This window comes from Acinonyx jubatus, chromosome B3, assembly GCF_027475565.1.
Source record: "Acinonyx jubatus isolate Ajub_Pintada_27869175 chromosome B3, VMU_Ajub_asm_v1.0, whole genome shotgun sequence".
Taxonomy (NCBI): Eukaryota; Metazoa; Chordata; class Mammalia; order Carnivora; family Felidae; genus Acinonyx; species Acinonyx jubatus.
In genome coordinates, this window is record NC_069386.1 from 16,459,561 (window position 1) to 16,531,649 (window position 72,089).

The window sequence follows — 72,089 nt, forward strand, 5'->3', positions numbered from 1 at the left end:
AAAAGAATGGTTCTGCTTTTGCCCATCCAGCCTGTTCTTCCTGGAATGAGGACTGAGCCAGCCACTGACCAGACCCCTGCCCACCTTCCTCTCTCACTTTCTGTTCCTGGAGGTTAAGAGCGCTTCCTGCCTTTGCCACAAGAGGCAGCCAGTTCCACGCCAATAGTTCTAAAAGGAAAAATTTTTAAATGGCCAGAGGAAAGGTACTAGTTCCTTCGTGAAGGAGAGATACTGAAAGAGGTAGAGGACCCAGGAGGGGGTACATGTGTACAGGACCTCACTTTTCTGGGCCCCTCAATACTGTTCATACAACCCTCCTTACTAGTGTCTCTCTCTCTCTCCCTGATCTTCTCCAGCACAGGAATGAGGTCTTCTGTTGGAGGTAGGGTTCTCCCAAGAGCAGACCCTGAAACAAGAATTTGGGCATGTGTTTACATGGAAGGTGATCCCAGGAAGTACCGCGAGGGTGTGGGGGAGTGAGACAGAAGGGAGCAGAGTGGATTGCCACCACAGGCAACTGGGGCTCCACCCCCTCTTGGCCACTGGGAGCTGGTGTAGACCCTGCATTGTCTCACTGAGGGCTAAGAAAGCCAGAGTGCTATTCACCAACCTTCATCCCCCACCCGCTGAGGGTGGCTCCTGGGGCACTAGTAGCATGGCACTGTCCTCTGTTCACCAAACCCAGAGAAAGCTCTTAGGCAAAAAGATGCAGAAAGCCACGGTATGAGAAGTCCCTACAGTGGCCACGGGTGCTTCAAGGGCATGCAAAGCACAGGACGTCCTGATGTCAGTTCCATTCCCTGTGTCTTTATAGTGTCCTGCTTTGTTGGGAGCCTGGCACGTAGGAGTGACCAATGTGTTTAGGTTGTGATGAAATGGGGCATAGATGCCACCATGTTTAATCAAAGGAGGTGATACAGTGACATGATGCACAGATCCAGGGACCGGGCGGGGGACACTCAGCAAGGCTGCTAACTCAAGCAGGGTGTTGTGAGCTCTCTTGGATGACAGCAGAAACTACAAAGGACAAAACAAGAGAAAGAGACAGGGGAAGTGGTTGGAGGGGGCAGAGAAAGTAAAGGAAATGTTCTGGAGGCAAAAGAGAAGGGGTTGAGAGATCAATGAGGGCAAGTAGCAGATGAGAAATGAGTAATCAAGCTGTAAGGAAATTTGCGAGCCCTCGCTGCATTGGGTTTGGCTTCTTCTAGCACAGCTGGATGTGAAAGATCTGGGGTGAGAGACCGAATCGGCACCCCACCCCCGTCTCACCCCCTACTCCCCCGAACACGTCTGCCTCCTAACTGCAGAGCCTGTCAACTTGTCAATATGGCGCCTTGCATGGCGAAGGGGCTTTGCAGACGTGATTACAGTTAAGGACCGTGAGATGGGGAGATTATCTGGAATTATCCTGGTGGGTCTTATCCACTCACACAAATCCTTAAAACTGGAGAGTCTTTCCCCGCGCTACGGTTAGAGATGGCAGCATGAGAAGGCGTCAGCGCCCCCTTCCTGGTTCTGAAATGTGGGTTTACATGCAAGGCCCAGAGAGAGGCCTCCAGAAGCTGGAAAACTCCCCCCTGGAGCCTCCGGAAGGGAACACAGCTTCGCTGACACCTTCATTTGAACCCAGGGAGATCTGTGCGGCGCGTCTGAGCTCCAGAGCTGTAAGATAATAGATTCCTGTTTTAAGCCACAAAGTTTGTGGGTAATTTGTTACAGCAGCAGTAGAAACGAATACACCTCAGGGACATCAAAAATGGAAAATTATCAAAAATCACTCTCCGACTCTCTGGTATTCTGCCTGTAATCGGTTTCCCATTTAGGCTGGAATTGTTTTTCCTCTCCGCAGCACAGAGAATGGCTGCTCACAGACTCATTAATATGCAGAAAGGTTGGCATAATTAGTTGCCACAGGTAACCCCTCTCTGGCTGTGTGAACTGAGCTAATGTGCAAATGCGTGCGGCACGGTGCACAGGGCCGTGTGAGTAAAAGTCCCCATTTCATAAAAGGAAATATTTGAATAATATGGAAATGCATTGGATGCTATTAGCAGGATGTCAGGTTTGACAGTCCGTGTTATTGTGAAAATAAATGAGTTTTGACACAAATAACTTAGGTATGCATTGATTTTTTTTTTTTTAAAGCAAATCTTGGAACAAGACGCTGTGTATTGTGCTGTAGATTTGCAAAGATTTTGATGGCTATTAGGAGAAAATCATGGCGAAGGATCGTTTATTAATGCGTTCATTAAGCTGCCCTAAGGTGTAACAATCATTACTTTCCTCCAAAATGTATACTGTTCCTCTTGCATATTTAATTGACTCTGGCAACCCATATTTAAGAGAATGAGGAGAGCTGTCAGCAGCGTGAGGACAAAAAGAAAGAGAAATCAAATTGCCATCATGGGTATCAAAAAATGTCGTGCCGTGTTTCTTAACTCTTGGGAATATTTTCTCTGGATTGCCTTTATCTCTAAGCAATCTACCTAATGAAATTTCTCTGACCCATTTCATTTTCTTTCTTGCCAGCATTTCCCCTTTTGAGTGTTTTGTTTTGTTTTGTTTTGTTTTGTTTTGTTTTGTTTTGTTTTTTCCAGAGGCTCTGGTTGACAGACAGGATCCAGCACCCAGGTCAACACTTCCTGACACTGGTCAGGGCCCTGGGACTCTCCACCCGGACTCTTCTGGCATCTGTTCTTGAGGGGCCAAGGGGAGAGGTGTTCAGGAAGCATCTCCACCTGAAGTCAAACGTCTGCTTGAGAAGCTCCTGTGCCAAGTTCACCAGCTCAGTGGAGGCTGCCAGACGGCCCCATCCATCCCTCATCTCTGGGGGCCTCGGGGGTGCTCGCCTGGCTGAGCCGGTGACCGACTTCCAGGTGTTCTCCGTGCAAAGGGGGATAAGGACCCTGTGAGGCTGAGGTCTGGGACAGTTCCATCCCCACAGGGATAAAGTTTTGTTTGCAGTCAGGCAGCTAGAGGTTTTCAGATGTGGGGCAGACCTTTGGGAGTAGGAGGCAGATAACAAACATCCTGAGGCCCGGATGTAATGGGTTTATGGGTATTTGGCACCCACAGAGCCTGTTCTGCACAAAGGATTTGGATTCCCAGTTCTCCCCCATCCTCTGAGGAAAATGAGAAAATGAGAGGAGGCCCCGGGGGTCCAGATGAAAACAGAGCTTGATCTGGAACCGAGGAGATGAGCTCCTCTTGACTAGCAGAGTTCAGACCATTCAACTGTTCTAGGGCTTAGGGAGAATGAGGCCAGGTAACTTGGAAGTCTCTGGAAGTCTGGAGATGCCCCTGGGAAAGAAATCCCATGTGAGGAGGAATGGCTACAAAAGACCACCAGAGTTGGGTGAATTTCCCCCACAATTTGGACCAGGAATATAGAATCAAACACAACTCTTGCCCTGTGCGAACTAACAGGCTAATAGAGGAGCTGGATATAAAGGAATATAATTAAAGACAATGTGCAAAGGCTAGCTATACACATAAGACTATCAAAGCACACATACACACTCAAACATGGGCCGCTGTGGGTCATCTGACAGCTCACCAAAGATTTCTCGTTATCTCTTTTCAAGGAACATGGCAGTATTCTGTTTCCTTGTCTCTTGAGATTGTGCCGGTCTTCAGACACGCTTTGCACCGAAACATGAACAGAAGTGCCACCTGTCACTCTCAGCAGATGCCGTAAGAGCAGTGGCCACCTCAGTGATCCTGAAGGCACAGAGACGGAGTCCCTGCCATCTAGGCTGAGTGAGGACAACTTACAGCGGAAGCCCCAGCCCACGAGCAATGGATGTGTACTGTAAGCTTCAGCAGAAAAGAAGTCTTGCGTTTTGGAGTCATTGCGATGTTGGGAATGTATGTTGTTACTGCCAACCTGGCCTGTGCTGACTGATACGGGCACTAACTCCAGCCAACGGACTGAGCTGTGAGGCATCAGTGAGCGAAGGCTTTCTGGAGAAGGAGCTCCCGAGCTGAATCTCAGAGGATGAGGAACAGTGATGGCGAATGTTCCAACGAGAGCTTGCAAGGTCAGAGTGTGGACAGGAGAGTCAGCTCCAGAGAAATTCATTCTACATGTGGTGCTTCCTCCACTAGTTATGATCTCTGGACCACTTAGGTGGGTGTTCCAGAATCCCTCCTGCCAGAATCTGGTAGGCCCAGGATGGGTGGTAGAGAAGACAGAAGTTCAGGTGTGAACCCCCACCAAGTGAAGTTTTCTCTGACCTCCTTGCGCTGTCCTTTAATCTTAAAGTTCTCAGACCCTCAGCATCTGCCTCTGTTGAAGCAGTTAAGAAACAACAAATGTAGTCTAGGGAAGTTGGGAAACCTTCCCCACGAGGAAATATTGGAGCCTGAAAAAAATGTGCCGTCCAAGAAGGGCGCAAGGTGCCTGGAAGGGATATAAAATTCCTGTCGTTTTCTTATCTCATTTCATAATCATGCACGGTTATCATTGCCCCATTCCGCCAGCAAGAAAAGTGAACAGGGAAAAGCAAAAGTAACTTTTTCAATATCACACCAATTGTGAGTCTCTTGAGTCGAAACTCAGATTCCTAGCCTAGTATTCCTCAGACTATGCCATAATGCTATATATAAAAGAAACTCATAAGAAGTTTTAAATGATGGTGTAGACAGAAGTCTACAGAGTCTTCCATAGGAATGTTTAGTTTCTTATATATGATATCCCTATTATACGAATTAGAGATTACTTAGGCTAAGCTTATAGGGCTGTCATGAGGATTCAGTGATAAAACATGACATCTGAGCTTAGTAGGACATCACGTGCAAATCACTCCTAAGTGCCGCTGTTAGCATGTGAAGCCCTCGTGTTAACCTTTGGCATTCTCTTTAGCTGATCAGACTCTGAACACACTTCCTGCATTTGGCATGTCTCCTTCCTTATCAGGTAGAGCCCGGGCCCCACCATAGAAGCCCAGAGTGGCCGACACTCACTTTCCCAGGCCCAGGACCTAGGTTCTGTAAGTCATGTGCCCCTCCCCAGGTTTTGCTCAGGAAGGGACAGCCACAGTGGGGGAGACTCGCGCCAACCAACCTGTTGAGATGGCCACAGTGGTGGTAGCTACGTTCAGCTTCTGGAAGCAGCAGCCCCCTTAGTTTCCATGTGGACACATGAGCAGTGCCAGCTGTGGTATCTGAGTCAGGAAGTGGAGGAGGGCCAACTTTGCTGCTGCTTTGGGGCACACTTTCTGGCTCTGCATGATGTCAGAGGAAGAAAGCCAAGCAGACATGGAAGACAGTGTGGTTTTGTGGAAGGCCAAAATCAGCGGTAGGATTCTTCAAAAACTGCATGCGAGGGGGGCTTGGGATCAGACAGGTGTATTAGAGAATTGGTAAGTTGTGTGGTTTCTCTGAGGATAGTCTGTGAACGAGACAGTAATGAGAGATATGAGACAGTAATGAGAGAGAATACCCAAAGAGTGAGCTTGTGCCAAGTCTCAGGGAACCCTGCACTCTCACTTGCTTTCATAGTTGAACACTGAACAGGGTTGAAGCAAGTAACAGCACTTTCTCGAAAATGGTAGACTGGATTTAGTAAGAATGCTCTGGCGATTCCTGCGGTCATCTTGCTTCAGCTTGGTTAATCCTGCAGGAGGTAGAATCTGATCGTGTCTTAAATCTGATCATCTCTTACCCATGGAAGTCATATCACGTACCTTTCCACAGGAAGAAAAACTAAATAGCCAGCACATCCTGACCTTTCTCTCATAGCTAAGAGTCTTTGGAGAAAGTATGGTGGGTGTACCAGACGGCTTTTTAATTTCTCTTCCAACCAGGAAGACTAAATACCCTATAATGAGTCAGCTCGGCACTTTCTTATTAGAATATAAGTTAGGGATTACAGAACTTGATGATGAAGTTTACCCTTCTGAAGGGGACATATGGAGAACTTCAGTGAGACTTTTGCAAAGGTCTAATAGGGAGTCCTATTAACAAGGCCAACGTCAGTTAGGATTGAATAAGGGGTGGGATATGTACCCACCATACTTTCCCCAAAGACCCTTAGCTAGGAGTAAAAGGTCAGAGCCCATGCACTGGGTCATCTCTCCCTCTCTGTCTCATACACACACACCTAGCATGCAGGGCCTCAGGCTGCTGGCTACACATAGGCTGAATCATCTTCCGCATTGTCTCTCAATCTATCAGGCTCTCTGATAGATCCAAACCAACAGGGGCACCTGTTTTTCAATGCTCCTTTTCCATCTTCTTGCTAGTTTGACTAATTTCCCTCATCAAAGAACCACAAATACTTCCAGGAACAGGGTTGCAAAAGCTTAAAAATCCAACTACTATTCTAAAATCCCAATGGATTTCCACTGGAGAATTTGGTACCCCAAATGCATTCAGACAAGGTGGCCTGCTCTTTCCTTCTCTCCCGAATGCATGAAGATGTGTGAAATCACTGTTGTGGCAGCCCATGTAACTGTGTTATGGCCCTTCTGGAAACCATGGCCAAGATTTAGCCTTGAGAGGCATCTGCACACTAGTGATCTGAGTGCTATCCACTGAGGCCACATGGATGCTGTTTCTGGTACGACATGAGCACAATACTCGACTGCTCCATTTGCAAACATTCCTTTCTTTAAAAAAAATTTTTTTAACATTTATTTATTTTTGAGAGACAGAGCATGAACAGGAGAGGGCAGAGAAAGAGGAAGACCCAGAATCAGAAGCAGGCTCCAGGCTCTGAGTTGTGAGCACAGAGCCCAACGCAGGGCTCAAACTCATGAACCACAAGATCATGACATGGGCCAGAGTCAGATGCTTAACCAACTGAGCCACCCAGGAGCCACACAATCATTCTTTCCTACTTTGAAAGCACTGGCATTAAAAATAAAGCAAATGGCTGTGTGAGATGGACACTGGGGTCCTGGATATCTCACTTCTGATCTAATAAGGAAGTTCTGTGCTTTTTCATGAGAATGTTTGCTAACTTATTTGGTAAAAACCACATGGCCGTTAATCAACATGAGAATTAATTCTCCAGCAGTCTACCCATTGGCACATATCAACCAGCTTCTTAGTTGCAAGCCAGACAAACCAATTCCATCTCATTGAAACAAAAAATAAACATATCAAAAGATTTTTGAGTGGCCCAGGGAGTCATTGTAGGAGGCTACATGGCTAGGAGAAATGTGCAGACTCTACTCACAGAACATGACTCATTGAGAATGGCACCTTACCACCAGCACTGAGACACTTCGGGAGTGAGCTCAGGGTCCCACTGATGAAATGGCTACGGCTGCTCCTTCCAGAAATTGCCTAGTTACTACAGCAGCCACCATTCTCACCAAAGAAAATTCCAGGAAGTCTCTGCTTCCTGAGTCAATGTCTGGCATGGGAGTGTCTGCTCGGCAGAGCCAAGATCACATATCCGTGTACTATAACCCCCCCGCGCCCCCCAAGAAAGAAGGGCTGAAAACCAAGTCTAGTATTCTAGTATTTCAGTTTTTATATCTGAGGTAGGTTGCTGCCTCCTATCTTGTCTTATAAAGACTCTCCCAGACGTAAGAAGGACATGAGATGTTGGGTAAACAGATATCCCCTGAAATCCACTTATTTGGCCTCCTTCCATCAATACATACTCCTCTTACCAAACTTAAAATTTCCAAAGGTCAAAAACACTTCCTGCTGAACATAGTGTAATTCTCCAACACACAACTGGAATCACACCCCAAAAGTTAGAAAACCCAAAAGACTCAGTCATGGCGTCCATCTCCAAGGCCAGCATCTGGATAATGAGCATTCATCCCCTAGCTCCTTCGTGGCCAGTCTCAATATTTGATAATTATAAAGTTATAATGATGCACTCTATATAAAATTGTGGAAGAAATGGAGAAAAAAAAAAGAATAAGGTAACAAATAAAATATGCAATACACCAGAGAGAAAACCTGAGCCACTCCTGCAATCCCTGTTTCTACAACTGATTATGTGGCTCTCGTTGAAGTAGTGACTTCACTCCTACTCTATCCACTTACGTTTTTACCAGGTGGTAAAATTCCTGAGAAATTTGATCCTTTCATAGTACTGTCCATTTGGAATCACTATAGTCTTCTCTAATTTTTTACCACTGGATATGGCATCTGTGGTATAATAAAAAAATAAATATTACTTCTTTATCCCCAGTTCCTGACACAGAGCTCATAAAACCCTTGAAATCTCCTGAGCGATAAAAGTGTCTCTTGTATGCTAACGTGATGACTCGCTCCTGGGGGAGGGCAGGAAGAGAAATGCTAGAAATAGCTTCAGCACAGGGACTGGTCACCAGAAAGACCAAGCCATGATTAGAGGGCTGGAATTTTCAGCCCCACTCCCAGATCTTCAGGGAGGAGAGAGGGGCTAGACACTGAGTTCTGTCACAAACACCCAGTGATTTAATCAGTTGTTTTCATGGGCACATTGAAATGCTAGGAGGAGAGGCACTTGGAGAGCGTATGGAAGCCATACATCACCACCCCAAAACCCTGCCCAACGTATTTCTTCCATTTGGCTGTTCCTGAATTGCAACCTTTATAACACTAAACTGGCAAACATAAGTCAAATGTGTTCCTGAGTTCTGTGAGTCATTCTAGCAAATTCTAGAACCTGAGAGAAAGGTTGTGGGAAACTGAATTTATAGCTAGTTGGTCAGAGGTACAGATGGTCCTAGGATTTGCAACTGGTGTCTGAAGTGGGGGCAGTTTTGTGGGACCGACTCCTCAACCTGCGGGGTCTGCACTAACCTCAGGTAGTATCAGAATTGGACAGAATTGCTGGAAACCCAGTTGATGTCAGAGAATTGGAAAATTAATGTGGGGAAACTGCATACATGTGGTGTCAGAAGTAGTGTCCGAAGAAAGATACCAGAGCAACAATCAGAGGCACCCAGGTTATGAGTTGCCTGAATGAACACTCTAACTCCTTCTCTGGACTGTTTCTGCAGTAACAAGAGGAGTCTGAAATAGCTTCCAGCTAAATGGAATCATGACCGCACTTTCAAGTAGAAGCATTTCTGCCTTGGGGGCCAAGGCCTTGAAGCCAGCAGAGCCCTGAGCCTGGAGAGCAGGGAGCAACAATTTTACAAGTATGTTTCCTAGTGAGACATGTCACTTCCACTCTAAATCCTTGATTCCTAGGTATAAGGTGGGTCTGATGCAGTCAACATCTCACCAGGTAGCTGACTGGTCCCTCTTCAGTATGGCGTCATTTTAGATTAATTGTTGCTGCTTGCCAGTTGGGCACACAACAATGATGACACTAACCCAAGTTACCCTTCAGGAAGGTAAAGGCATGTTGTTAGCCCAGGCTTAGTCTCTATCCCCTTGAATTCTACTGACTTCAAGAGATCACTGAGCAAACATTGGATGGCTGGGGAGAGGCTGACTGACAGCTACAAGGGGGATCTCCCTCATAAGTGAAGGACTTCTCTGAAGGGAAAGCCTTTTGGTGAATTCATGTGGGAGGCAAATATTTATCATCCTAAGAGGACCACCCTCATCCCTCTCCTTCAAATTTCCATATCACCAACTGTAATCATGGTTTTTCTCAGACTTGAGCATCCAACCAAACCATTCGCTATTGCCCATGATGAAGATTTTTTTTGAGAGGTAGTGGGGAGAAAGACCAAGGAAGAGAGACAGAGAGAAAGAGGAAGAATCTTAAGCAGGCTTTATGCTCAGTGAGGAACCCAACAAAAGGCTTGATCCCACAACCCTGGGACAATGACCTGATCCAAAATTGAGAGATGGATGCTCAATGGACTGAGCCATCCAAACGCCCCCATAGTGAAGATGTTTAACCCAAACTCTCTCTCCTTCCAGGCAAGTACAAACTGAGATACCACCCACAGTTCTGCCCACTGGAAAACGTATGTCCTGTCTCCCTGTCTTTCAAGGCTCTCTTTATGTAGTAGCCATTATGTAGTAGCCCTCCAACCTGGATGGTGTCAGCATATTGTGCTGGGACATCAGCAATTTAGGAATAAGGTCTTTTTCCTTCCCACTCAACATGAAAATCATGAGGCCATCCACTGGCTTGGGGAAACGATGTCAGCTCCAGCCATAGCACAATGGGAAGCAGACCTATCTCTTCATGCAGCTTTACGTGGCACCTTCAGGCAGTGACTGGGCCCTTTTGGAGTTTCTTTATCCACTCCAAGATGGGGTACTGCTGGGAATTACTGATACACAGACACTAGACACTGGCTCCTGCTATTAGACCCACACCACTAGCCTTGAAAACTGCACCCCTGCCAGTATGAACTCTAGGAAGTCACTATTACCTTATATCACTAGCTCCTACTCAAGTCTGACATGAATGTGTCCGGCTTGTGGGCCAAGTACACATGCCTGCACTCCAGCTGCAAAGGATGCCAAGGAAGTGAGTGGCTGGGATTTTTAGTTTTTACCGTGGGATGTGGGCTCTTCCTCTCAAGATGGAGGGAAATTCCCCTAACAGAAACAGGGTCCAGATGTTAGATGGCCAATAAGATAGATGTGCCCACTAATGGTTAAGAATACAGGCTCCAGGGGCACCTGGGTGGCTCACTCAGTTACGTATCTGACTTTGGCCTGGGTCATGAGCTCATAGTTCATGGGTTCAAGTTCCACATCGGGCTCTGTGCTGACAGCTTAGAGCCTGGAGCCTGCTTCAGATTCTGTGTCTCCCCCTCTCTCTATATGCCTTCTCCTGTTTGTGCTCTCCCTCTCTCTCTAAAGTAAATAAATAAACATTAAAAAACAAAAGAATACAGGCTCCAGAATCAGTCTGCATTAGATCCTGATTCTACCATGTCTAGCCTTGGGTCACTAATTGACTCTCTCTTTCCTTCATCCCCTCAAACATAACAGAATTATAACACTTCACAGAGTCGTTTGTAAGGAGCAAGTGAGTTAGTGAATGCAAAGCATTTAAAATGCCACCTAGTACACATCAAATGTTGGATACAGTAGTAGTAATTAATCTTGCTATATGCAGCGTTCATCCATAAAGAGGGGGGAAAGAATGGAACTTTCATAGAGCATCGATCAATAACTCTGAATTGGTCTAAGAATGTTATATTCAACTAATTCATTCATTTAATCCATCACTTCCTTTTTTATTGAAGTATAATTAACATACAATGTTTATATTAGTTTCTGGTGCACAACATATTGATCAACATGTCTATACATTAATCAGTACTCACCACGCTAAGTGTAGTCGCCATCTGTCACTATATAATGTATTTTATAGAACATTATTACAATCACATTATTATAATCTTATTGACTATATTCCCTATGCTGTACTTTTCATCTTGGAGAATTATTTATTTCATATCTGTAAGTCTGTACCTTTTAATCCGCTTTATCTATTTCACCCAATCTCCCTCTTACCTCCCCTTTGCCAACCATCAGTTTGTCCTCTGTATTTAAGAGTCTGGTTTTTGTTTCTTTGTTCATTTATTTTGTTTCTTAGATTCCACATGTATGTGAACTCATACGGTATCATTTCTTAAGCACTCTTCAGCCATCCTGTGCCATGTGTCAGGCCCTGTTCTATGACTGGGTATGGGACGGTGACAAAACAGAGCAAAGCCCCTGATTTCGTAATAATGGGACACAAGGACATTAAGTTACTTCCTTTTAGGCATGTGTTAGTAAGGGATACAATACGAATCTGACCTCCGATCTGTATTCCTTCAAAACCTTGCTCTGCCCACACCCCACCCTCCAACAAGCATTAGAAAAGCAATGTGATTTGGAGACCATATAGGTTACAGAGATTCCCCCAAATTAATACATGAACTCAATTCAAGGTTTCTTGTTTTCTGACCAGGAACTGATCTTCAGAAGGCAGATTAACAACTATCTTATTTGAATACTTTTCTTGATATTAACCAGCCTCTGCTGGATGGTGATCCTTAACAAGCAGGGTCTTGGAACAAGCAATTTGGAAAGCAGCAGGAGGGTGGAACCAACTGTACTCCACCCTGGGGCCTGTGGTCCACTCCACTGAGGGAGCCAAAGCTCATAAAGTAGCTTCAAACACCCTTTCAAAGAGGCCCTTTCTCTACCCTTTAAGTACCATGCAAAATTCAAAGGTTTAAAACTCCAATCCACACTGCGTCCTTGGGTTTCTTGTGCAAAGAAATAATAGTAAAATAAATAGATTTCATTTATTTATTCTTTTTTATGAATTCAGCCTGTGCCTCGAAGGGAAAAGTAAACTATAAAAGTAGCTGAGATATATTTTTAGGAAAGAAATGATGGACAACCAGGCGCCCATCATTAGCTGCTGGCAACAATGACACATGAAAGAGGTCAGAGTGCACGGGTTGGAATTCTTTCTACAAATAAAGAGAAATCAAATGACGTAGAGCTAGATTTTCACGAACCTTTTTTTTCATTGATGAAGAGAGGCCCAGAGGTTTCCTATTCTCAAGCATAGGATGTAATGGGAAGTTCTTCCACTGACAAGTTTAGAGAAGGCATTTGTGACGTACTTCTAAAAAAGACATGTGGTGATACACCAGAAACTATGGAAATCTTCAACTCATCTTTCTGGAGCAGTCATTACACTCAGTGGTCAGCAGTTGATTTTATATTTAAGCGAACACAGATACCTTATGGAGTGCAATGCAAAATATGCCATACTTTCTCACTACCAATGAGTGGCTTTTTGAACCATACCCCAAAGCCCTGTGAGTTGTGATTTCACGTTTCTCTCCTTGAGGACTGATTCAGGGGAGAAGCTGATCTGTGGCTGGCATGGATACTTCTACCTTAGTTCTCTAAACATCAGGCTGCCGACTCATCAAAAGCCAGCCTGGCTGTGAGTTCCTTTTGGAAACGCAAGACAAAATCAAAAACAAACACCGAGGCCACCAGCTCAATATAGACTGGCTTCAAACATCGTCAGGCTGAAAGTATGAAATTCAATCATTTGGCTGTTTTCCATTTTAGTCCATCACATGGCAAATACATTTTGCCAGGGTTGTTTTGAATTGTTTGAATGAATTGGTCATGGTCAACTGGGGAATATGGTCCCAGGAACTAACTACACAGGTCTTCCTTCTCAGTTTCAGATTGTGACCCTTCCCAATGCATTTCGAGGGAAGGAATTTCAAATGAACATTAAAAACCTACAATAGGGCAAGGGAGGGCAAGGGAGCAGATTAAACAAATATACCTCAAATTTTCTCCTGCTCAATACTCCATTAAAATATTTTTAAAACACATAAACCTGCAATGAAAGCAGCCTCCCAATCTTGCAATAAAAAGCTGGTGGATGAGGGACAACAGGTATAGCAAACTTGAAAAAGCCAAGCACTAAGGCACGAGGGGGGAAACGAAGGTCAACCCAACTACAAGACTGTATAAAATGCGGAATCGGCCAGGAACAAAATGCTCATGGATGTGTGCACCACGCACCTCTGCAACTGCAAAAGAAGAGGGACACGGGCTTCCACTCTAGCTGAGAACTATGGATGTGTTTTCTGAGAGTGTTACGGGATCTGGTTGAGGGAGGCCATGCATAACTGGAGTTAAGTGGTTGCATGCATTCTGAATGACGAATGCAGAAACCCTCCAGCCTTCCTCCACCACAGCCTCAGAGGATTTGCAGCCAGAGCTTTAACTCCCAGGCAGGCAAATGAAAGGGTCTTCCCTGGGAAATATGGCCAACCCTAGAAGGGGGATCTAGAGATTCTGAAATCAAAGATTCCTGGTCAATCATTTCACCAAAATCGAGCTCAAAAATAAGAAGCCCCACCACCCACATGAGCCGAGTTTCTAAGTGGCTTTTTACTCCCTCCCTCTTAATATCCTGAGCACAAGCACAAGGCCAAGCATTACCGATAACTAAATATGGCCTCCTCGACTGAAAATAGAGACCAAAGCAAATAGAAAGCAGGGCCAGGGGGATCACTTCAGATAAAAGATATGCAAAGAAAGAAATATCATTAATATCCTTGGACATATAAAAGAAGATATTGCCTGAAACCATCATAAGATTCTACCTGAATCTTGAAGAAGTGGAAGAGAGAAAGATACAGGAAGGAAGAGATGGTTAGAGAGAATACAGGGGTTTAAAACAAATTCTTGCAAATGAAAGCATTACAGCACAAAATGAAACCCAGCAGAAGAGTTGGAAGATAAAGTTCAGATTTCCAAAAAGTAGAGAAAAAAAAAAAACAAAACTCAGGGGCAGAAAATAGAAGATGCGAGATAAGAACATTAGAGGAATAGTCCACGAGATCCAACATCCGAATAAGAGGAGTTTAAAAAGAAGTAGAGGGGAGGATGGGGGGCCTGCGTGGCTCAGTCACTTGAGCGTCCGACTTCAGCTCAGGTCATGATCTCACGGTTTGTGAGTTCGAGCCCTGCATCAGGCTCTGTGCTGACAGCTCAGAGCCTGGAGCCTGCTTCGGATCTGTGTCTCCCTCTCTCTGCCCCTCCCTGCTCATGCTCTGTCTCTCTCTCAAAAACAAACATTAGAAAAATTTAAAAAAAAAAAAAAAGGAAGAAGAAGAGGGGAGGAAATCATCACTAAAATAAGGCAAGAAGTTTCCTAGAATGAAAGGACATGAACTGCTGGATTAAAGGGACCACCTATTCACCATATACATGAAAGTTGACCCTACTTTGTGCACTCAGACAGGAGGTGGGGAGACAGAAAAGATCGCATCCAAAGAATCAGGAAGCAGAAGGTCTTAAGGCTTATCAAAAGGACTCTGGGAGAAAGAAGACAAAATTATGAAGGAAAATTATTTCCAACCTAAAATCCATTCAAAGCCAAACTACCAAAATGAGCAGAGAATAAAATTTTCAGGGATGAAAAATTTCAAAAAAAAAAAAAAATCTTCCCCCCCCCGCCCCGCCCCAAGATGCTAATAGACAATGTGCTCCACAAGGCCAAAGTCAATCAAGAAAGAGGAACACACAGGTTGCAGGATAAAGATCCAAGAAGGGAAGAGCAACGAGAAGGCCCAGATGGTGGTGAAGGACACAGGGTCCAGCTCAGAGCCCTGTGACTCAAGAGATAGACAAGGTGAGGGCTGTGTCCGTAAAATCGTTGCTGTCACTTAGACGTGTTTTGTAACCCTGGGACAGAAGACCCTTGGGAGAGCCTGGCTCAGGTTCTCACCTTTTACTTGTCCAAAGTTCCTGCTTTGCGTTCCTGGAGTTACTGAAGACAGAAGAGCCCAGAGCAGTGCACTCCCCAAGGTCGGTGTCCCCATCAGACACCCAGCGTGTGACATCACCTTGCTCTGTCAGATCCGCAGACCCCGAGCCCTAGTTCCCAGCACTCTCCAGGCCTTGCCTGCTGACTCCCCCTAGAGAAGATGAATCCCCAGAATGATCCAGAAACTGTTCACCTTATCATCTCCCATCTTCTTGTAAGAGCAACCCTTCCTTGTCTTCACAGAACTTGGTTTGTGCTGGCTACACAGGTGCTCAAACCCAAAAAGTAGATTGCTTTTGGAGAGTACTTGGGTGGCTAAAATATAAAGGAAGGATTGACACAAAAGTTGGGGATAGGGAAGTAGAGGAATTGGTCTGGGAAAGGAGGCACAAAGGTGTCCCAGGCCCTTGTAAAGTTCTAGTTCTTTATCTTTTTTTTTTAAGTTTATTTATTTGTTTTTGAGAGAGAGAGAGAGAGAGAGAGAGAGAGAGAGAGAGAGATTGTGCACATGCACAGGCAAGCAGGGGAGGGGCAGAGAGAGAGAGAGAGAGAGACAGAATCCCAAGCAGCCTCCATGCTGTCAGCACAGAGCCCAACTTGGGGCTCAAACTCACCAATAGGGAGATCATGACCTGAGCTGAATTCAAGAGTTGGACGCTTAACTGAGCCACCCAGGTGTCCCTAGTTCTTTATCTTAATGGTGGACTTCTGGGTGTTTTTACTTTATTACTACTCTTCCAACCATCTGTGTTGATTTTAGTAGTATTCTTTTAACCCTACATATGTCTCTGTACCTCTCTACACATATTTCATAATAGTTTTAAAAACCTCATGACATTATTACAAAACATGAAATAGGATAAGACTCATGGAGAAACACCCTGAGAAATAGGCAAGGGTGTAGGGATATACTTTTAAAGCATAATTTATCAACACAGAAAATTGTTGTAAAAGCTGAAGTATCTATGGTTTGGGTTGGGAACCAAATGAACACCAGCAATAAATTTATATCTTAGTATCAAAATGATCTTTTTATTAGGGAAAAAATAAACTGCTGGGGCGCCTGGCTGGCTCAATGGGCGGATCACGTGACTCTTGATTTCCGGGTCACGAGTTCGAGCCTCATGTTGGGTGTAGAGATTACTTAAAAATAAAATCTTTTGAAAAAACACCGCTTTCATAGCCTGATATATAGAATTCTTTCATTGTACTTTTAAAAATATTCACCAGTTTTTTTCATCATTATTTTGGAATGTTGATTTTAAATGACAAAACAGGAGAGGACAGAAGCTGTTATTTTGGTCACTTCTCAAAAACCATATGGCGGGCCCCTGTCTTAAATGTTGTAAATGGCCTCAGTTCGCAGACCGGATGCTCACCCTGAGATGAATTACCATGTTTGTGTACTAACAGGAGTAATAATTAAAGTGAATTCAAACGCTTCAAATATGTTTAAATTCATGAGTTTATAATGATACCAAGTTTAGAAAACACTCATTGTCACCTTTTGAGAATGGCAGGGAGCTAACTCATTATTCCGAAATCAGGCACCTAAAGAGAAAGAATCCTGTCTTTCCTGTAAAACTGTACCACTGGCTTTTAAACAAGTGACTAATAAGGGGGGATTTCTGCTTCCAGGAGTATCCCAGCTAATACATGAAGAATGACAGAGTGAAAATATCAGCATTTTACAACCCAAAGAGAGAAAGGGTCAAAGCGATGATTGGTCCGGGGGCTGCTGACGTTACAGGAAGAGCCGCCAGACACAAGGGGTCTCCCGACAGAGGCACCAGCGTGAACTGTGAAATCGTCTTGCAAAAAAAGAGAAAACAAAACCTCACTTTATCAAGTCTTTAGATCTAGCTATGAGTTTACCGAAATAAAGCCAGAAGGACACATAAAGAGCCCTTTGAGATGCAATCGGAAAAGTCCAGACTGTGGAAAATTCTACAGGACGAACAACATGGTGTCTTCATTAAGTGCAAGGAATTGGTGGGGGCGGGGAGAGAAGGCAATTGCAACGAGGCTGTAACTCAATCCTAATTCAAACAAAGACACTTTAATAAATTTATGAGGCCATCTGGAACATCTGAACACTGACTAGATATTTAATAATATTTTCAGTTGTGGGTGAGATAATGGTGTGGTACTTACCTATACACAAAAGCTTCACCTTTTAGAGATATCTGCTCAAATACTACAGGTGAAGGACCTGATGTTGAAGATGTGCCTCAAAATAACTCAGGAAGGGGCGCCTGGGTGGCTCAGTAGGTTGAGCCCAGGCTGATTCAGCTCAGGTCACAGTTCCAGAGCTGTGGGATCGAGCCCTGCATCGGGCTCTGTGCTGAGCCTGTAGCCTGTTTAAGATTCTCTGTCTCTCTCCCTCTGCCCCTCCCCACTGCTCGCACTCACTCTCTCTCTCTTTAAAATAAAATTTTAAGTGGCACCTGGGTGGCTCAGTCGGCTGAGCAACCGATTTCGGCTCAGGTCATGATCTCGCGGTCTGTGACTTCGAGCCCCGCGACGGTCTCTGTGCTGATGGCTCAGAGCCTGGAGCCTGTTTCCGATTCTGTGTCTCCCTCTCTCTCTGCCCCGCCCCTGCTCGTGCTCTGTCTCTCTCAAAAGTAAGCATTAAAAAAAATTAAAAATAAAATAAAATTTTAAAAGGAAGTCTTTAATAAAAAAAAAATAATAACCCACAGAGGTGGAAGTAGGTAGATATGGTTATAAGGTACAGTAAGAAGGCTGTCCAGTCAACAGGAAGCTGGTGATGGTTGCATAGGATTTGCTACAGCATTCTCTCTACTCTTCTGTTTTATGAAATTTTTATAAGAGAAACTTTGGCAATTTTGCCTCAAATAAAATAGAAGTTATATGCGTGATATATACAAGAGGCAAGGGGGTTCTGACGTTGACACGAAAAATAGTACTTACCTGTAAATGAGAAAAAGAGCAACCCTAATACAAAAGCACAAAGAATGAGCACACGCTCCACAAAAAGAAAAATACAAATGGCCAATGAATATAAAAAAAAAGTTTGAACTTCTTTTTTTTCATTATTTTTTAACGTTTATTTATTTTTGAGAGACAGAGCATGAGCTTTGTGACCCGGGGCTTGAACCCATGAACCGTGAGATCATGACCTGAGCCAAAGTCGGACACTTAACCAACTAAGCCACCCAGGCGCCCCTGAATTTCCTAATATTAAAAGAAATGCCAGGAATGAGCATAATTCTGGAGGAACATATAGGAGAATCACGAGACTTCTGAGAGACCGTGTAAAGAAGAAGGAAGAATTGGTACCCAAACAAGCCTCTTGAGATACACTTGTACATGAAACTTTGTATTTTGAGATAATTGCACGTATATGTATAAAATTTATGAACAAAGCCAAGAGGCTAAATTCAAACAAAAGTATTCTCGTGTTCACATTCTTACCTCATTAACCAGATATCTATGTCATAAAATTAGGCCAATAATTTTAATCTAAAAAAAAAAAAGAAAGCTCTTCAAAAGTATTTTAAGGTTACAGTGATACAGTGCATTGGCGTTCTGCCTAGGATTCTTGTGCTGTATCTGAAGGTAAAAATAGTCTCAGAAAACAATCTTAAAGCCAACATAAAGGGTGCTGGCCATGCCAAGGGCAGCTTCTCAACAGGCGGAAGGTCGCTGAACAGTCTCTAAAGATATCTGAGGCTCTCTCTTGGGGAGACAGACAATAACGAAAAGAAAAGTGAAATAAATAAGATGACTTTAGATCGTGTTAAGTGCTATAGAAACGACAAAAGTGTCAGGTGGTACAAGTGACTAGGAGAAGGTCTTTTTAGGTAAGGTGGTCCAGGACAACCTTTCTCAACAGGTGACATCTGAGCTCCTTGTCAAGGAACCAGACTTGCAAAAGATTTGGTGGTAGAATATTCCAGATAGAAGAAACTGCAGATGCAAAGGCCCTGAGGTGGGAGCGCCCAGGGTGGAGGTAAGGAACTACAGAAGATACAGCGGGCCAGGTGGCTATAGCATAATACAAATGAAGAGGGGTCCAAGATGAGTTCAGGAGTGAGGGCAAGGGTCACTTAGGGGGGCCTGATGAGTAAGTCAGAGGGAGGCATTTAGATACGATGAGTTGGTGGGAGCCCCCCGGCCAAGGTGTTTTAAACAGAGGGTGGCATGATCTGGTTTGGGTCCCACTAAGTTCCCCTGGGGTGCTGCATGGGGAGGAGGCTGTGGAAGGGGAAGATGAGCAAGCCTGGAATGAGAAAGCCTGTCTCAGAGGTGGCTGCAGAGAGCCCAGGGAGAGAGGAGGCCAGCTGGGCCAGGACAGCAGCAGAAAGACAATGAAGCCCAATCACATGCTTCGCAAGTGGAAGAGACAGAACGCGCGGATGGGATGCTTGCAAGCAAGTGAGGTAATTAGAGAACTAAAATGATGACACTTGAGTTTTTAAGCGAATGAAAGGATGGATGTGAGAGCCATTTCCTGGGCTAGCGTCACAGAGGAGAAACAGGAGTTGGGAAGGAGAAAAGAGTTGTGTGTGACAGCCAAGATATGGAAACAATCTCAACATCTGTCAGCAGGCGAATGAGCCAAGAAGAGGTGATGTACCTACACGATGGAATATTACTCAGCGTCAAAAAGGAGGAAATTCCACTATTTACAACCACGTGGATGAAACTGGAGGTCATTATGGAAAGGGAAATAAGTCAGAGGAGAAAGACAACTACTGCATGGTGATCATTTATATGTGGGATCTTCAAAAAAAAAAAGAAAAGAAGAAAGTATAACAAAGGAACAGATTACAAAAAAATGGCTGCTAGGGGCTGGGGGTGGGAGAAATGGGGAATGATTTATAAAAGGGTACAAATGAGTAAGTTCTAAGGATCTAATGTATCACATGGTGACAACAGTTGATAACATTGTGTAGTAGAATTGAAATTTGCTAAGAAACTAGAATTTGAATGTCCTCACCAAAATAAAAAGGCAGAGGGCTGGCAAATATATAAGGTGGTGTATATGTTAATTACCTAGATGGGAGGAATCGTTTCACAATGTATTTATACCAAAATCATCACACTGCATACGCTAAATATCTTATAATTTTATTTGTCAGTTATACCTCAATAAAGTTGAAAAAAGTTCTGCCTAGGCCATTGTGTTTCAGATGTCTGTCAATGTAGACCCCATGGAGAGGGCGAGTGGACAGTTTAATAAGAGCTTAGAGCTCCTAGGAGAAGGCAGACCTGGAGATTTAAAGGTAGGAGACACCAGCACAGGGATGATAATTAAACAATTGGATCGAATAAGATCCTGTAGGGAAAGAAGGTACATACAAAAGAAGACAGTGTTGAGAACCAAGCGGTAGGCACTCCAGTCTTTAGAGAATTGAATAAAGTAAAAAATAGAATTTAAAGTAATAGAAGTGACTTTAATGTTCATTTGATTCTCTTCTCTCTGAAAAATGATTTGTTAATAATTTTAAAATAAACTAATCTAAGCAAATATCACTTCCCTGTGTTCTACCAGCCTGGCGGCCCTCAATCATCCTCCTGATTCTAGAAGACGAGCGTCGCCTTTTCCTTCCTGCCTTGCCATGCATCTCCACCATCACTGATGAGCCCCCAAGTCATTTAGTTGTCTGATATTTTCTGCTTCCTAAATTTTAAGTCAAACTTAACATTGAATATACAAGAAATCATTGACAAGATTATGGGTCCATTAGGAATCCTGCTCATGTGTATTATCTGTTCTAATTTAATTTCTCTGGTGTAAACAAAGACCATCTGAACAGTATGAATTGAAATCTGGGCAGAGTGTGAGTAGGCAGCTGCCAGCAGTTAATGATGTATGTATTTCTCTGTGATTGGGCTTCAAACTGAAGGAAGAGAGGAGAAAAGGGCTACAGCCCTTCCATGGACAACCCTGATCCAGTTTAACATCCCCTTCCCCTTCGCCTGTCTTTTCTTTCTGTTTTGTCCTCTGCCAACAGGGGAGAAAATTAGTCGGGTGCAAAAGGCACTACCGAAGTTCTTTATAGACCAATCTGGGGATTGGCACATGATAGTTAATTTCATCTGTCCATTTGGCTACTCGATGGCCCAGTAGTTTTGGCAAATACCAGACTAGATGTTGCTGTAAAGGCACTTTTAAAATGTGACTAACATTTAACTCAGCAGATTTTGACTAAAGCAGATTACCCTCCATAATGTGGGTGGGCTTCATCCAATCAGGTGAAGGCCGCAAGAGCAAAGACTGGTTTCCAAAAACCAAAGAAGCAATTCTTCCTCAAGACTACAACATGGAAACCCTACCTGAGTTTCCAACCTGCACGTTTCAAAGTCAAGACTGCAATATCAACTCTTCCAGACAGATAGATGGATGGACAGAGAGATAGAAATAGATAGTTGATAGATAGATGACAGATAGCTAGATTGATAGACAACCTACCGGTTCTCTTTCTCTAGTGAAGTATGACCAATAAACTTCCCTTCTCTCTGTCTCTAGCTTTTTTTTTTTTAACCACATCTGCTCAGATGAATGTAAAATGACTTAATATGCAGCCCTGAGAGAAAGTTTTGTACTGAAGACTGAGCAATAGAGGATTTGACACTGGGATTTTAGTATCTGAGTTCCTATTCTGATTCCAAAACTTCAGAATCATGGGAACAAGTGACATAAACCCCAAACCTCGGGGAAGGGACATGGAGGCACTGCACCCACATGTCACATCTAAGCCTGGTGTGGTTTTCAAATCAGTATGAGATACTTTCACAAGAATACAAAAGCTTTGTCTCTAGTGTTTTCTGGAATGGTAAAGTAAGTGGAGTTTAGGAAATCATCCTAAGGAAACAGCTAGGAGAAAAGGAGAACATGGTCCCTCAATTCTGGTGCAGTATTTCCTTGACTGAGTTTTTTCCATCATTCAATTTCTGATACAAGAAACCCAATGGCTCCCAATATTCAAATTCTTACGTAAAATTAACACACACATGCCCACTCAGTTGAGGATTTTTGAACTCTATCAGAATAAACAATAGGTTATAGTTGCATGACCTGCTTTTGGTTAAAAAGAAAAAAGAAACCTACACATACCCATAATTAGATGGTCAAGGCAATCTTAAACCTTTGGTTCAATATTCAAAGAGAACTACCCTCCACTCAAAGTACACATTCCAGCTGCAGTGAACTTTTTACTTTGGGCCAAATTTGGAGCTAGCTCGTCTTAGTTTTAAGGAAATCGTAGGTGCGGTGGTAGGACATTGGGGAAGTAGAAAGGTTTGATAGGTGGCAAGGCATGGGATTTAATGGAAAGGCCACTGAATTTGGAGTCAATAACTGTAGGCTGCCTCTTCCACCCCGTAGTTACACAGCTTCAAGAAAGGCAATTACACCTAGTGAAACTCAATCTTCCTATCTCTAAAATGGGATAACCATCTTTATGTAACCTTCACAGTTCTGTTGTGAGAATCATGAAGAATAAGTGTGTGAAAGAGCTTTATACGGCACTTTACTCACATGAGGTATCATATCATGACCCAGTATGGAAGGGTTGGTGGTTTAGTTTTAGCAAAAATTCCAGAAAGGGATTCCTTGCTCCTTATTACTTACACAGTGTACAAACTCTGAGAAAAGGCAAGCTCCCTTCTGGTTGTGCCCTGATGGTGACTCAGACCAGCTCTTTCGTCTCTGTACCGAGGAGGTCACAAAGAGTGTTTCATAGTCTCAGTGACCTCATCAAGCTGAAGCATTGGGCCTTTCTCATGTGGTCTAAGGTGGTGTGCCTGGTTGGTGGTGGGGCTCGGGACTGACTCATAGTCTGAGAGGTAGAGGGTTTGCTTTCAGAACCAAGTTTTAGGGTTACCTCTATCTTCTCCCATGGCTGTTGGAATATATGAACTCTCTGTGAACATGTAGCTATCTGTGCATATCAAATATTGCAAACCCTCAAATATTGCTCCTCCTCAACCAGGCACAGATGTTTCAGAAGTTTCCAAAGCCTGGTTTAATACAATATTCCTATAGTTTCTTCAGTTGATGCCATTTTCCTTAGGAATCTACTTACATTATCACAGTGACATAGGCACCAACTTGCTTTCCTAGAAGGACCAGAAGCCATAAAAATGCTGAAGCCATGGGAATGTGATATGGGTTCCCTTTAAAGAAACAGAAGCTGTCTATTAGAGGGTATCCATTTGACCAGGACTGAAGCAGTGCCCAGGACAGGGGGTTCAGTGAGCAAACAGCTGAATAGGCATGGTCAGAAAACATGGCTGAAAACCCAGTAATAAGTAACAGCTAACCTCTGCCAAATACTACACTCTACTACGTTCCCTGACAAGCATTTAACATGCATTCTTTCATTTAATCCTCATTTAAATAGTGTAAGGTAGGTACTCCTGTTCTCCCCAATTTATAGATGAGGAAACTGAGGCTGAAGGTGGATGTGTCTAATCCAAGGTAACATTGATGGCAAAAAAGGATCCCAAAGGTAGGCTCCCTGAACCTCTGTTACCTCCCCAGGATATTAACAACCTCTGTCTTAAGAGGTCAGTTTCTTTTGACCATCTGAAGAGTTTTCTCAAATCACCCACTCAGTGACCCAAATGAAACACATCCAAGCTAAAACTGTTGTGTGGGGGTGTTATTTATTTGCTTATTTTTCAGGTAATCTCTGCACTCAACATGGGGCTCAAATTCATGACCCTGAGATCAAGAGTCATAGGCTCTGCTGAGTGAGCCAGCCAGGCACCACCCCCCGCCCCAACCTAAAACTATCGATCTAGAATCAGTAAACAAGAAAGGTAATGTAACAGATCAGCTGGTGGACAGGAATCATTCACTTGGACCGGATGGCATTGGTTTGACCCAGGGTTATTTTAGCCAAGACTGGCTCTTCAAAGATGAGAACACTTGATGGGTATTAACCAGTAGACCATGTCCACCAGTCTTCCATGATACATGAGGTCTTAATAGGCTACTTGCTGCTGAGATGCACTGCAATGTAAATAGAGTAGCATCCTTGCATCCGATGTAAAGAAAATGTCAAGATAACACAAGCAAAGCATAGGCTCTCCCATCAAATGGATGAGGGATGACCAAAGTTTTCATCCCGCAGATAACTGCAATGGCCGGCTGGGTAGCTAATGCCTTCAGATCGGATGGGTGCCTGTGCCACTCTCAGAAGTGAGAGTTAACTAAGTATTTCACTGATGGTTTTCAGGTGGGCCTTGGGCTACCCAGTCTATCAGAGGAGGTAGCAGGCATCCAAGACCAATGAAAACCTTAGGATTTACCTCCACTGAATGCATGGAGGTAAGAAGGGAACCAAGGACAATAAGGGGGCGGGGGTTGCCCCCCGCCGTGTCCTCTGGTTTGATGAGGCTGTGTGACACCATGAGGAAAACGATTTTGCTAACATCCTATGGCTCTTCAACATAGCTTCACCCCTTCCTGTTCCAAAAGGCACCCCTAGTTCTCCTTTTCCCTCCACCCCTGCTCAGCCTTAGTCCCCCCACAAGCCTGCGGGGGGTCAGAGCACATCACGTTATGACAGGGGCTTCCACCAGAAACAGGCAGCGGCAGCCGAAGCACAAAGCCACGTGAACCGCAGTGACAGGTTCATTTAGAAACAAATTAGGGGTTAAGTAAAAAGTGCATGACGAAGGCAAAACCGAGTTTCCCTTTCCCCCTTCCTGTCGGTTAGAATTAGAAAGTGTCTATGAGCAGCGTGTGTCAAGAATATGAACGTGAGATGTCATTTCGGCTGCCTCTAATTGAAGCCAGGATAAATGGAGTGGAAAGGCAGCGTCTAATCCAATCAAAACATGAAAAAGGTATTTTGACATGTAAATTACAAACTTCCTGTGTATTTTGTCTCCCCAATTACACCCTCCCCTGTCATGTTTTTTTAAATTATATCTTAATCTCCCAGTCTCCTAATAATTATGTCATCATTCTTGGGCCCTGAACACTGTGTAATGGTATTTTATGGGATATGCCATTCATTATTAACTAAACTCACTCTCTGTCCCCAGTGATACCATATCTCATGGCGTTCAAATATGCCTGGTGTCAGCTCCTGCTTTGTAAATGCTCCGGCAGCCCCACTCTCTGCTTCACGGTTACATGGAGGTGAGTTTGTGAAGCACTCTTGGACAGTTAATCCGACTCATCACTATTTTATGTGGGGATATCCAACACCTTTTTTTTTTAATGGGATGGGCGATTGGTTTAAAATATAAATCTCTCATCATCGGGGCTCATTAAAATAGTGCCACGCACAGAGATTTTCCTGCTGCTCTTAACGAAATAGCCAATATTGAGATCACAACAAAAAGTCAGATAGCAAAGAAAAATAGCAGATATGCAGAGAGTGGTTATACTGTACTGGTGGAAGACACGGGGAAATATTACTGAAAATTGTCTCTGAGCTGCAGAAAACCTTAAAGATCACCTGGATTTACAGGTGAGAAAAATGATAGCGACCAGTTAAAGGAATTTCTCTATCTCTCTGTTCATCGGAGGCAGAAACACAAAGAGAACCCCAGGGCACCAACTGGCCTGCACCAGGGTCCTGTAGACCCCCACCCTGGAGCCCCAGGGACTATGTTTGAGAGCCAGTGCAGTGCCTTTGGGGCCACTGATGAAGCACAAACGAGGTATCTCTGAGGAAGTCCCCAAAGGCTTGGGCCAGGACAGCGACATACAACAGATCAGCACATAAACCTGAGAGTCACCACTGGACGGTCCTGGCTTCCAAGGGGCCCTGACATGTTCAAATGCCCTCTTTGAAAGTACATCTTTTACTAAAGGGTTTATTAACACTTAAAGCAAGTACAGCAAGAATAAGATTGGGTTCAGAAGGATGATGACATTCTATTCCTGGATGTGCTACATTCAAGTTCTTGTCCTTGGGACGGCCACTGGGCCTCCCTGGCTCAGCCTCAGGATGCCCCCCTGCAGAACAGAGGCAATAATATGGTAACTTCTGGGACATCTGGGTGGCTCAGATCATGATCTCATGGTTTGTGAGTTCAAGCCCCGCATCGGGCTCTTTGCTGACAGTGCTGAGTGTGCTTGGGATTCTGTCTTTCCCCTCCCCTCTCTTTGCCCCTCCTACGTGTCCCCACCTCTCTCTCTCTCAAAATAAATAAACAAACCTTTAAAAAAATAATAATATGGTAACTTCTACTCGGGCAAATGAAAGCAGACTCCATTCCTTGTACACGGCGTACTTTAAAAACTAAATAACCAGCATAACTGAACACACAGAGCTGTCCTGTCACTATGTTGTACACCTGAAACTAAGGTAACATTGTGTGTCGACTATACTTATAAATAAGTAAGTAAATAAATAAATAAATAAATAAATAAATAAGAAAAATTGGTACCCACCCCCAACAAAAGAAAAACAAACAAACAACTAAATAGCCAAAACTTGAATATTAAATTTATAGTTGAGAACCCTGGTCTGGTCCCCTGTTCTGCCCTTCATTAGCCCTCTGGCTCAGTTTCTCCTTTTGAAAAGATAGGTATAATAATGTACCTCCCAGAGTTCAAATGAGATAACGTGGGACTGCTTTATCCGGTGCAAGACGGTCAAAATACGTCACCTACCACTTACTTGTGGGCGGGTGGTTGAGACCACATCAATTACCACATTGCATCCTTTGGCTGAATCCAACAATCAGTGGTTGAAAACACTGGAATAGGCAGAAACAACAGAAACGCCCGGGAATGTTCTATGTAGAGCACCCTCGGAACAAATCCCCCTGAACAAGAATGAAGTGGGATGTTCTTTTTCCTTGAAGTCTGTGAGTACCTGAGGGGTTTCAGGGTAGCCTTGCCCACCCACCTATAGCAGAAGGGAGATGTGAGATGCCAGCAGGCAGGTAACAGCCTCCCTCTTGGCCCTTCTTCAAGTAACACTGAGGCCAGACCCTGCAGGAATTCAGAAATGATGGAGATGACGCTGTCTGTCCTTAAGTCCAGAAGCAGAAATTAGGGCTGTGGGGAAACTATTCCTCAGTCAAAATAGGAAGTGAAAAACGCTCTACAGGAGTTGCCAACAAAGCTCCAGGAAGATACTTTAGTGTAATCCTAACCTTTATTGTACTGGAAGGTTATCAAAAAATAAATGGAAGCCAATCCCAGTAGAACAATCAGTCAAAGAAGGAAAAACTGGTGGCTAAAATGAAATCTCCCATGTTTTAAAAATGGCAGATACAGAAATCTGAACCACAAATGGTGATCGTGCTACCCTGGAGAGTGTTATATAAATGAGCCAGAGATAAACTTCTGTGTATTGCCCTCAAGTTGTCCCCATGCTCTTTCCTTATTTGAATCAGGCTAGGACGGTTAATCCAAAGCCTGTGGGCACCAAATTCAAGTTCTTCGCATCCAGTTACTTTAAATGTAGTCAAAATAAACATATTTTTAGCCATTTAGATCCTACCTACTCTGCACATCCCACAAAACTGCATCTTCCAACCACAGAGAAGTCCTGCAGCTATAAAAGACCCCAAACCAGTGTGCCTGGGTGTCTCAGTCAGTTAAGGGTCCAACTTCAGATCAGGTCATGATGTCACGGTTCATGGGTTCGAGCCCTGTGTAGGGCTCTATACTGACAGCTCAGAGCCCGGAGCCTGCTTCAGATTCTGTGTTTTCCTCCCTCTCTCTGCTCCTCCCCTGCTTGTGCTCTGCATCTCTCTCTCTCTCTTTCTCTCTCTCTCTCTCTCTCCCTCAAAAATAAATAAACAATAGAAAAAAAAAAGACCCCAAACCACTGTTGCCTTTCAAAGCTTCCAGACCCACAGACACCCCATCTTGCTGCTAAGCAGTATCACCTAAACACATAAGGCCTCTTATTTCTCTCTCTTCTGGGAGGTCCCCTGCCCTATTTCCCTCCAGAGTGGTCACCTCACACCAGACTCTGGAAGGTGTCCTGCTGGGAGAACTTTCCCCTCTCACACAACCCTATCCAAGCACCACTCAACAAAGTGTGAATTGTGCGTTACTGCCTATCCCGGTCCTATCTTTTCCTTAATCAACCCTGAAATCCTCACCCTTACCACGGGGGGTTTCTTAGTCTGTTTGGACTGCTATAACAGAATACCATTAACTGGGTGGCTTATGAATGACAGACATTTATTTTTCACAGTTTGGGGGACTGGAGTCCAAGATCCAAGTGCCAGCACCTTCAGTGTGTGGTGAGGAACCACTTCCTGGTTCATAATGGCTGTCCTCTCATGTGTCTTCACATGGCAGAATGGAGCTCCTTAGGGTCTCTTTTATAAGGTCTCTAATTCCCACTAAAGGGCACCACCTCCAAACACACATTGGGGGTTAGGTTTCAACACATGAATTTTGGCAGGGGGTGGTGGGGGGGAACACACACATTCAATCTATAGCGGAGGGAAACCCTCTAATGGAATCAAGACTGGACTTGGAATCACAATCAGAACATGAATCCCAGCCCCAGCCATGGAACTACTCTGTGGCCTCAGGTCAGTTACTCACCCCTCTGAGTTTCCCATTGCCTCCTGGGAAGTGATGATGCCTACCTCACAGCGTCACTGTGGCCAGAACATGGTTAATGCATCAGAAGAAGCCCTCAACAGAGCATCAGCAAACCATGCGGCATCTTCCTGTGTGTGACAGCAAAATTCCCCATGTTGGATCTATGGGAAAATAATGTCTGAGGTAACAGTAAGTATCTTACCCCTGAATAAGGAGCAGCTCCATAAAGATTAGGAGGGAAATACCTTAGCTTGGGAAACACCATTTTGGAGCCTGCCTACTCCAGTTTCATAAAGGTGACCAGTCACCAGTGGGCCTGAACCAGTGATACTGTCTTCCCTACTTCTTTTTTTTTTAATTTTTTTTAATGTTTTTATTTATTTTTGAGACAGAGAGAGACAGAGCATGAGCAGGGGAGGGGCAGAGAGAGAGGGAGACACAGAATCTGAAGCAGGCTCCAGGCTCTGAGCTGTCAGCACAGAGCCTGATGCGGGGCTTGAACTCTTGGACTGTGAGATCATGACCTAAGCCGAAGTCGGACGCTCAACCAACTGAGCCACCCAGGTGCCCCTGTCTTCCCTACTTCTTGAGAGGAGTCTCCTACTCCTAAGGCTAGTATCTGTTTGTCTGGGAGCCCAGGTAAACGTAGGGCCCCACCGATGACCGATGAGCTCCTCTGGTTTCTGGCTCCCATTTCAAGGGCCCAACCTGGCTGAATAGAGGAGTAACATGCTCCTCGGGGGCAGACCTGATCCTGACCTTTGTCAGCTACTGACCATATTAGTCAGCTCAGACTCTCCTCCATTTGGACTCTCGTAACCTAGATGCCCCTGCCCAGCACCATTTTCCATGCCATAGATCAAACCCTTGCCAGGGAACACAGTTTTGACCTTGTTTCTTGACTCAAGATCTGTGGTGTCCAAGAGATCTTTCTGTGATGGAAATGTTCTATATCTGTGCGATCCAATAAGGCAGACACTAGCTACGCTGAGGACTTGAAGTGTGACTGGGCTGAGTAAGGGACTGGATTTCTAATTGTATTTAATTTTATTTGATTTGAATAGTCACATGTAGCTACTGACCACCAAATTGGACAGTAGAGTTCTGGAGTGTGTATGTTGGGATACTCCTATGCAATTCTTTAACCCCAGCTAGTTTTTCTTGCTGTCACACGACCCCAGCTATCCTCCCCTCAAATCTTAGAGCTCTCAGACTAGGAGCTTAACTAACTTAATATATAGTTATCACTTTTCCTACTAGACATGCATTTCCCAAGGCCATTAGTACATCATTGGCTATCAGATGCAAGCCTTGAATTAACATACAATGTGTGCAAAGCCCAGGAAATTTAAGGAACAGGGACCCAGCCCTAAGAGAACTTGCCTTGGACAATGGACAACGGGTCTGAATGATGGTGACAGTGGTGGAGGTGGGGAAGAGAAGCCAGATGGTGGATATATTTTGAAAGCAAAGTCAACAGACTTTGAATTGGCTTGAATATGGTAAATACAACAGATGTAGAGGAATCAAAGGGGACCCTGGGAGTTTGACCTGTAAGGAAGAGCCAGTGTTACCAGAGATTGAACAATGAAAAGAAATACAGAAACTGATTCAAACTTCCTTGTGTAGCTCCCAGACCCTGAGCCCACCAATACCATCTACCAATTCTCCAGACATGCCCACTCCACAGACTGCTTTTTTCGCAGTCCGGAGAACTCCTTCTGTTCATTACAAATCCTGAACCTTTTGCTCACGCCTATACTGCCCCCCTATCCCAAAAGGCCCTAACTTCATTTTCATCCTACATTATTCAAGGATAGGCTTCCTAGCAAATAAATTTGACCTCTTCCCAATGGTCCCATCCATTGACATTGTTCTTAGGTTTTACTCCATTGATAGCATTCTTCTGCTTAAAACCCTGTGATGAGCTGTAGAATATACATTACAGCATGCCATAAGTACAAAACAAAACCCAAACTCATTAGCACCCACTGGGAAACATGCCCTACATACCCACTGAGGAATTACCGGTCCCCTTCTAGGATACTTTTGTTTTGTTTGTTTCAAAGTTTATTTATTTATTTTGAGAGAGACAGAGACAGCATAAGCAGGGAAAGGGGCAGAGATACAGGAAGAGAGAGAATCCCCAGCAGGCTCCACGATGTCAGTGTAGAGCCTGATGTGGGGCTGGAACTCACAAAACGGTGAGATCGTGACCTGAGCCAAAATCAAGAGTTGGTCACTTAACCAACTCAGCCACTTTTGTAGCTTATTTTACTTCCCACACTACATTATTTTCTCTAAACCCCTATTATACTTAAAACTCGACCCTGATACATGGTAGAGATAATCCATAGATAGTTATTTAAAACATTAAATTCCCCATTTAGAATTTTACAGACTTTTAATAGTTGTCTTTGTCTCAGCCCCACCTCCCGGAAGGTATAGTCCAAAAGTTACAAATGCAAATATCTACATGATGCAATTAGGGAAGGCGGACAAATAAACACAGTGAGGTGCATACAATAGGGAATAGTGGGGTTTGTAGCAAAGCACAGAGCTTATGGCTTATCTAAACATAGTCTAATGAGGAACTAATTACTGTGTCAGCCAAACAGAATATTCTGCAGTAAATCTGATCCACAGGCAATGCAGCCCACCGAACTGGTAGGTCACCACTTCTGCCCGAGGTTTCAATGTAATAAAGAATCCTTGCCACTGGAATGGACTTTTTGTGTTTTGTGAAGTTATTTGTAACTTATAGGGCGGTGGGGCTAAGTAGATAGAAAACTCCTTAGGAAGCCACACCCAGAGGAGAAATTACCATGCGATATCTACAAGAAGTAGTCGAGAGCTCCTCACACCCCTGCCAATCCTTCCATCATCCCCCTTGCTGGCGGAGTGACCTTGCTGTTGAGTCCATTCCTTTGTCCCCAGCACAGTGTCTGGTATCAGGTAGAGGCTCGACAAACACATGCCGGATTAATGAATAAAAACTAGTGCAATTGATACCTCTCCCTTTTCAGCTCTGAAACATTCTGGAAGCTACTCTTCCAACAAAACTTCAGGGGCAGCAAAGATTCCCTACTGCCATGGCGGGCCTCGGAGGCAGCTACTGGAGGGCAAGTGGCTGGGCTGAGAGTACAGCGCTTGGACAGAGAGAACCCAGTGCCCATCCCCAGCAATAAATAACAAGCACTAGCCATTTTTTTGCCCCAAGTGCGTGGAAGGCAGCAGCAAATTCCTGGATCCTCTGCAGTGAAGGGCACAGACGGGCAGAGGACTTCGTTAATGAGGATGCTCTAGTTAGAACCTGAACCCTGAGCACCTAATGACCGTGGTAATCTTCAGCAGGGTGGTGGGATGCCTAAATGATGAGACCCAATAATCCAGACAGGACAGAAAGGCACACGTGCCCTGGTTAAGTCCCTAGGGAAGAGGGATTGTGAGCTGAGGCCAGAACCGCATTGAGTATTGAATAGCATTCATATTGTTTTACTGGCTTACATTAACTGAAAGGTAAACGATATAGAAAGCGCTTGGTACCTACACTTTGAGCAACTGATTGTCAAAACAATACCCCTAATACTCTCTACAAATGGGGTTCACAGATTATCCCAAATCTACGAGTTTCTCCACAATTTTTACCTAGGTACCCAGTTGGATGCTGAATGAACAGAGGGCATGCCCTATGCCCTGCCATGTCTTAGGACCACTCCTTCTTCAGTAGTACTGAATTCAGAGTTTTGTTTTGTGTTTTTAATGAGCCTTGGGACATTTCATTCAAGTGAAATTTTCACATGGAACTCAATATGTAAAATAGATACAAGGTACAGTGCTCTGCAAAAAGAAGTGCCAGAGGCTATAATCACCACACTCTCTCTCCGCATTTCTCCTTCCCCATTTTTCATTCTTCTGCCCCCAACCCAGACAGCCCCAGGAGGCTCTGAGAGCACCCCCCTTTACAAGATTTGCCCCTGAGACACCTCCATCCATAGCTTTTCTGCAAATGCCATGGGCTTTCTCATCCACAATCAGTGGCTTTCCAGGTGCTTCTACCTAGGATGTCTGATTTAAGCAAATAAAGTTGTTGAAGTTGACCTCATCTCTCTCCACCTGCGAATTCCTGATCCTCTCCTACTCACTCCCAAAGAAACCTAGCTGCACCTAAAGCCTCTTGGGTATTCAAAGTATTTCAGGAGCATTCGTTCATTTGAGCATTATCTAATTATGTAATTAGTCTCTACTAATGGGACATGAGGGAAAGAGAGCTGGCACCCCCACTCCCACTTAGTAGGAGGAAAGATGGCTCCCAATCCTGCCTAGAGCTAATGCCCATTTCTCTAACTCTCTCAGTCTATAATTCAGGGCAGACTTGGGACTCAGGAAGCTATGTGTCTAGGTCGCCTGGCTCTGTGCCTAGCTATGCACTTTAAAGAAGTAAATGTTCCCATACACCACCACCCCCCCAACCTTACACCCACTTCCATTATGAAGCTCTACCCAACATGGAAATCAAGCTACCAGCACTTTCCCTTGACCAGTAAGTCATGCCTAAACTATTTTATTCCCCTGTCCTACCTCCAGTTATTTTTCTTGACTTGTGCCTGACCATTGGCTTCCCCAAATCTCACCTCTTCCTACACCTCAGGGCCTACCCCCTCTCCCTGCAGCTCTCAGCCCCATTTATCTTGGTGGTAATGATTTTATGATCTGCACACACTACTCAGATTAGGAATGAAGTTGCCATCCAGGCAGTCTTAGTGGCCCTCCAGTGGATATGCTCTGCCCCTAGGGCCCTAGTTGGCCAGAGTTTCAAGATGTCCTCTTCCAAGGGGACAGACACACCTTCCAACAGCCCACTTTAGCCTTATGGCCTTGACATTTATCAAGGTCATAGGAGTTAAGGTCAGAAACATGCCTTTCAAACTGTTGTTGCAAATATATATATTTGTTTATATAGTAAATATATAAACACCCATGGGAGAAAAGTCTCTCAGCTGATGTCTTGTTTTAACAGACTAATAAAGCATTGCTTATTATGTATCGATTTATATAACATCTCAATGTTTTAAAAGATTTTACAGAAGCTTATGATGCTGCGTACTGTATAGCTAAAATTTAAAAATATGAAATTAATAAAAACAATGAAGGGAAAATAAGAAAAACAGTGGCCAAGAATAAGTGTAGTTTGCAAAATATGGGCAGTGAAATTTTAGGCACTTGAAACAGTGGAGTCTCAAAATGCAGAAGAATCGACATCAAGAAAGAGAAAAAAAAATACCCCATCTATCAAATGGGAAGAACAATAACATCTACTTTAGGTCCTCTCCAAAAGGATCAACCACATGTTAGGTAATGGACAAAGTGCTCAACAACATCGTTACAGGAAAGCAACCAATGAGGCTCAAGGAGTTGTTTCTCATGGTGCCCTAAGAGAAGGCACAGGTGTGCTATGCCAGAATGCATTTCAGGGTCAATTCTGTCCATGGCCCATGGAAACATTCCACTAACGGTTTGTTCTTCACATATTTTGGAACTTTGTTGTTAGGTACATATTTAGAAATGTTGTCCTTTTGAGGAATTAACTGTTTTATCAGTATGAAATGACCCTTTATCACTGATGACATGTCTTTGGCTCTGATATCTACAATCTGCTTATCTGATATTACCATAACCACTCCACCCGCTTTTGTTGAACTAGTGTTAGCCTGGTATATCTTCTCCATTCTTTTGCTCTGAGAATAGAATAAGACCTTCACAACAGAACGATTCCATGTCTGCATTTGTGCTAGTGTTATTATACATTACACGTCCACGTATGTTATAAACCCCACAATGTATTTTTATTTTTCATTTAAATGGGTATCTTTTAAAAAACATTTCTATAATAAGAAAAAGACAATCTGTTATATTTGCCCACATAGTTACCAATTCCAAGCATCTTTGTTCCTTTGTGGAGATCCAGACTTCCTTCTAGTATCACTTTCCTTCTGCCTGAAAGATGTTCTTTAACATTTCTTGTTATGCTAGTGATGAACTGTTGTAGTAGTTTGTGACTATAAAAGCTTTTGTTCCATCTTCATTTTTGAAAGCGATTTTGCTGGCTTGACGGATTTTTTTTTTCTTTCACTAGTTTAAAACCTGCTGATCTTCTATCTTCGGACTTGCATTGCCCCTGATGAAGAATCTGCTGTCATTCTTAACTTTGCTGCCCTGCACACAGTGTGTCTCTTTTTTTCTCTGACCTGTGTTTAGAATTTTTATTACCGGTTTTGAGCAATGTGATTATGATGTACTTTGATGTAATTTTCTTCATGTGTCTTTTGCTTGTGGTTTCCTGAGGTTCTTGGATTTGTCAGTTTAGAATTGTCATCACACTTAGGAAATTTGGAACTTGTGTTTCCTACAATAGCTTTGTGTTTCCCTCCCCACCCAATTACATGTACATCATTCGATATGTCCCCAAACTCACTGATGTTCATTTGTCCCCCAGTCTTTTAGACGACTCTTTCATTTTAAATGGTTGCTTTTGCTATGTCTTCACGTTCACAATTTTTTTCTTCTTTGACATCAGATCTGTTGGTTATCCTGTCTAGCATATTTTTTTTGTCTCATACATTGTAGGTCTTGTTATATATTTTATATCTTCAGTCTTTCTTCTAGCTTCTTGAACATATGGAATATAATTATAGCCATTAAATACCCTTGTCTAAGAATTCTATTATCTGTGCTCTTTATCCATTTTGATTTATTTTTTTTCCTCCACATTATGATTTGGATTTTTTTGCTTCTTTGTATGACTGGTAATTTTTGAGTGGATACCAGACAGTATGAATTTTACTACGTTTAGTGCTGGACCTTTTTTAATATAAATATGCTTGAACTCTGTTCTGGTATGCAGCTAAGTTACTTAAAAATGTTTGATTCTTTTATGTCTTGCTTTTCAGCTTTGTTAGCTCACAAAAGTATTTCGTGTAGGGCTATTTTCCTCCACTTACTCTGGGAATACTAAATAAAACAAATACTTCTGAATAGTATGTATTATGCCAAATGAATTATGAAGCTTTCTCCTCTGGCTGGTGGCAAAAGGAATTGTTCTGAGCACTGTGGGAGACCTGGGGATTAATAGCTCTAATCCTTTTGGGTCTCTCTTTCCAAAGCCTCAGGCAATTTTCTCACACACATGGGCTAATCAATCACAACTGCAGACTCCAGGGGGACTCACTACAGATATGCAGACTATTCTCTCTCTCTCTCTCTCTTTCCCCAGATACCCAGAGTATATTCTCCCTCCCCCCACCTCTAGCATTCACTGGTCAGGTTCTCTGCCCTGTGAACTTCAGCTTCCCTGGCCTCTCTGAGTCCCCGTCTCTGTCTTCTCCACTCAGGAGGACCTCTGAGCATTACCTAGATGTCCCCTCCCTCAGTGTGGCCTGGAAACAGACAGTAAGCTGGGGGAGATTACAGGATTCACCTAGTTTGTTTCCCTTCTCTCAGAACCACTGTCCTTCACTGTCTTAATCCGATGTCTTGAAAACTATTGTTTCATATATTTTGCCTGTTTTTTTTTTCTTTTGCACTTATTTCAGGTAAATCTGGTCCATGTTACTCCACCTTGGCCAGAAGCAGAAATCTGATGTCCTGTTCTTAACTCACAAGGATGAAGTCAGACGTCTGATTTCAATCCCACCAGCCAGCAAGAAGTGCCCCGCTAAGCTTTGTGTTCAGTTGCAATGGTCTTCTTATAACTTCTGTGTTTCTGGTTAACTAGGTCCTCCTCTCTTGCTTGGTTGGGTCTTGCCCAATTACTCTCTTTCCTTCCTTCTCTCCTTTCCTACATTTTTCCTTTTCTGTTCTTTCCTTTTTTTTTTTTTGTTCATCTTTCTCCTTCTCTCCCTTCTCATTTCAGAATCCAGCAAGCATTCCCTGCCAGTAGCCAACAGGTTCCAAGCTGGTCTCCAGGAATCAAAGATAAATAAGACTAGATCTGGCCTTCAATGAGCATTTAATTTGATTCTTTAAAAACTGGTCTGAAACCAAGTAGGGGGAGAAAACAGTATCACTCAGCTTAGCGCAATAGAAAGAGTGTGCACTTTGGAACCATATGATGTGACACGTCATCATCATTTGGCTTTTGGCAATCCCCTTGACTCTCAGTTTCCATTGCCACAAATGACACCTCATTTCTCACAAGACTGCAGCAAACACTGAATGAGATCATGTTTGGGAAGTGCTCCTCGCAGCTCCGGGCACACAGTAGGTATCCAACATATATATTGGGCTTTTTATTCTGTCTTTTCCAAGAAAACAATTCTCTTTATAAAAGAATTCTCTATTATATTACCATGCTCTAAAAATGATAAAAAGTCATACAGACCAAATTGGTGATGGGTTCCATGACCATGAGTCTAAGTCACATGTACACTGAGTGCTCCAAAATAATTCAATTACCATAGATTTCAAAAGTGAAATCAGTCATTGAAGGTGAGAGGGTAAATCCAGTCCATGTTACTCCACTGTAGCCCGAAGTCAAGTTTTTCCCCCAGAGTTAACTCTTTCCCTGACCCTCAACAAGGTGTGACCCCATCACCAGGACTCATGACTGTTGGTTTCAGGAATGCAACTTAAAAAACAGAAGCCTGAGGATGTTAGTCATATGCCTTTAACAGATTGGCAACTAAGGATCACAGAGGCATTTATTTGTTTATCATTTTCATTTAAAGCTACTATTGCAAGAGAGTGCCTACATGAAAGGAAATGAGGGAGGAAAGATTCTAACCTAAAGCATGAAAAATGCCACAGTTTAGATGATTTTTTGTTTAAATTCTGGAGAAACTGACCTTATGCTCACCTGTTGTAAAGACAGAAGCCAGGGGCACTGGGGTGGCTCAGTCAGTTGAGCATCTAACTCTTGATTTTGGCTCAGGTGGTGATCCCAGGGTCGTGGGATGGAGCCCCACACTGGGTTCCGTGCTGAGCATGGAACCTGCTTGAGATTCTGTTTGAGAGCTTGTGCTTTCTCTCTCTCTCTAAAATAAATGAAAGAAAGAAAGAAAGAAAGAAAGAAAGAAAGAAAGAAAGAAAGAGAAAGAGAAAGAAAGAAGGCAAGGACAATAGAAAAAAAGAGAGAAGCCAATCAGACAGATTCACAGGACAAGAAAGTTACAACAGCAAAGGAGCCCATAAAGGTAGGACTTGAAACACTACCAGGGCATCCCAAGACAATGGTCTTGGGTTAAAGTCATGGTCTGCCTGCCCTGTTTTCCCATTTCCCTGCTTCCCATCCTTCTACCATGGTGTGTTAGTCTTACTTTCCAAATGGGCCCTTGCCGTGGCCCTTTGCCCTTACTATCCCCTCTGCCTGGGGCACCCTTCCCCCTTCTTCACTATGTCAGCCCTGTGATTCATCTTTAAGACTCGGGTATAAAGCTCCTCTCCGGGAAACTTTTCCTGACTCCCTCACTTTCACCATCCAGGCTACATCAGGTCTTCCAGAAACTGCCACCACTATAAAGTAGAGAAGGAAAGAGTAAGCGCAGGTCGTTAAGGCAAATTTATCCAGTTTAGTTCAGCTTATACGGAAAGAAGGGATGATGTTGAGATGCTAACCCCTAAAAGGATTCTGAGCCACAGAGAAATTTTCCCATAGGATCAGAGTCTAGCCTATACTTAGCAGTTTCACAATGGGGGAGTAGCTAAAATGAAATCCGTATCTGAAATGCCAGGTATAGGAGACACACACAGGCAAAGTATTACAGTTATACATAAGAAAGTGGCCCCTGCTGAGTGCAACACGTACAGCAATTCACAGCAGAAACTCCTTTTACACCCCCCCCCTTTAATAGGCACCTCCTTCTCTCTGTCCCTGCTTTTATGACACGTTAAATAAAACTACCCAAAAACTACATGGCAACATTGCAAAAGTCATCACGATTAAGATGCCATTTTTCTTTTTGTTCTGGGGGGTACAGAGATCCCACTGCAGGAACATAGAGCCTGCGTGATTTGGTATAAATTTGGACACACGTACTCTCACAGCAGCCTACACATGCAAGAAGAGAGGAACCGTGGGCAGTACCTCATTGTGCAGACAGATTATTTGCACATCCCATTAGGTAAGAGGAGAAATCAGAACATACTACTGCTTCATCTCACGGATCCTAAGTTGTTATTTCCTTCCCAAACCCATTTTCAGGATGAAGACCGCCCTGACCATACACAGTCTGATACTTCACGTGGGCACTTACTGTATAACTCATTGCTCACATTCGAAGTTGGAATCTTTTCCAGGATGCGTCCTTTCACCCATCAAGTACGTTACATGTATCACATTAAGGTATTTTCTCAGAAAAAAAATAATTGGCTGAGAATGAGTTATATTTCATTGTTTTAATCATTTTCTGGCAGGATTCCAAAATATGTGTTTGCCAAGTGCTTGCTTACCGTTCAAACTGGTTTATAAATTTTGGTTTATAAATCGTGTCGACGTGCCCAAATTAACAGAACAATAAATAAGTACAGCACAGTCTTTTTTAAGTCTTAATCCAGCAAATGGTCCATACATTATTGGTTGTGAAACTGAATGAAAACCCCAATATACAGGCACGGCTCCTACTTCCCATGATACTTGCTTTATATCTTAAATAGCTCTCCCTTCTTAAATGGCAGTGAGAAATAGACACCTGCATTTTATGGCGAAGACAAAAGTCAACAGAAACCCTGTTGCTTCCCTATCGTCTCATGTAACGGACTTACTTAATAGCCAGGGGAAATCAGAGTTGGGTTAGGACCAAACCTCTCACTGAAAAAACTCAATATTGGTCACATGAAAAGTGTATCCCCAGTATCCAGTCCGGGACCTAATACAGAGTAGATCAAAATTAATATTATTTGAATAAAGGCAGAAATTAATTAATTAATATACTTTGCAAAATAAACTAGCACAAAGCAGCAGAAATATTTACCACTAAGGACTTCTTCCCCAAATCTTTCTGTTTCACTATCACAAAAACAACATCCCTCCCAAAAATGTAAGGATGGTGCCTGGGTGGCTCAGTCGGTTAAGCATAGGACTTTGGCTCAGGTCATGATCTCACAGTTCGTGGGTTTGAGTCCCGCGTCAGTCTCTGTGCTGACAGCTCAGAGCCTGGAGCCTGCTTCTGATTCTATGTCTCTTTCTCTCTCTGCCCCTCTCCTGCTTGCACTCTGTCTCTGTCCCTCTCTCTCTCTCTCAAAAATAAATACACATTGGAGGGCCTGGGTGGCTCAGTCTGTTAAACATAGGACTTTGGCTCAGGTCATGATCTCTCAGTTCGTGATCTCTCAGTTCGTGAGTTCGAGCCCCATGTCGGGCTCTGTGCTGACAGCTCAGAGCCTGGAGCCTGCTTCCGATTCTGTGTCTTCCTCTCTCTGCTCCTCCCCTAATCATTCTCTCTCTCTCTCTCTCTCTCTCTCAAAAATAAACATTTAAAAAATGTAAAAATAAAATAAACATTAGAAAACAATTTTTTTAATCTAAGGATATTTCAATGTATGACAAATATATCAATGGAATATACCACAGGAGAAAAATTATATGATCATCCCAATAGTTGCAGAAATGTATCTTACCCCATTAGAAACGGAGAGGAACTTCCTTAAATTGATAAAAAGTATATACTAAAAACCTACGGCAAACACTGTAATTAATGGAAAATCTACAGACATGTTCTTTAGACTTGAAATATGACAAGAATTCCTATTATTGCTGTTATTGCTTAACACAATACTGGGGACCCTGGCCTATGCTTTAAGAGATGATATATACATAAAAAGAAAGGATAAAAAACAAACTACTATTTACAGGCAATAAGTTTCTTACCAATTAAATACAATAGAATCAACAGGTAAGCTATTAGAGTCACCATGATTGTTCAGAAAGCCTGCTAAATACAAAATCACTTACCAAAAATTTAAGAAAAAGTCACAATAGGGCGCATGGGTGACTCAGTAGTTAGGCGTCGGACTCTTGATTTAGGCTCAGGTCATGATCTCATGAGATCAAGCCCCGTGGTGGTTTCCACACTGAGAGGACGCTGCTTGGGATTCTCTCTCCATCTCCCTCTGCCCCTCCCCTGCTCACACTCTCCTGCACACATGCTCTCTCTCTCTCTCTCTAAGAAAAAAAAAGTCACAATAGTTGCAAAAGTTGCAATATATCTGGGAATTTACTTAAGGAATATACAAAACTTCCATGAAGAATTTTTTTTTTAATTTTTTTTTCAACGTTTATTTATTTTTGGGACAGAGAGAGACAGAGCATGAACGGGGGAGGGGCAGAGAGAGAGGGAGACACAGAATCGGAAACAGGCTCCAGGCTCTGAGCCATCAGCCCAGAGCCCGACTCGGGGCTCGAACTCACGGACCGCGAGATCGTGACCTGGCTGAAGTCGGACGCTTAACCGACTGCGCCACCCAGGCGCCCCCATGAATATTTTTAACTCTAACAAAGAATATGAAAGAATTATCTAAATAAATGGAGAAACCTTCTCTGCTTTCTGGACAACTCCAAGTCAGGGATGCAGAGACCAGGCGCTGCTGACGGGGACATAAAATGGTGCAGCCATTCAGGAGAGCCACCAAATTATGCTACATTCTATGACACAGCAATGTTGCTCTTTGGTATGCCTTCCAGAGCCCTCACATAAGCCACAAGGAGACGTGGATAAGAATGTTCATCACACCATTGTTTGGGAGATGAGAGTTATAGTCAATCTAGGTGTCCACCGTGGGAGAATGGAAAAGCATAATGTGATGGATAGAATCCTCTGCATTAACTGTAGCAAGAGACTAACAGTACACACAGCAGTAAGCATAGATCTTTCATGCATAATTCTGAGTGGGTGAGTGGGGAGAAAAAAGAAACAGAGGGGCGCCTGGGTGGCTCAGTCAGTTGAGCGTCTGACTTCAGCTCAGGTCATGATCTCACACTCCATGAGTTCGAGCCCCACATCAGGCTCTGTGCTGACAGCTCAGAGTCTGGATCCCACTTCAGATTCTGTGTCTCCTCTCTTTCTGCCCCTCCCCTGCTCATGCTCTCTCTCTGTCTCAAAAATAAATAAAAACATTTTAAAATTTTTTCAAAAAAATAAACAGAGAATAAGGTCAATTGCATAATACCATCTATGTAAATTAAAAAATGTACTCACAAATAACAATACATACTCTCCAAGAATACATGCTAATAAACAGATATATAGAAAATACCTTAGTGTAGTTGCCTGTATGGGAAGGCCGGTGGTTGGGCATGAAAGTGAAGAATGGAGATAAGGAAAACAATGATAATAAATTAATTAAAAGAGAATATTTACATTTACTGATGTTGACAATATGCCAGGAGGTGAACATGATCAAGTCTTATAGTTGAATTTATATTTTCTTTTTTTTTTAAGTTTATTTATTTATTTTACGAGAGCGAGGGATAGAAAGAATCCCAAGCAGGCTCTGCACTGTCAGCACAGAGCCCCATGTGGGGCTTGAACCCACAAACCATGAAATTGTGACCTGAGCCGAAGTCTAGAGTTGGATGCTTAACCCACTGAGCTACCCAGGTGCCCCTGAATTTATATTTTCTTATTGCTTCTATTATATGATATTTATGCTAGCGTATTTTACCTAATATGCAAAAAAGAGTTTTATTCTGTCTTTTCCAAGAAAACAATGCTTTCAATCGTACTTGGGTTCCTTCCAAACCAAATAGACAAGTTGTCTGAGAAATTTTATAACTTCCTTTTCTTTTCTCTTTCTTTCTTTCTTTCTTTCTTTCTTTTTTTTTTTTTTTTTTTTTTTTTTTGAGAGACAGAGAAAAGAGGGAGAGAGCAAGTGAGCAAGGGTGGAGAGAGAAGCAGGGGTCACATTCACCTGAAGCAGGGCTTGAGCTCACCTGATACAGGACTCGAACTCAAAAATCGTGAGATCATGACCTGAGCCAAGGTCAGATGCTTAACCCACTGAGCTACCCAGGCCCCCTAGAACTTCTTTTTCTTAAATTCCTAAAGACAAAGTATCCTAATCAGACCCTGCAAGAACATTTACAGCTATTGTTCTATTTCACCCGCTCCAAAAAGGATGTGGATGCTACAAATGGAATGGCAGCTATACAGAGAAGAGCGAGCGAACGAGGACCAGAAGAGAGAGATGGAGAAAGAGAGAACACAGCACAGGCTACTGAGAAATAAAACTAAAAATGATGGTTTTATCATTTCCTAAGCCAAACTAAAGAGGCGCAAAATAACAGGTACAGCTTGGCAGGAAACACAATTTTCTGAATTTTCCCATTACTCTGGTGATCTCATCTGCCCTTGGGTGACATGGATGTGAAAGTCTGTCTTCGTGGATTCCCAGCCTCTGTGTGTCTTTCCTTTCTTCCCCCAGGAATGCGCCGAAGGAGGAGCGGGAGCTCTGGTTGGGGACGTTTCTGGCCTGGCTGCCTGGTGACTCATCTATGTAGCTCTACTCCCATCTACTGATAAGAGGCTGCTACTTCTCCGGGAGCACTCCTGACGTCCTCTCCAGTGTGGACCGCAGCAGCCTGAGGGTCCACGGCTGTTGGAAGTCGCTTCACCTTGGAGATTTTCTGCTCAATGTGTATGCACATGTTCTGAGAGTAATTAACGATACTCTAGTTTACTGACTGGTGAGTTACTGTTTTTCTGTTATTTATTTCATTTTGACAAGCAAAGAAAAGACGATTAACACTTGAAGCTATTTCTCCTTTTTTTTTTTTTGAAGAGGGGTGTCAGTTTAATTAGGAAAAAAAAATAATCACACGTTCTGTGGTAGTTTTCAAACCACATTGTTACTCTCTCTACACGTGTTTGGTATGTACGAGGGTTTTTTTGTTTGTTTGTTTGTTTCGCTTTGGTTTGATTGTAGGGTTTTCTTTTTGGTTTTTTTTTTTTTTGGCTTTTTGGTCTCTGAATTACAGAGGATCATTTTTCCACAAGCTTAAGGAGTGAGGTCGGCATGACAATAAATGAGGTGCTTAAGAAGTGGTCAGGATCCATCATGGATTGGGGTTCCCTGGATGAAAGCAGAGGTGCATGGACTTAGGGTGTTCTTGAGTGCTGGGAGGATTTTTTGGGATTCCACAGGGACAGAAAAAAAGTGGGGAGAAATTGCAACTCCACTAAATCATCCCATGAACCTGTGATCGATTAAATATCAGTGATTTGAGAAAGAACGGATAGCAATTTTTTTCAGGGATACCATTTCCATCATGGGTAACTCCCCCTGCCCACCACACCAAGAAAGCAGACAATTCGCCTTTAAGTTTGGTCTGCAAGATTAGCTCATCCGAAAGAAATTAAATGTTGATTGTATCTTGATTCATCATAGTTCTTTAATCAAAGTCAATGCATCACCTCCCCTGATTACCCCTCCATCAAATGCTGACCTGGAAATCTCACACCCAGCTTCCCTGTGCAGGCTGGCTAATTAAGAACTTGGTTGCTCCGCCCGTAGCCTTGGAGAGAAGCGGGTGACAGGGCTGCCCCAAAGAGGTGGCCTCTTTATGGAGCAGGGTCCTGGAAAGAGGTCGGTGGTAATTACCAAGCAGCACAACAGTCCATGTACGTGTTGGACATTATTGGTCCATAAAATGCCTGGAGATTTATAGCAGAAAACAGAAGTCGTGTGTGTTGAATGTCAAACTGAACTAAATTAGCCCAGCGTGGTGAACTGGAGAACGGTGAGCCCTGTTGGAACCACAGGGAGGAGCCCATGCAAAGGGCTTGGCCTTGGAGGAGGGGTACGTATATACCCAACTCCCCCACCAACAGCTGTGTGACTTGGCCAAATGACGGTAAGGTCGCGTCCTGGGTTAGCTGAACAAGTTCAACTGCATGAGTCTACTGTGAAAGGGAAAGAGAGAATCTAAAGATGGGAGGGGGGTCTACCCACTGTGTCACCCAGTAAGTGATTGTGCTAGAGGAAGATGCAGACAGACCACAGAGTTCTGCTATCCCCAGTTCAGATATCAAGTTCCTCTTCACATCCAGGGGATTCCTGTGATAAAGTTCTTCAGTGTTTTCATACATCACACCCTGCTAATTGCAAGTCAACTGCTGTATCTGATGTTCAGTTGAAGAAATAACGGTCTAATGCAAGGCAAGAGAGAGGATGGGCTGTATTGGATTTGTGGGCAGTTTCACGTGTTGGTCTCCAATGTAGCAATTCCTTGTGGGAGTGTCAGGGTAACTTGCCCCGCACAGAGCTTTCACTTTTCATGCTGACTTTGGGACCCAGCCCCACAAACATTGCTTCGCCGCGACATTCAACCTCACTGCACCCGTTTTCTCTCCATAATTCAGAAATACTTGGAAGTACCTTTCGGTTGACATGGTTAATGAGAATGCTTGAACAATGGCTGGCAAACACGAGGTGTCCTTCACCCCTTTGCATGGAAAATCAGGAGATGTGGATGGGGACGAGAGCTCTCTGTCACATGGCCACTGGCCCCCACCTGTTAGTTCATGTTTTTGTCGTTGATGAAATGACCTGGTTGCATATGACAGGCTTGAAGGTCTCTTCCAGCTGGGTCCTTGTTTAACCTGTGGTTTGTCACCTGTTATGTCATTTTTTCAGATCAGGTGTATATGATGCTCCGTTGAAATGGAGATATAAACAGCACCTATATCAGACTTGCATGTTTTCAACAAAAATACTGCAGTTCCGGCTTATCATACAGCAGACATTTGCCGAACTCTGTGTTAGGCATGGGCTTTCTTTCAATTCTAGTACCAGCCCTCATTCAAGGGGACAGAGAGATAGGAAAAAAGGACAGTGAGAGCCTTTAAGAAAAGCGCCCCCAAGCCCCACAGCTCAGGGAGTGATGCAGCTAGAGTTAAACCTACTCTAACCAGCGCCCAATAAGAATTTCCTCTTGATCAGAGTATTCAGTGAACCCATCTCTCTATTTTCTTAGTCGTAGGCCAATGACAGTCATATACTTCAGTCCTACCTCTACTACCAAGAATGAATGAAAAGGGTTTCTGGTTCCATATGGTGGAGTGAGTATACACAGTTACATTTGTTTCCTCAAAAACTCCCATTGAAAGGACAACATTGATGTATGAAAGGAAATAAATCCAAGACTATGTTTAAAAAATAAGAGTGGAATGATAAGGCAATCAGCAAATTATAAACTTTTTAAAAGACTCAATGAGACAAAAACTAGGTTGGTTAAAGCAGATTTCGATTAAAAAAAAAAAAAATGACCGTAGAAGTCTGCCTGAGAAGCATTAAAGATGACTGGAGGAGAGGTCAGAGGCAGTTTTCCTGAGAAGAAGACACTCAAGGAGGGGTTGGTGGATCACTGCCTTTCCTCAAACACTGGGTCTTCCCTGCTCGATTATGAGGTTGCTGGAAGCAACGTTCATTACCTCCAGGCCAAAACTAGGGGACTGGGGGTGCCCGGGTGGCTCAGTCGGTTAACCATCTAACTTCAGCTCAGGTCACAATCTCATGGTTTGTGGGATTGACCCCGGCATTGGGCTCTGTGCTGACAGCATGGAACCTGCTTGGGATTTTCTCTCTCCCTCTCTCTCTCTTTCCCTCCCCTGCTCTCTCTGTGTCTCTCAACAATAAATAAATATACATTTTAAAAAGCTATTAAATAGATGGAAAAAATAGTTTAAATTTACAAAGAAACAGGAATCAGATTGGCAACAGACTTATCAGAAAAATTAGCTGCTAGGAAATAATAGAAAGATGGCTTAAGTGTTATGAAAGGAAATGATTTTAAACCTTAAATTTGACATCCATCCAATCTATCAGTCAGGAAGGGGTGAAATGGAAACATTTTTAGCCATTAAAAAAACATAAAAATCTTAAAAATTGCCTGAAAATATATTTCAGGAAAACAAGGAGGAAAAGGAACAGAATGAAAGAAAAAAATAAAATATAATAAATAGAGGAACTAAGGATAAAATTAAATGAAACCCTGGAACCCATGCTATGTAACAAGCTGGAAATTGATCAAAGAGAAAGGAAGCCATATCATGCTTGGAAACACATAAGAAAATCAGTGGTTCCATTCAAGGATATGTTTCAGCAGCTGAAATTTAATAGAAACGCGACAGAAGGGGCATGTTTATTTTATCAGTACGAAAAAAGAAAAGGAATTAGAGACTCCAGTAAACTAGAAACAATGCATGAAAAGAAGTACTAAATCATAAAATACTTTGAGAGAGCACACATCGTAGATAAGCAGATGATTAATATATAAAACTAGTGTATTTCACTTATATGTGGAGGCTAAACACAAAACAAATGAATAAACAAACAAAACAATAGAAACAGACCCATAAATAGCAGAGAACAAACTGATGGCTGCGAGAGGGGAGGAGGGTGGAAGGATGGGCAAAATGGGTGAAGGGGGGCCGGAAGTACAGTCTCAATTGTGGAATGAATAAGTCATAGGAATAAAAGATACACCATAGAGAATATAGTCAATGGCATTATAATAGCATTGAATGGTAAGCATGGGATAGCGTAACACTCAGACATATTGACTCACTATTGTCATACACTTGCAACTAATGTAACATTGTGTGTCGACTGTACTCAAATTAAAAAGAAAAAGCTAAGTAAATACCTTTAGGTCAAATATAAAAAATAAATAAATGAATGAAAGCCCTGCCTAGAAACACAGATTTGAATGCAATTCTGTTGTCATTTTTGTCCGCTTGCTAGCTCTTTGCAGTCATGCTGGGGCCCTGGCGGACAATGAACAGTGCAGTGTTTTGTTCCCAAGTGAAAGGTGAGTGGAGCTCACAGGCACTGCAGAACTCAGGCACATGGCGTTCAAGTTCAGCGTATGTTCCTGACACCGCCAAGACTAAGCTCAATATTATGACTGAGGTCCCTCCGACTTCAAAATGCTATGTGCATATGCTTGGGTTTTAAGCAGGCTATTTTTATAACACTAGAACGCTCATGTTTTATTTCCCATAAGTTTTGTTAGGCAACATCTGAGGTTCCAAGTTTATTATTATTTTCGTTATAAAGTTGCTGCAAGTTGTGGGTATTCAAATTCGTTTCTAAGGTATTATATTGATAAAATATTATTTTGAAAGGGCTTATGGGATGCAGAAAGAGGGAACGTCTACCCCCGGGACCAACAACCCTCAGCCTCATGGGCAATAATGCTTTTGACTATGGTGGTAAAAAGGCAAGGGGTGTGTCTGCATTTGAGCAGAAAGAACAGAGTAGGCATTGGGGTGCCTGGGTGGCTCAGTTGGCTTAGCACCTGACTTCGGCTTAGGTCATGATCTCACGGTTTGTGGGTTTGAGCCCCGTATCGGGCTCTGTGCTGACAACTCAGAGCCTGGAACCTGCTTCCGATTCTGTGTCTCCCTCTCTCTGTGCCCCTCCCCCACTCACACTGTCTCTCGCTCAAAAATAAACATTAAAAAAATTAAAAAAAAAAAAAGAACAGAGTAGGCACAAGATGGAAACATTGTCTCCAAGTCTCAACCATAGCTTTGGATGTTTCTCTGGGTAGTGGTAGGATGCAGTTTGGTGTCTGAGCCTGGGATCTGTGCCTGGCAGGATTCTCAGTTCATGAACAGGTCCTTCCTTCTCCCTGCCCTGCGCCTCTGGGCTCCTGATTTGGTCTCCACCTCTCTCTCGACATCTCTTCATTTTCTCTTCATTTTCCTGCTTCCTTCACGCCCCCATCTCTTCACCTGAACTGTCCATAGTATATACTCAAGAGTTATATTTTAAACTTTTCATTTCTTGAATAGTTTTATATTCATAATTATAACTTTTCAGCTTATTCTCAAAAATGAGTTGCCTACTTTTGTGATTTTTTTTAATTAAAAAAAAACCTTGAGATTTATAGAAAAATTACCAAGTATACAAAGAGTCCCAATGTACCCATACCTAGTTACTCCTACTGCTAATACCTTCCATTAATGGGGCGCTAGGGTGGTTCAATCAGTTAAGCATCCAACTCTTAACTTCGGCTCAGGTGATGATCTCACGGTTCGTGAGTTCCAGCCCCCCATCGGGTTCTGTGCTGACAATGCAGAGCCTGCTTAGGACTCTCTCTCTCTCTCCTTCTCTCTGCCCCTCCTGTGCGCACTCTCTCTCTCTCTCTCTCTCTCTCAAAATAAATAAATAAACTTTAGGGGTGCCTGGGTAGCTCAGTTGGTTGTGTCCAACTTCAGCTCAGGTCATGATCTCACAGCTCGTGGGTTCAAGCCCTGCATCAGGCTCTGTGCTGACAGCTCAGAGCCCAGAGTCTGCTTCCGATTCTGTGTCTCCTTCTCTCTCCACCCCTCTCCTGCTCACGCTTTGTCTCTTTCCCTCAAAAATAAATATACATTTTTTTAAATTTTTTTAATAAATGAATAAAATATATCTTCCACTAATACAGCACATTTGCCACAATGAATGAACTAATGTTGATACTTTGTCTCCTTACGTTTCTCTTGGCTGTGACAGTTTCTCAGACTTTCCTTCTTTCTGATGACTACAGTGGTGTCGAGAAATATTGGCAAGGTATTTTGTAGAATGTCCCTGAATTGTGACTGGTCTGCTGTTTTCCTCCTGATTACGCTACAGTTACGAGTTTGGGGGAGGAAGACCACTGAGGCCAAGTGCCTTATCAACACACCATATCAAAGGTAAATACTCTCAACATGACCTAGCACTGTTATGTTGACCGGTGAGGGAGCGTTAGTCAGGTTTCTAGGCTGGAAAGTTATTTTTACCCCTTTTTGTACTGTACTTTTTGGGTGGAAGCCCCTCCGTGTAGCTGGAGTTGCCTTTTAACTAGGCTTCCAGTTGATTTAACTTTTCCTGTAGGTCAGGAGATATCAATACAAACTTCCCCATATAGGATTAAATAACACAGTGATTGGATTAGGTATTAGCATTGTAAAAAGACACCCCCACAATTGCATGTTGTGAGTAACGTGGAAGAACTGGAAGACAAGCATAATTCAAGGAGAGAGTAACCGTAATTCTCAACCACCACTGCTAACTATTAATTGACCCTTGTATTTGCAGCAGCTTGTATTTGCTTCCTCAGACCAAGCCAAGTGTCAAGATCATGCTACCTTCCTCCAAGAGCTTTGGTCCCTACAAGATTTTGATCTAGGCAGTCTCTGCTCTGTGACAACTGCCCCCCCCCACCCCGCTCCTGTCAGCACAGGTCAGTCCTGGGCACGAAGAGGGGCGACAGAAAGATCCCTGAATGAGAAGTCCTGGCTTCATCATTTAACACTCTACGTGAGCACTTTGGTTTACGGGGTGGCGTATATTGGGTGAGCATCCGTATCACAGGGTTACCGTGGCATCAATTCACGTAATGTAGCCTGTTTCACAAGCGTGAATATTCAGGATAAAGATGAAGTCATAAGGTGGAACTAACCAGGGAAGTAGCACAAGGCTTCTACTGAGACTAAGGCACCCCAGGGTCCTTAGCCATCACCGATTGAGCATCGAGGAGTTTCTATGTGCCGAGTGACTTGGAGGCATTCTCTCATTTAAGCCTCAAAATTGCCCCAGAAGATGAGGGTGACGATGATGATTACCACTACAGATGACCCGCCGAGGCATCCAGAGGCCAAAGGTCACAATGCCAAGTCTTGAATCCCAATCTGTTTCCTGGATTCCTCTTAATTCTAAACATTCTTAATCCACTCCCAAGCATTTTGCTCATCTTGATAGCATCCAGGTCTCGAATGAAGACAGGCAGCCATCCATAGGTGGGGATTTCCACAATTTTAACGATATCCATATTGTTGCCCACATACCCAGACCAGTTGGACACAACTTGATTTTTTTTTAATTTTTTTTAACCTTTATTTATTTTTGAGAGAGAGAGAGACAGAGCATGAACGGGGGAGGGTAGAGAGAGAGAGGGAGGCACAGAATCTGAAACAGGCTCCAGGCTCTGAGCCGTCAGCCCAGAGCCCGACGCGGGGCTTGAACTCACGAACCGCGAGATCATGACCTGAGCCGAAGTCGGACGCTTAACCGACTGAGCCACCCAGGCGCCCCACAACTTGGTTTTTAGAAGTATTCAAATTCAGTGAAGCTACTGTTGGCGTCCCACATAATATCAAAAAGCTGGTGTAACTGATTTTTTTCCTATGCATCTCAAGCAGCTATTTGACTTCAGAACGTAGGCAGCTTCTATCACCTCATGTTTAGGTCCAGGGCATATGGGGGCTGTGTCTGGGCAACCGAAACAAAATTAAACACAACCAGAAGAAATGCTCCATGGCTGGGAAGATCCTGAACTTGGCCACACCAGCTGAACTTGCTAGAAGGATGGCCTGATGGAGACATGGAAAACTAGGCCACCAAACTCCCCAGACTCTACCCAACCTTGGCTACTATCATTGCAGTGTCACTACCTGTTGGACCCACGGGCCCAGAAAGGAAGAGCAGTCACAGGTATGCCGGGGGAGATGGACACGTGCAGCTTCTCTCAATCGTAAAGCCCGTGACCACGTTAGTAGCTTGAACGCAGCCACACGGTGAGAGCGCTCACACCACAGCAATCAGAAAATGCCAGAAACCAGGGTTTTTCACCCCCTCCTGCCAGAAAGCACATTAAACACTAACCGCCATCCTAATGGTTTGAATCCATAGTGTGGACGCGATGTGCGATTTGTAACATGATCTCCTCGAGCTTGGCGTTTGCAGCGCCTCAGTCAGATACACCTTGAAACACTGGTTTATCCTGTACATTTTATCCAGCAAGTTAGTCGCTCAGCCCAAGCGTGAGGAGCACTCAGTGTATACCATGCCACACACACCGAATACATTTGGTTGAACAGCAGTCATATTCATCAAAACCCCATAGAAAGTCTAGTGTCCTGGGAAAGGACTCGGAATGTCTCCACCGCACCCATTCCCCCCGGTCTCCCTGTGGTCTGCATGCTTCAACACAGCCTACCGATTTATTTCGGGCAGTCTAACAATACCACATGACTAAATGCTTTTCAGATACCTTCTTTGAGCCACTGCTAAGGGGACACACTGTACTGTGGGGGATTCAAGGGTAAACCAAAGACCTACCTCTGGGGGATTCCTCCTCTACGATGGGAAATGCACCATGGACCCAATCACCTGTTACGCCAAATAAAAAGTGACAGGCTCCCACACGGATAAAAGGTCCTGTGGGTTCCGAGAGTACGACATCTCCTCTACTTTGTGGGTGACAGAAGTCAGGAAGGTTCTCACCTGAGCTGGCAAGCTCCTACAAGAAGGGGAAGGTGGGATCCTTTCCTAGGGCCGCCACAGAAACAAAAACGGTAAGAAAAAAAGGAGGGAAGAAGAAAATGGACAACAGAGGATGAAGTGCTCTCTGATGATGGGAATAGCAGCCTGCACTGTGGTCATTTCCACATTGAACATAATCGATTTTTATGGCATCAGTTTCACACAAGAACACTCAGCACGAATCTTTCCTTTCCTCCTGAAATCAACTGGCCCATGAATTAATACTCAGCGCACTTGTGCCTTTTCGTCAAAATCCCTGATCTAAGATGTTTCTAAAACCTGAATGAAACAAGGCGGCCTGAGCTAAAGCGGATCACAAAAATGAATTAGAAGGTCCCGACGCAATCTCGGGAGGGCATGGTCTCTCATGCGCCAGTATCTCCCCAGGGGAGGATTTTTGGAGGCCCCCTTTCCTGAACCAACAACCAGATGGATGAAGTCTGACCAGTGCAGGGTCGGCCCCTGGGAAGTCACTGCTCACTACACTCTTACGCTGGCTCCAGAGTCTTCATCCAGCTTCACTAAGGATTGAGAGAATCTGAATGGATACCTAAATCACTATTTCCAAAGTTGAACTATAGTGACCTCCCTGGACCTCAGTCCTCTCATATGAAAAACAGAGGATCAGACAGGGCACCTGGGTGGCTCAGTCGGTTAAGCATCCAACTCTTGATTTCAGCTCAGGTCATTCAGGTCATGATCTCACAGTTCCTGAGCTCAAGCCCACCTTGGGCTCTGTGCTGACAGTGTGGAGCCTGCTTGGGATCCTCCCTCTCCCTCTCTCTCTGCCCTTCCCCTGCTTGCATGCTCTCTCTCTCTCTCTCTCTCTCTCTCTCTCTTTCAATAATAAATAAATAAGCTTAAAAAAAATCAGAGGGTCAGATTCAACAATCCATAAAGCATCGCTCAGTGCTGACAATACAGTGTAACTCACTGAGCTGACTTTGTATCTTGTTTCCTTCAAAGCACCAATTTTTCAGAGTTGCTCTCCACACTCATCATCCAATTAACTAGTAAAGTTGTCAATTTTTGCATACATCCAACAAAGCACTTCCGAAGGGAAGCACTATTTAAATATATATATATATATATATATATATATATATATATGCGCACACACACACACACACACACATATATATATATATATATAATTTTTTAATCAGAAGGATATTTGCCCCCTTCCTCTGTGGCATTCTCTTGACCCCATTTTAGTTTCTGCTTCCCCATTGTTCTTGAAGGCCTCTAGCCATCCCTCAAATAGCCATTGCTTTGCTAGATCATCATAACTCACAGGGAATAGCCAGATGTCCTCTAAGCCATTTGTCCGAAATGATGGTAATATTTTATGAAGGGCATTGACAAGCAACATGTTTCTGAATTTCATTTAGCGTATTGAGCTTAAACAGTATGAACTGGAGGTCCACTTGACCTCCAAGATTACCCAAGGAGAAGGGAGAAGCGTGATCATAGGCTGGGGACTCACTAAGTGCCAGAGGGTATAACAGACATTTTTATAAGCTATCCATTCATTTATTTAAAAAAGCAAGGGTGGACACAACGATATTGAAAGGTACTTTCCAGGTACTTAAAGTGGCTGGCAATGCCACATGATAAAAGCTAAGATCTGGGTAAGTACAGGCCCCTTGGTCAGTAAACACTGGAGAGAAATAGACATGAAGAATAATTCAGAGTAAAAGATGGGGGCAGAGATGCATTCCAGGTAACAGACTGGACATAGGGAAAAAATAAAAATCCGTCCACTTTTAAATAAATAGATGTCTGAAATGACAAAACAATTTGTAAATATTCATGTAGGCCACTGGACTTCCAAGATTTTCCATAGACACTCCTGTCAATTATTGGTACGTTTTTAAATTGGCCTTATAGTCACTCGGATGTTTCATTTCAACCACCTGCAATTAGCAAGCACTTTTACATACCTTTGCGCAGTCAATCCCCCAGCAGCTATAAGAGCCAGAGGAACGGAACGAGCCTTTGTCTATTTTGAATTATGTGCCAACCAACTAGGAGCTTTACAGACCTTATTTCATTTTATTTAATCCTCAACTCAACTTTGAAGAAGGGTCATATTATTCCCATTTTACAGAAGGGGAAACAGAGACTCAACAAGGTGAACTGCTTGGTCAGGGTCACACAGCTAGAGGGCAAAGGATGAAACCAAGCTCCAGACACTCTAGCCCTAGTGGCCTTAAGTAGATAAGGGCTGTCCCAAAGTACGATGGCCACCTCAAGAAGTAACGAGATCCCCGTCACCAGAAATGTTTCAGCAGAGGCTGAGCATGGGGAGGGGGGTCAATGAATTACGGAAAAGATGTCTCCCTTAGGAGAAAGTCCAGAGGCAATGGCCTCTCGGACCATTTCCGGCTTTCCAGTTTGTTGGACTGAGGACCCCAGTGGTCATTAGGACTATTCACAAATATTCTAGTTCTTTTCTCTTTCTGGGCATCTGGAAGGTAGTTATGTTTCAAGTGGCTTGTTTTAGCCAATGACACATAAGTGTGTGTGTGTGTGTGTGTGTGTGTGTGTGTCTTAAAGCAAACTCCCCCTCTGTCACCTTAGTGGCTGTGACGGCAAGTGTTGGGAGGGTCTCCTTCAGCTGGGGTCTGAAGAATTCCAAGGAGCAAAGTCCCCTGCTGGCCTGCAGGGGACCTGTAGTTTGGGCAGAATTAAACTCTGGTGGTTTTAAGTATTCGAGATTGAGGTTCTTTATTACCTCAAGGCAACCCAGCCTATCCTGACTGATATGGTAGCATTTTTAGATCCGAACTCTTGAGAATCAACCTTTAGAAGTGACCTCTTATGTGACTGAGTTGAGGGGGTGGAGCCATTGAGCAGGGATTAAGCAAGTGAGATGGACCAAAGGAAACCCTAAGTTGAGAGTATAAGAAGCGAGAAGAAAGAAGTGTAGCAGAAAAGGGGCATTTCCATTCACGGAGTCGAATTATTCCTGGCCATCACTTGGGCACAAAATCCAGTAATTTACCACGGCTGCATTCTCTTGTGTCCCAAGAGGAAAGCAGAGGGCTTTCTTTCTAGAAAAACATTGACCTTTTCTATCACGCAGACAGACTAGCAGCAATTTAACAATGACTCCTGTAGTTCATCCCCCAGGACATCAGCTGTGCAAGGGAGAATATCGATTTTTATCTTTTTAAAAAAGAAACTTGCTAAAATGAGCACATTGGGAATGTTGTTGTTTTAATGTCGAAGCAGTTCGGATTTTTCTTTTTTTAAATAAACAATGAATTATTGCATCAGGATGGTATGAAAGGATGGAAACGTGTGGGCCTTCAGACAGCAAATCCACCAAGAATGACACATCACCACTTTAATGTTGCAGCCTAGGACAACCGATGCTTTAAATATAGATGCACTTCAGTCTCATAATGAACTTCACATCTGCATCTCAGGCAGTTCTAGTGGGACATAAGCTTTCCTGGGAAAAACAGGTCACCTGGAGACTTGGGTGGACTAATTGGTCTTCCCAAGCGTCTAGCCCAATAATCCAGCTTCGTGTGCATGCATTCACAGCCACAGCCAGCCAGGAGGACAGCAGAGGCAGAGATCCTTGTGGCCCGCAGGGAGTTCAAGCGAAAAAGGTACGTCCAGAGGACAGAGCTCACAGCGGAGCTTTCTAGGTGAGACCAAGCCCCCGCCCCCTCCTTTAGTCCATGCATTAAATTCCCAATAAAGAATGGACTCCAAGATAGTAGTTCATTTCTGATGTGTCTCCTTTCTTATGCCTCACAACCCAGGTGAGGAGTGTTTGGTCATTCCTACTTGGGGGACCATCTTCCATCGCTGGCAACTTCGACGTGAAGCTCTACATGAGGCCTGCGGGGCTTATTTTTCACATTTCATTGCCCTCACCAGGCTAGAAATGCTGCCGATAATGTATAGGAAAATACGTGCTCACGGGGAGCCTAGGTTTCAATTCAGGTCACATTCCCAGGTACGTGGGACTGAGCCCCATGTTCAGCGTGGAGCCCACTTAAGATTTTCTCTCTCTCCCTCTGTCCCTCTCCCTGGCTCATGCTCACTGTCTTAAAATATATATATATTTTTATATATATATTATTTATATATATATTTAATATGTCATATATATTTAATTAAATATATATAATTAAATATATATTTAATTATATATATTTAATATTTATATATTTAATATATATTACATATTAAATATATATTTAATATTTATATATATTTAATATATATTATATATATATTCCCTTACGCTGTTGCAGAATTTCATTTTTTAAAAAAATATATTTATTTATTTTGAGACAGGGAGAGCAAGCATGAGTGGAATAGGGGCAGAGAGAGAGAGAGAGAGAGAGAGAGAGAATCCCAAGCAGGGTTTGTACTATCAGTGCAGAGCCTGACGTGGGGCTCAAACTCACAAACTGTGAGATCAAGACCTGAGAGGAAGTCGGACACTGAACCAACTGAGCCACCCAGGCGCCCCAGCTGTTGCAGAATTTCTAATTCTACTCCCACATGAAAACTACACACTATCCACCAGAGCAATGGGAATGTTTGGGACAGAGAGAAGGGGACCGTCACCCCAAAGCTGCACAAGTACTTTACTGCAGCAAAATAGGATTTGGTCATTCTCCAAACCTTCCCTGTGTAAATGTAATTATTCTTTTTATTAAAATGCTTTTTGGACTCAGTTTTCAGGCCCCGGCTAGACAGAGGCTTGAGAAGTTCCCCCTTGAGAAGCTGATTAAATCCACACACCAGCCACTTCCCTGACGGGGCTCTCCCTGTCCAGGGCCACTGTGCACCTGCCCTCCTCTCCCCAGGGCCAGGTACCAGCGAACCAGCAGCAGCCGGGTCTATCCCGGAGCCCAGGGAATTACTCAAATTAGCTAATGCACATGGAGCACGCACCAAGCTAGCTAGCCCCACCCCACTCATGTCCATAAGCTCCTCCCACAGCTCCACCTTGCTATTTCCCTGTCCCCTGGTGACACGCATAGCCTTGCCTGGCAACCTTGTTTCCTTTTGAACTGTAAACAAAGACTTGTGCCTTCCATCTGTGTGACTGTCCGTGTGTGTATCCCACCATCAAAAGAACCTTTACACCTTTTTTTATAATTTTTTTTTTTAACATTTATTCACCTTTGAAAGACAGAGAGAGACAGAGTGCGAATGGGAAGGGGCAGAGAGAGAGGGAGACACAGAATTCGAAGCAAGCTCCAGGCTCCGAGCTGTCAGCATGGAGCCCGATGCGAGGCTCGAACTCACAGACCGCAAGATCATGACCTGAGCTGAAGTCGGCCGGCCAACCGACTGAGCCACCCAGGTGCCCCGAACCTTTACATCTTATAAAACACCCTGAAGGGGCTCCTGGGTGGCTCAGTCGGTTAAGCATCTGACTTTTTTGGCTCAGGTCATGGTCTCACGGTCTGTGAGTTCAAGCGTCAGGTTGGGCTCTGTGCTGACAGCTCAGAGCCTGGAGCCTGCTTCGGATTCTGTGTCTCCTTCTCTCTCCGCCCCTCCCCCACCTGCGCTCAGAAATAAACATTAAAAAAAAATGTTTTTAAGTAAAACACACTGAAGAACTGAGAAGATCCACTTCTTCATACAAGATCAGACACACAGGCCTGTTCCAGCCTCACAGACATTTTGACTGCCCTGACCAATTCCCAAGCATTGAAACTTCTTGTTGGGAACTAGCTAAGACTGTGAGGTAAACACTACCACTGGCCTCCACCATCCAAACGCTTCACATTAGCGGCCTCAACTACCACCAGTCTCTGGAAATGTAGAAATTGTGTCTATTTCTACTGCCTGACCTTATTGGGTCTGTTTCTACTCATCTCATGAATTCAGCATAGAGTTCCTATCATACAGCAGGTACTCAATAAATGCATTTTGAAACGAATGAAAAACAGGATAAAATGCACAGAAAAGGCTATCCATTTATTCAGAAATTCAACACATATTTAATGGCTGTCTACTGTGTTCCAGTCACCTGGGTTTCATAAGTGATAACATTGGGCACTTCCATATCGACAGGGCTTCTAGCAATTTGCCAGTATTAATTAGTTTTCGCTTAGGGGGCATGCCATTTAATACTTTGTTGAACACATATTTGATTCCAAGACTTACTTCCTGAGTGGAACATTCACTGGCCTCCCCAGGAGAGTTACCACTTCCTTTCTCTTGTCTCCGCACATCCATCATACTGTATTATAGCCATTTGCTGACCTTGATCTCCCTTAAGAGCAGGGACCATCTCTAATACATCTTCATACCCCCGATGTTTAGCACAGTGTCACCCAGGGTTTGGCAGGTGCTAAACAAGTACTGGTTGAATGCATATATGATAAATAAAGGAACCAACTTCCTACCAAGTGTCTCTTACCATGTAGAAGTTGGGAAAGGTGGTGGCAGAGAAGAGCAGACCTCAACAGTGGTTCCTGAGTGGGCATCAGAATTCCCTGGAGGGCTTACGACACACAGTGCTGACACACGGTCTCTGATTTTATAGGTCCGGGGAGAGACCAAGAATGTGAATTTCTTTTTTAAAAAATGTTTATTTATTTATTTTGAGAGAAAGAGAGAGCAGGTGCAAGCAGGGGAGGGACAGAAAGAGAGAGAGAGAGAGAGAGAGAGAGAGAGAATCCATGCTGTTAGCATGGAGCCCAATGCAGGACTCAATCCTATGAACATTAGAGATCATGACCTGAGCCAAAAGCAAGAGTCGTGGATGCTCAACCAACTAAGCCACCCAGGCACCCCTGAGAATGTGCATTTCTAACAAACTCCCAGGTGGTTTTAATGCTGCAGATCTAGGGACCACTCTGTCATGACTACTGTCTTAAGGAAGAATGTGATGTGGCTCCCCAAATATCCAGGAGCCTCCTGTGAACATACGCTCACATGGAGAACAATGGGAAGATCACAGATGACAAGCTTACTTACGAAATTCCACAGTGGGCTGAGAGAACAGAGGGTAGAGCAAGGCTGACTTCATTCACATCTTTCAAAGAGAAGGAAACCGAGCCTAAGAAAAACTGAATGATTTGTCAGAGATGAAATCACAAGTCGGCCGGACAGGGATAAGAGAAATGCTTGTACATGAGCACCACATGACATGCATGAAAACATCCATTTCTTTTTTCATAATGGGCCCAAACTAGACAAATTTCTACCAACAGTAAAATGAATAAATAAATTGGAGTGTGTATCCATACAAACCAATGCTACATAACCACTTTTATTTTTTTTTTTAATTTATTTTTATGTATTTTGAGAGACAGAGAGCAAGCAGGGAAGGGGCAGAGAGAGAGGACAACAGATGCGGGGCTCGAACTCACAAACCATTGAGATCATGACCTGAACCGAAGTCAAGATCTGGACGCTTACCTGACTAAGCCACTCAGGCTCCCCTATAACTACCTTTATTAATTAATTAATTTATTTATTTATTTTTAAATGCTTTATTTATTTTTGAGAGAGAGAGAGCATGAGCAGAGGAGGGGCAGGAGGGAGAGAGACAGAGGATCCAAAGCGGGCTCCATGCTGTCAGCACAGAGCCCGATGCAGGCCTCGGACCCACAAACTGTGAGATCATGACCTGAGCCCAAGTTGGACGCTTAATCGACTGAGCCACCCAGGTGCCCCGTATAACCACTTTTATAAAAGAACCACAGCGATCGGCATCGACATTAATAAACCTCGCAAATATTGAGTTAAAAGGAGTCAGTCACAAAAGAATATGTTCTGTTTAAGTCTATTTGTACCAAGTTCAAGGAGAGGCAAAACGAATCTATCTTGGAGGTCAAAAGAGTTATTTTTGGGCAATGAGGAAGGAAAGTAATTGTGGGGGGACCCCAGGGGAGTTTCTGGGGGTGCTGTTGATATTCTTCTTGACCTAAGTGGTGGCTATAAAGGATGCTCTCTTGGATATTTTTGCATGTTTTCTGCATGTATGTTATGCTTCAGAATGTAGGGTTGTTGTTGTTGAAGTGGTTGAAAGGAAAGTAGAAAATATTCACTTTTTTAATTCCTTTAATGTTTAGTTATTTTTGAGAGATAGAGAGCACAAGGTAGGGAGGGGCAGAGAGAGAGGGAGACACAGAATCCGAAGCAGGCTCCAGGCTCTGAGCTGTCAGCACAGAGCCTGATGCAGGGCTCAAACTCACAAACCATGGGATCATGACCTGAGCCAAAGTCAGATGCTTAACTAATTGAGCCACCCAGGTGCCCCAAGAAAGAAAATATTTAGATGTGGCGCTAAATCTGTGAGCCAAGGGTCATTCCAGAATGCTTCTTTCAGGCCCATTTCACAGGCCCAACCAGTGAACCGATCAGATAACCTTAAAAGAACAATACTTAAATGAATCTTTTACATGAGAATTACAGAGATGGAACATCCCTGGGAGATCATTAAAGTTCAGAAGAAGAGTTTATAGCAAAATTTCTTAGAGTCTTTCACATAAACCAGCTCAGTATTTATCTCAGCTGAGAGGTTAGTGAGGTGGGTCAGGGCAGCTGTCTTTCTTGGCGGGGCTCCTCTGTTATAAAAATGTTTCCTCACTGGATCCTGTAACTTTTTCTCACCATTCAGGAAGACTTAGGTCTCTGCTCAAAAGATAACATGTTCTTTTTCCACACCCCCTTGTTCTGAGACACTTTCACAAATTATGAAGGAACATGAGCAATCTGGAAGAGTCAGTACCAAATCCTTTCTTGAGAGACTAGACTGTGCTGGTCCCGAACGTACCCGTAAACCGAGTGGCTGGCCAGCTCTGCAGGCCACTGTAAACATGTGGCCAGTTCAGAAATACAGCCTCCTAACTGATCTATTCCAGTAAATGGTCTAGACAGTGGGACTAGAATTCTTCACTTTTTTACACTTCATAAACCTGAATCTAAGTGCAGGTGAAGGCAGTCGTAAATATAAAAACCACCAGAGCAGAATGGCCTTTGATTCTTTGTTTATCACGGGCTAATTAAAACACAAGCTGAACATAACTCAGTTCTTTAATGGGGGTTACCAGATGTGTTATTACTTGACCCTGCTCGGTATGAAGTCCGTGTATAATAACTATAATTTTTTATTTAGTACAGCAGTCCTGCTATAGTTAAGGGTGTGTCTCTTTTTTGATTACAAGGCCCACATTTTAAGGAGGGGGGAAGAGGATGGTTAACTACTGAGAACATGTTCTCTGGGCATTGAAACTATGATTAATATAAGCCCTTCCCAGGAGTGAATTCTTGGGTGCCCTGCATACTATAGTTACACACACCGTGCCAAAGACACATTTTCACTGGGAAGTATAATTACCGACTTCTAAAAGTCACCTTTCATCCAAACGAACTCCAGCTCTCTCTAAAGCGTTAGAGAGCCATTACAAATTACAGTTAGAGTAATGGCTTCGACCATTCAGCCATCACTTAAGAAGCATTTCAGCTGCCTGCAGCAGAGAAGGTCAACCTCACAGGGCCGCCCCTCCTTAGGCGGGAAGCCATGTGGATCTTTTTCCAGTGGGATGGCCCCGGTGAATGGTCCAGGAACTCTAAGTATCTGGAGTTGGCCACATATTCCTGTAGACAGTGCCCAGCAAGTGCCACGAACACTCGAGCAGCTAAGATGCCCGGTTCCGCCATGTTATTCTGGGGGGTCAAGAGGAGAGTTCTTCCAACTGCCTGCTATAGGGTAGGAGTTCTCAAATGCCATCCCCCAACTCAGAATCCTTGTAAGACTCACCTGAACCCTAGACTTAGTCCCATTGGATATCTACTTGGATGTCTCCCAGCCACCTTAAACACAGCATTTCCAACATGGAATTTATCATGCTCTCTGGAAAACCATTCTTAGGTCCCACATTCAGGAATCACACTACCCACCACTTAGGTATTTGCCAAATCTCCAAACTTGAGCTTCATCTTTCAGTTCTCTCTCCCTCTCCATAGACAGTCAACCTATACCCAAGATCTTCCCATTCTACCTGTAACCTTCTGACCTACCCACACTTCTGCCATTACCTTCTATCTAGTTCAGGTCATCATGTGATGTCTTTTCCTAAAATAAGAATTCTCATCCAGGTGCAATTTCATATCCCTGCCACACACACACACACACACACACACACACACACACACACACCAGGGGACATTTAGCAATGCCTGGAGACAGTTTTTGTTGTCACAACTGGAGGCTGGGGATGGTGGCCAGCTAGTGGACAAAGGCCAGGGATACTGCTAAACATCCTGCAATGCATAGGACAGTCCCCACAGCAAGAAATCATGAGTCCAAAATGTCAGTAGCACTGAGACTGAGAAACCCTGCTCTAAGACACCTCCCAAGATGCCATGGTGAGCCCCATAAAAAAAAATCTTAACATGCAACTCCCCTGCTCAAAACCCTTCAAGTATCATTGCTCCTAGAACAAAGTCCCCAAGGTCCTTTACCCTCTGACTGTCCCCAGACTGCCTCCTCAGCCTCATCTGTAATTGCTCTCACCTACCTTCCCCACAGGCTCCATGCTTTAGATGTCCACACCTAGATCTTTACGCTCTTTGAACTTCTGGACCTCTGGCTGAAATTGTGGCCCACATCCACCAAGAAGTTCACCTATACTAAGTAAACTCTTACTCAACCTTCAGATCTCACTCTAATGCAATCTCTTAGCCTGGGTGTGGCCTGTACTTCCCATGGAACATGTTTTTTTACCATCCTTTGCCCTGACTCTGCCTTGATCTCCTCCCTTGTTCAATCATTGAGCCTTATGTATGTTCCCTGCGGGCAGGATCTGTCTATCTGTCCACTCTGTCCTCTGTCTCTTGCAGTAACACACTTATTCACTCAGCACATGCTCACTTAAATAATGGACAAACAACATAACATTATAGTAAAATTGGTCTCTGAGGGTATTTTGATTTGGGCAACTCGATCAAACAAATATTTGTATCTGAAGCAAATTATAACTTCCTGTACTTTAACTTATTCATTAAATCAGTGTCTCAGACACTTAAAGAGGGCATTAAAGTCATCTACTATAACTTCTCATCGGATGTTCCTGTCCCCTCTACACAACTGCCCTGTGCATGTGTGTGTACATGCATATACGTACACAAGCACATGCATATGTGAACACACAAGCATACAACCACACATGCAAACATGCATGCACACATAACCACACCCCAACATACATGCACATGCAAACACATATACACATACATATATACGGATGTAAACACAAACACACATGGACATACACATACACACAGCCAAAGACAACCAGCCCAGACTTGGACACATCTAGTAACAGTAGTCTTGCTTCCTTTGAGACCATCGGATCCACATTTGCCAAGTACTCTTGGAAAGTATTTCTTTACACTTGATGTATTTCATCTGCTTGTCAATTCCTATACCTTTGGGTCCTACAGAAGAAGCCCACACCGCCCCCCCCCCCCCACAGACACACACCTGACAGGCAGATCTTCAGGCTTCTCTAGACTTCTTTCTCCTATAGTCTCTTACCTAGAGTTTCTTTTTTTGTCTGAACAAACTATACTTAGTCAAGGTGTCTTAAAGACAGCGATTAGCATCCCATAGCCAGGCAGCCTCTAAAATCCCTGCCAAACCTTGGTAGAGTAATGTGGCAGTACCCACCAAAATTCCAATATACCTTTCCAGTAATTTATCCTCATATATGCTCAGAGGCACATGTACAAGGATGTCCACAGCGTAGCACTATTTTCAAAGGCAGAAGACTGGAATCTTTCATAAACGTCCATCTTTGGAAGACAGGGTCATAAACCATGGTCTAGCCATACAGCAGAATGCCAGGCTTCTGCTAGAAAGAATGAGGTGATCCTCAACATACCAAAGTGGAACAGCCTGCCAAACCCAAGTGCAGAATCATACACATCACCATGCTCCCTAGGGTAAGAAGAGAAGGAACGGAGGAGAAACAGAGAAAGCAGAAAGTATGTCCTAAGGAAGAGAAAATATACAACTTTGATTGCTTTTTCTAGTTCTTCTTTTGCTCTCATTTGCAGCAAAATAACACCAGGGAAGACAAGCAAGTAATTTGAGTGTTACCTTGACCACTGGGGAGGAACTGCCATATCAGAGAGAACTGTTCGGTTCTCCTTTGGAAAATGCAACTTTCCTGGGATCAATAAGGAGTCACTATTCCTTTTTGTTATTTAACTGAGCTCTAATTAGCTGAGTTAACACAGTAAATTCACTTGAGGAGTGGTGTTGAGGCAAGTAAAATAAGGAGATGTGAATTTACTCAAGTAATATATACTGCTTCTCTAGAAAAACATGAATTCTTCGAATTTTAGTGACCCCTCCATGAACTGACTTCCCAAAGATAATCAACTCTTCTGATTAACTAAGAGCCAACCACCAATGCACAGCAAACCCAAATTTATACTCCATTGACTGCTCACAAGTCTCTCTTAAATGGTTCAAAAAAACCACTCAGCTAATCTTCACTAGTTTCTTTTTGTAAAGTTCTCAAGAATTAAGAGACTATTCTGTGTAGTATTATTTATGTCTTATTATAATATTAGCTAGAAAAGTAAGTTTCCTGACACCAGCTTACCATTGAAGATGGACCATCACTTAAACTTTCAATAGATTAAAAAATTATTTCTTAGCCAATTGTAATTCTTAGTAGGTGAAAAGTTGCTCAACATCACTAACCAGGGAGACCCAATTCAAAACCATAATGAGATATCACCTCACACCCCTTAGAATGGCTAGTATAATGAAGATAAGAGATAAGTGTTGGTGAGGATATGGAGAATTCTCCACATGGAATACCCCCATGTATTGTTGGTAGGAATGTAAATCAGTGTAACCACTATGGAAAACAGTGTGGAGGTTCCTCAAGAAATTAAAAATAGAACTACCTTACCATCTAGCAATCCCACTTCTGGGTGTATACTCAAAGGAAATGAAATCACTATCTTGAAAGGTATCTGTACCCCCATCCATTCTCACTGCACCATTACTTACAATAGACAAGACATGGAAACAACCTAAGTTTCCACTGACAGATGAATGGAAAAAGAAAATGTGATATTACATATATATAGATAGATAGATACAGATATATATCTATATATCTATATAAGATATATATAGATATATATTTATATATAAGATATATATGTCTTATATAGATATACAGATGTGATATTATATATATATAATATATAGAGATAATATATATATTATCTATATGATATGTGTATATATATATACACACACACACACACACACACACATCATGCAGCCATAAAAAGAAAGAAACCCTACCACTTGCAATAACAAAGATGGAACTTGAGGGCATTTATGCTAAGTAAAATAAATCATACAAAGAAAGGCAAACACTGTATGATCTCATTCATATGTGGAATATAACAAAACCAAACTCACAGAAACAGAGAACAGAATGGTGGCTGCCAGAGTCAGGGGTTGGGAGTGGAAGAAATGGATAAAGGTGGTTAAAAGGTATAAACTTTCAGAAAAAGAAAATTAACCATCACTTAAACTTTAAATAACTGAAGAAAATTTTCAAAGTTGGGGGCACCTGGGTTGGCTCAGTCAATTAAGTTGTCCAACTCTTGATTTCAGCTCAGGTCATGATCTCACAGTTTGTGAGATCCAGCCCCTCTTTGGGCTCTGTGCTGAGAGTGGAGCCTGCTTGAGATTCTCTCTCTCCTGCTCTCTCTCCCTGCCCCTCCCCCACTCGTGTTTGCACTCTCTCGCTCTGAAGTAAATAAATAAACATTTTTTTAATTAAAAAAAGAAATTTTCAAAGTTGGACTACCAGTTGTCTTTGTGTACAGGAAGAAAAAGTCATATCAAATCTCAACGACTAGCAAAGTTGCCAAGAGTTCCATTTTGGAGAGACCTGTTCCAAGCTAGTCACATCTATCAGCATCAACGCTCATGGAAGATGCTTCAAAGGTATTTCAAGCTGAAGGTGGTTTATGAAATGTGTTGAGCTTATTGGACTTTGATCCTGACTGGCCCATTAATTTGGAGAATTTGGAAGGACAAAGATTGTGATATGGCTAAAAGGACTTTAGCCAAAGTAAATGTTGAAATGGTATTCCGCAAGCTGTCGTTTTCTTCTGCATAAGAATCGCTTTAGTTGAGCTCTGTTCTTTTCTCATTTTGTGTATTAGGACCATATACAAAATATTACCACCGTTTGTTGATGGGATGGTTTGACTTAGTTTCTACAGTCTGAAACACCCTTGTTCTCTCTATCCTCTTCAGATTTCAATTTCCTCGTGTACATGTAACTAATACTACCACAGTTTAGGGTATAAATGAAGGGATTCTTTCAATATTCAAATTAAATGAGCCCCAGGCCAAACTTCACCTAGTTTGAGAGAATACGGTCTTTCTACCCTCCCCAGCAATCCAGAAGTGTTCTCTGGGTTTACAAGGTCAGTCTTAGCTACATTCCTGCAGAAGAAAGGGCTCTGACCATCAGTTCTCTTTGGCCAGTGCTGTTCTAGTCTACTCCAAAGGCTCTGTGATGATCTACCATGTGATGCCAGCAAATTCTATGGAGGCATGCACCCTATGAACTGGAGAGATCTGTGGAAGACAGCTGCCTGAACACCATCCTTCACCAGCAAGAGGTAGAATCTGGTGGAAGAGGACATCTCTCTTTCCCAGGAGTAAGCTTTGTTCTAACTTGCCCTACCTTTGCACAGATCTGGAATTATACAACTTTGTTGGCACACACACAGCAGTTTCCCCTGTGACATATCCAGATTGGTGAACCCTAGGAAGATTTTTAGTCTCAGCACCCTTTCTACCTCCATCTTTGTTTTGTAGCCCTGAGCCACATCCCTCCCAATCCAGGCCTGCATACCCCAAGACCTCAAGGGGGAAACCCTCTCTTTTACATGTAAAACAAATGAACTCAATATGGAACTCCCTAGGAAGCATACAATCTTAAATTCCATGGTCCCTGATTCTGTAACCTTTGTAATCTCACCTGTATGCATGAAGGCTGGTCACACTTTGCCTTTTTTTTTGGAACAAAAGGAAACAAAGCTGGTCTATATTTAACAGACAACAGCTTACATGAAAGAATTCTGTTTTTCAAAATTACTTTTGGGAAGTTAAAATAGTATGTCATTTGTCAGGCAATATGATTTTCTAAAACCTAAACTTCAGTCAAACTGTGCATCCTTTCTCTTCTTTTCTGGATGAAAATTATGTATTCCTTCAGCAAAGCTCTTAGACCCATGTGTTTCTTCAGAAGAACCCCTCTCTGCGTGCTGGGGCTATGGGAATGGAGGGAACACAAGGCATGGCTCTTGACTTTCTCAAGCTCACATTCTGACAATGAAAACAAACCTCTCCCAGAAATAACACCTTTTTTACAGGAATGTGGGTCACCCCTCCACACATCTTCTGACTCCACCAGGAAATCAGGCTGATGTTTAAACACCTAATGACGTCCTATCCCCCATACCCAGCACACAAATGTGCTCAAGATACATCAGTAAACAAGCCCATGAACGAACGAATGGATTATGCACAGCACATCCTTGTCACTTCACTTTGGTCATAAAAATACCTTCCACTGAATCAGCCACTTGTTGGCCAGCAGGAATGCAATGGGAATGAAATACGGACCCTGAGTCTTTTATTTTTATTTCCCTGTTAATGTGAGGGACTTGGGATGGAAAGATCACACATTTTCTCTACAGAACATCTCATAATGAGAAAAATTCACTTTGGTTTTATCTTAAGCTTAAAGTTTAGCTGGAACCCAGCCCACCCCCAGGTGTATCAGCTGGTGTGGATTTAAAGACTGGAGTTTTCTAAGATTATAATTAACACTTCTTTACTATTTCTTCAGAGTCTGTTTGGGTCATCTGATGAACCTGCCTCCTGGAAAGAAATTACTGAACCCACAGGCTTTGAAAAGCAGCCAACCACATCATCTTATGCATTCGTTTGTCTCTTTGGGAAAAAAAATATCCTGCCAGCAGCCTGAGAGTTAAACAGTATTCCTGTCATGTTTGCCCTGGACTTGCCCAGTTAAATTGCAACAGCATGGGTCTCCATAATTATCTAATTGTTAGTGCTGTGCCTTTACGTAATTTATGATGTAGCATTAAAGTCTGACCCTGGGTTTGAAATGAAGTGCGGTACTGCTGACATCCAAGCTCAAATTAGTAGGTAAGCACCCAATTAACGATTATGCTTCTGTGCTTTCATTTCCATCTGACCACACTGCTACGCTAATCAGTTTTCTGAGCCTTTCACCTTCCCCACAACTAACAAGCATTTCTTCTGCTTTTTATGTCTGTGGATGCCCTGCATCCTCATAAAAAGCTCTCCATGACCGCTGTCTTTAAGTCTGCTGCCAAAATGGCTGCCCACGAGTGTGCTGGCCAGCTCCGATGCCTTTTGTTGGCAAAACCAAAGGTCAGCTTGATGGGTCCCCATTTCCCTTCTCTGGAAAAAAAGTGATCTCTACAGAATGCCTATGCTCCAGAGATGGCCTCCATTGACTGCTAGAATCTGTCAAGTAAAAGATGGAGCCACTTGGATGTCTAGATCGTGGAGTCAGCAAATACTCTCAAGCAACAGACCTCCCCCAAATCCCCAACATCTATCTGACTACCAGGGAAAGATCCAGCAAAAGCCCTTTTTCCAACTTCATGCCTCCATCACTCGTCTCCTTGCACCTCCTGGATCACTCCCCCCATCCCCTCCAGTCACCTGCACTCCTCCTAAAGTACTGAGCATAATAAAATAGTGGAATATTAATAGAGGCTCAAGATATCATTCCTTCGACCTCAGTACCTGTACAAAAAAGACACTTAATACATCCTTTGTTAACACTCAAATGAGCATCTTCACGGGGAAGAGACTTGCTAATTACCACATATGTATGTACTAGACCCACATCTTCTGTCTTCCCATCCATTCTTCCTTCTAGGACTGTATCACTTGGCGTTTTGATTCCTAGTTAGCTGAGCCACTCCTTGCCCCCCTCCTAAGATCAGAGAACAGCACATTCATTTACAACCCCTGACAAACACACAAAATCGGAACCAAATTTAGAATTCCCATTATTACTTTCCCTAATACACGCCCTAATTCTATACTTAGACTGGCCTTCTATTCCAGATTCATCAAATTTTGTACACGATATATAGACATCTTCCTGTCCAACTCATATTTGCCCTAACCATAAAGTCATCACGAAACTTATCCAAATTTGGTGGCTTCAAACTTGAGTACCATGAGCTTGTTTTTTTTTTTTTTATGTCCGCTCAAACTTCCTCATTACTCCAATATAAAAATCTCACTAAGAGGAAGAAAAGAGACATACAGGCAGAGCACAGAGGACTTGGGGGACAGTGAAACTATTCTGTATGATAATGTAATGGTGGATGCATGTCATTAAATATTTGTCCATGCTCACAGAATGTACAACACCAAGAGTGAACCCTAATACAAACTGTGGATTTTGAGTGATTATGATGTGTCCAGGTAGGTTCATCAGTTGTAACAAATGTTATTACTGGTGGAAGATGTTGATAAGGTGGGAAGCTGGGTGAGGAGGGGGTCAGGGGTATATGGGAAATATTTGTAACCTCCTCTCAATTTTTCTGTGAACCTTCAACTATTCTAAAAAAAAAAATCCCTAATTTTAAAATCCCATTATGAAAAAAGGATAAAATAGAACTCTTCTGATGAGAAGGAGTTAAATCCCATACCACCACTAGGGTGCCATCAGAGGACACACGGCACACAGTTTGAAAGCCACCACCCTAAAATAAATTACGGAAGCACATAAAAATAAAGAGATCCAGTAAAAATAAATCTTTGATTTGGCCAGCATTTCCTTTCTTTTTTTGTTTACAGTAGTTTAACATTCATGGAGTACAAAAGTTATTAATCTTTTGAGATAAGAAAAGAAGGAGGAAGGCATCTTTGTTCCCATTGTATGGGTACCCCAGGACACAGAGCTGGCTAAGTTGGAAAGATCAAATAAGAACTTAGTCCCCTGGGTCATCCAGCTCTCCTTCCACACCACAGTGTCTCCCTGCAAATGTTCGTATCACCTAGATGTGTGTCATCGATCACACACATATGCCCAAGGAGTACTTTTGGTGCTGACCATGAGGATGATGATGGGGAGAGCAAGGGAAATTGGAAGGGGAATGAAAAGAATACTCTATTAGCACAATACTTGAGAAGCATATTGTATAACTCACTTATTGTGCAGTGAGTCTCCATCTTGTGAACTTCTCATCCAACTGAACGACTCCCTATGTAAATCAGTAACAAGGAGGTCTCATCAAGCTCAACTAGATAAGAACGATGAGATGACAGTAGCCCATCTTCAGCCTTGATCAGAATTGTTTATACCATGCAGATATTTAAAAGCATAAAATAAGCAAATAAACCAAGTTCCTTCTAAACTTAGCGGTAAGTGGATGCAGATAATACACAATCCTAGAAAAATTGCATGGTAGTGGCCCCTATTTGGACATTGTCCAAAAAGGATGGTAGCAGCCTATTAAGAAAACCACAAAAGTGCTTATGAGAAAGAAGGACATTTCCCTCTTTGAAGCCTGGAGAGAGCCAAGGGATTAAGGAGGGGCAAGAGGGCAGTGGGGGCAGGGGTGGGGGCAGGGGTGGGTGAACTTCCCTTTCCAGAGGAAATTCCACCATCTCCCTACTTGAGCAACATATTTGCACCCTTCAGATGCTTTAGGGAGAAGTTGGCTTACATCACTTGCCTGATAAAGATTTGTGGAAGAAACAAGCAAAGTGAAATGCACTATTAGCCATTACAATCAAATCAAGAGGTTTTGAAGTAGATTTAAAAATAGTAGTAGACCCAACTACTCACATACTAGCAGAATCTAGCCTCTCGAAGATTCCGTGTTCACACCTGTGAAGGGAGGAATACTAATAATTCCCACTTCACTGCATAATTCAGGGATTAAATGAGTTAATGAAGGAAATGCATGTGAAGCACAGGGTACATAGCAAACACTCAACAAATGCTAGTTCCTTTCCTTGTATCTGTAAGATACTGGAGGCAATGACATATGGCTCTCAGTCCCACAACTCAAACTAATTTATTAAAAAAAGTAACGTCAAGCCCTGCTCCCACTGAGTTTCCAACCTAGGGATTACAGCTAAATGTCCATAAAACTATCAAAGTCACTCATTTTTCTGGGTTAGGAAAGTGACTATACCACTAATTCTTGAAGGCAGAGAAGAAAAACAAGGATGAACATCCCACCTTTCCAGTATTATGAGAGTAAAGGCACAGTAATTGCATTTACTCTGGTGGATGTATATCAAAGGCAGCAATGGGGAGACACAACGGGCGGACTGTATCCCATCACTGCAGGGCAGTCTTACTAGAATCTTCCCATTTCAGCAGTCTTCATCACTGTACAGAGGAGAAAGATAGCTCATCATAGTTTCAGTTAGATTGTCTTAGAGCCTGTAGCTAAAGGAAAGCTAGCACTTATAAGGACAGAGATTCCAATCATTAAGTAATAATACCCCCAGAAGTCAATCAACCGCGTATCACCCGTAGAGTCAGTGTATCAATGGGGATTTGATCCAAGAAGCAAAACGATGAGGCATTCAGAATAATAGATGTGTTGCCAAATGAGACCTGGAAGATGGAAAAGAGTCCATGCAAGCGATTCCCTCTCCACCTGGCGTTGTGCCTTTAGTCACCATTATTAAGTCAGCTGAGTGGGTTGTATGTGAAATGGGGGAGAACAATGAAGGACTGGACCCCACCCACATAAGCTGTAACCCATAAATATGACCTGGACCCTCCACAGCTGTCTCTTGCCACTTCTAACCTAAAAGTCATGGCGGCATGAAGAAAAAGCTGGCATCCTCTACCACAGAGCTGCACATAGGAGGGAACTTATGGAAGCTAGAGGAGCTATAGACCCAAGTGCTGCCCATGTCAGCAATGTGAGACAGCACATCAGTGACAAAGTGTGTTGGCTGCCACAGAGCTTGGAGCTCAATCCACCTCAACTCTTGGAACATAAAATTGGCTTCTGCTC